This window comes from Bos grunniens, chromosome 6 (assembly GCF_055505025.1).
Source record: "Bos grunniens cultivar Pamir isolate PY7600 chromosome 6, Bosgru_T2T1.0, whole genome shotgun sequence".
Taxonomy (NCBI): domain Eukaryota; kingdom Metazoa; phylum Chordata; class Mammalia; order Artiodactyla; family Bovidae; genus Bos; species Bos grunniens.
Genome location: NC_141170.1, coordinates 76850105 through 76922193, shown reverse-complemented (window position 1 = coordinate 76922193; position 72089 = coordinate 76850105). Strand labels below are relative to the sequence as shown.

At 39.0% G+C, this 72089-nt stretch overlaps 1 pseudogene; it reads left to right on the top strand.

Moving 5' to 3' along the window:
• The first annotated feature begins 56900 nt into the window (after positions 1–56900).
• LOC147370901 (large ribosomal subunit protein uL1 pseudogene) lies at positions 56901–57537 on the top strand (annotated as a pseudogene).
• The last annotated feature ends 14552 nt before the right edge of the window (positions 57538–72089 follow it).

Here is a 72089-nt window from a genome sequence, read left to right as displayed (position 1 = left end):
TTCTTAAATTAGAAATGTTTTGAGAACAGGAATCTGTATTATTCAGATTAAGGTTAAAAAAAAAAATGGCAGTTCTGAGTGTGGATAACTCAAAACTAGGTTTGACAAGCTGTCAGAATTGAACAGTGAAAGAGCTGTGCAATACTTGTCAAAATAGATGAAGGAGTTGATGCTCCAGCTCAGGCATTCGTTAACAACCTGTCAACAAATGGACAAAGGAAAAGACAAGGAAGACTTGGACCTTCAAAGGCTTGATGCCATTAGGTTTTCAGAAGACCAGAAATTTTTAGATGGGTGATATTGATGAATGGTACCGAAGAATGAAAATCTAACTGTGTTAAGATGGTGAATGCTCGTAAAACAAATATTCCCAGATTTGGGGTGTTTGTGGAAATGCAATGAAAGATACATTTCTAATAATGGAGGCAGACTAAGGTATAAGCGAGAATTCCAGGCACAGCAAGAATGGAGGACGGGAGATAAAGAGATAAGACGGTACTGCGACTGGACTACAGAGGAACAAGGTTATCGGACGTGACAAGTCATTTATATAGTCTTTCCTTTACTGATTTTTGGCAAGTGCCTAAGTTTTATTCACAGTGATTTGAATAGCTATCAAAATATTCTCCTCCATTCATTCTCATATTACCAAAGTTTAATAAAACAAAATTCATAAATTATTGGAGCAATCTTTTCCCCTTCTAGGAAAAAGAATACTTGAATTGGCAAATTAGCATAACTGCATAAGCAGCAAAAGATTATACTGGGGAAATGTTGGTGATAGATTAAATTTAATATGATCAACTCCAACATTCTTAGTAAATCAAAGTTTGGTACAATAAAATAGTCTACAGGGGTCAGACTGACAATGCACAAGTGACTAGGCATATTTCATCATCTCTCATAACTTCTTTATCTAAAGCAGGTGCTCAGCTTGTCAACCAAATCTCAAAAATGTTTATTCATTCAACAAGTATCAAGCCAGGCACTGTGTTACATAGGGAGGATCTGACAGAAGAAAAGGTAGAAAAGGTGGAGTTCCTTGCCTTCAAGAAGCTGACAATATCAGAATGGATCCATACGTAAGTATAAGTTGCAGTAAGAAGCATGACCTGTTAAAAGCACCCACAATGCACTTGGTAATTGCACGGGCAAGTGTTATTTTATCTAATCCCCACAACTGCCTAAGAGTGTATATCAGTTCGTTTTGCCATATAAAGAAACCTCCCTAAAATTTGGTGGCTTAACATAACAATCATTTATTTACCTGACAACTCTGTGGTCTGCCCACTTAGGTAGTGCTCAGCTGGGCTTCTCATGCCTCTATGGGTAGCAGTGATGTACCCATCTCACACGTCATGCAGATGGTTGGAGTTGTGGGGATAACTAGACCCTGTCCGCCTCACCAACCAGCACACTGGCCTGGATGTCCTCACTTAGCAATGACTGCAGGGTTCTTGGGCTTAGGTGCCACTGTACAGCACTTTTTAAGTCTCTGCTTGGGACACACTTACCACTGTCCTATTGGCCATATCAAGTCACAAAGCTGGCCCAGATTCAAGGGGTTAAAGAAGAATATACCTCCTTTAATGGAGGAAATGATGAAGTCATATTACAAAAGGCTATGTACAGGAGGGAAAGAATGCGTGACCACCATCTCATTTGGCTTTAGGAAAGTACTATTCATATCTCATGAGCCACAGAGGGGTTAAAAGACTATTCCAAGCTTATCGAGCTAGTGACAGTGCCAGGATTCAAACTGAGCAGTCTGACTCGATAGCCAATAAGTGTACCCAATACACTCTAGTACAGGTGCCTCACAAGCATGACTCATGTGCTGTGGGAAGATTCGGGAAAAGCCCCTAACTCAATCTTGGGTATTAGAGACACTTTCCCAGAAGAACTAGTATCAAATTTAAATCCTAATGGACAAGGATGAATTAGTCATATGAAGAGGAAGGAAGGAAGGAACATTCCTTGTAAAGGTGACCACATATGCAAAGTACTAGAGGTTGGGAAAGTTAAGGTAGAGAGGGCTACAAATAGTTCCCCAGGCTGGAGGACTGAGATCTAAGCTCTATGACAGGAGTGGGTAACTTTGGCAGAATTGTAAATTTCTTAAAACCAAACTGTGGGTTCACTTTAATCAGAGACATTGGCAGCCCACTAAAAGGTTCAATCCAGAGATTAATAGGTTTAGATTTTTGACTTTGTATTCATCACTCTGGTGGCCATGAAGAGAAAGGATTAGACTGGGCCCCACTGAAAGTAGGAAGATTATTTGCAAGATTATCTGCAGTGACCAGACAAAAGAGTACAAAGGCCTGAACTAGAACAGAGGCCAGTGTGGATGAGGAAAGACCCACTGGAAAAACATTTAGAGGACAGGACATGAGGCCAAGAAAATGTGACAAAGGCATCATGACAACACAGTTTTTGGTTTAGATGCTGTTTGGATGATGGTACCATTGTCTGAACTGTGAAGTCACAAACTGAAGATATTTCAGGGACGGGAGGGTAGGATGTCTTTTGATTTGCATGTGTTGAGTTTTACATGTCTACAGGACTACATTTAAATTAATATATCCACTGTGAGGCAGGAATGAGCCTTGAATTTCAGCATATAATAAACTGAACAAGTCCCAAATAATCACAACATGGAGCGGGTGCAGTGGAGGGAAGGAGCATTTTCTAATTCCACCTCACCCCACCCCATCACTCCTCCGTAGACAACTGTTGTTAGTTTGCCCCACTGAAGCACTGAGACTAGCCACAGGATTGGAGTCAATTTTTAAATGTAATTTATCAGAATTTTGTCCAACCCTGTGCCGTGGAAATCAAGAAAAGAATTTCCCAAAGAGGTAGTGACTACAGTAACAAGCAATAACAAGACGTCAAGCTCACTGAAACCTGAAATAACTTATCCATTGTATTTAGGACCAAGGAGATCATTAGTGACCTTTTTACAAGAGTTAACAAACAACTCCTTCTTCATATATTTAAGCCTGCTTTTTGAAAATAAACATCATTTTATTTTTCAGGATAAAGTTATGCATGATTGGTATTTCCAGGTAATAATGAGCTACCATTTTGAACACCTATCATTATGTCAAATTCTGTAATAGGCACTTTTTATTATGTCTAATGACTACCTACAATGTAGCAGATTTTCCTTCCGTTTGATAAATGAGGATACCCATGGTTAGTTAGAATGGTGATCTGAGATCACAAGTCTGATCACCAGCAAAGCCAACATGCAGACTCAGAAATTACAAATTCACAGACCTTGCTTTTTCACTACATTGTAGTCTCTGTGGAGTTTCTATGACACAAGAGGGCAGGAATACATAAATGGTATCTGCTAAGGATCTCCTTTTAATCAGTTGTTCCAACTCTGTCTCCCTTCACAATTTTAATTGGCATTTCTAAACCTCAGCATTCTAAGCATCCTCTGGCTTTACTCGTGGAAATGTTGCAATAAGTAATAAGAAGGTCAGAAACTGAAGACAGGATGAGGATAAAGAAGAGGTACTGGTACAGACTGGATGAAGCTCCAGCTGGATCAAGACTGCTGGGAGAAATATTAATAACCTCAGATATGCAGATGACACCACTCTAATGGCAGAAAGCAAAGAGGAACTAAAGAGTCTCTTGATGAAGGTGAAAGAAGAGAGTGAACAAACTGGCTTAAAACTCAACATTCAGAAAACTAGGATCCTGCCATCTAATCCCATAACTTCAAGGCAAATAGATGGGAAAACAATAGAAAGAGTGACAGATTTTATTTTCTTGGGTTCCAAAATCACTGTGGATGGTGACTGCAGCCATAAAATTAAAAGACGCTTGCTCCTTGGAAGAAAAGCTGTGATGAACCTAGACAGCATATTAAAAAAGCAGAGATATCACTTTGCTGACAAAGGTCTGTATAGTCAAAGCTATGGCTTTTCCAGTAGTCACGTACGGATGTGAGAGTTGGACCAGAAAGAAGGCTGAGCACCAAAGAACTGATGCTTTTGAACTGTGGTGCTGGAGAAGACTCTTGAGAGTCCTTTGGACAGCAAGGAGGTCAAACCAGTCAATCCTAAAGGAAATCAACCCTGAATATTCATTGGAAGGATTGATGTGAAGCTGAAACTCCAATACCCTGACCACCTGGTGTGAAGACCCATCTCATTGGAAAAGACCCTGATGCTGGGAAAAGTTGAAGGCAGGAGGAGAAGTGGGTGATAGATGATGAGATGGTTGGGTGGCATCACCAACTCAATGCACATGAGTTAGAGCATACTCCAGGAGATAGTGAAGGATAGGGAAGCTTGGTATGTATGCTGCAGTCCCTGGGGTCACCAAAAGTTGGACATGACTGAGCAACTGAACAGTAAAACTGGTGTCTTACCCTTTTTTTTTCCTGAAAAAGGGAAGACTAGATGGATGGTAGGCAATGCCTCTTGCTTGTGATTTCCAAGCCACGGCAGTTACTGAAACCAGCATTTGACAATGGGGCCAGTTCAACAGTTCAATACCAGCCTCCATCTAAAACTAGTCAGAGTGGAACAAGTTCATTTACATAGGGACTGAGAAAACCCGCCAAAGGGGACTTCTGAAGTGGACTGGCGAGAGGACTCGAAATTTTTTGGACCTAGAAAGCCCATGACTGAGCTCCTTTTAACGCAGTTCTTGCGCTTGTAGGTTTAGGCATTTTGATGGCATCTAAAGGGTGAAGGGTATGTAGTGAGTAAAAGATAACCCATAACACGGAGTATTCCTTCTTGCATAACAAACCTTAATACAATTTAGGTAATGCAAAGCCATGTTTGGTGGAAAAATGAATTTCTTTTAAAACTAAGAGATAAAGATTTAAAAAATAGCCTTTTCTGGACACATGTGGCAGACACTTAAAAATATATGTATATATATTATATTATATACATCATATATATATATATATTATATATTATCATAAATTATCTCTTTAATACTTATATAAGGAAAGTGTTAGTCACTCAATCATGTCCAACTCTTTGAGACCCCATGTACAGCAGCCCCCTATGCTCCTCTGTCTATGGAATTCTCCAGGCAAGAATGCTGAAGTGGGTATTCCCTTCTCCAGGGGATCTTCCTCACCCACAGACTCACAGACTCACCCATCCTGATAGATAGCAGATAATGGTTATATGAGGAAGGCAGTACCAACTGCCCATTTTACAGAAGAATACTCTGAGGTAAAGAGAGATAAAACTCAAGAGAAAGGGGATATATGTATACTCATGGCTGATTAAGGGCTTTCCAGGTGGCACTGGTGATAAAGAACCCACCTGCCAATGCAGGTTAGACATAAGAGTTTGGAAGATCCCCTGGAAGAGGATGCACAGCAACCCACTCCAGTACTCTTGCCTGGAGAATCCCTTAGACAGAGGAGCCTGGCAGGCTGCAGTTCAGAGTGCTGCACAGAGTTGGCCAGGACTGCAGTGACTTAGCACACATGCACGCACAGCTGATTAAACTTGTTGTACAGCAGAAACCAACAGAACATCATAAAAAATTATCCTACAATTGAAAAAAAATTTTAAAAGAGAGATAAAACATCTTACCAATGCTATTGGCTCCTCTGGGCAGTTGATAATCTGGGACTATCAGCTAAGGAGGATAAATAAAAATGAGCCCCAAAATAAAAGTCTAAAGATCATTAATAAAACATATCAGGGCAAGAATAATCAAAGTATAAAAGGAGAAGGCTGCTGCATCTGAAAAGAAATCCCCAGGGGTAGCAGAGAAAACTGGACCAACATTTGGGTTTCCAAAGGGAAACGGTAACCAGGCCCAGAGTGAGATGAGTTGGTGTTTACATTCACCGGTTATATTTGTATGAGTTTTCACATCTGTAAGATGGGAGTAGCAAGTCTTCTCTGCAGTGAAGTGAGATTTAAATGTGATGGTGTGTGGAAAAGACCCCAGTAATTTGCATGTTTTTACATGTTAGATCTTAGAACAATTTAGAATACTCCATCTGTCCAATGAATTAAAAGCCTCGGAGGCCTAACAGTAAGTATCATCAAAAGAATAAATGTTAATGAGACAGTTTGGGATGCAAGGTGAACATGAGAACATTATTGTTTTTAATTAATAGAAACTGAGCTAATGGTACCTCATCATGGATCAGTAACTAAGCAGATGGTCAATGTAAAACATAATCATTGTTTTTGGTAACTAACCCAAATGCAATGGTTTTATATTGTTAGAAATGAGTATAAACCATACTTTGGACTAAAGGTCATTTTCTGATAATGAACAGCAGTGCACAAAATTATAATAGAGTCAAAAGGCATGATGTGAGCGGTCTGAGAGGAAAAGGTGCAGAGTTCTTCATGGCGCAGAGTAAAGTTAGGCTAAGGCACCCTTTCTTTGCCTCATTTCTTGCTCCCTCTCTCAAAGTACTTTGTTCCTTTCTTACTTAGGATTTATCATAAATTGTAAATAATTTATGTGCATTTGTTTAGTGACCGTCTCCCAACACGCACACAGTTGTAGTCTCCAAGAGGACTGGAATTACTGTAATTACATTTGGTTTTTGGAAAAGTGTATATTTGACGCCAGCCTCAGTGCCTAACTCAAAATGTATACTCAATTTGAAAAAAAAAAAAATCTGCTGAATAAAAGGACAAATGATGCATTGTTGGTTCCCGGTTATCTTTTTCCGCTACTCCTCAGGGCACAGTGCACAGTCAAGAACATTTCACTGCTTTCATGCTTTGGAAGCTTCCCTGAAGCATTTGTGAGAGTGATCTGCCTTCTACCTGTGGGTGCAGCAGGGGAGAGGGGTTGTGCGGTGCTGGCCTCTGAAGCTATTCAGGGAGGAGAAAGCAGCACTCACAGAGATATTAAAACCCCAGTGCCCCAACTGAGGCATGCTCAGGTCAACCTGTAGGTGTAGGTGACTCTCTCTGTGCTTCGTGCTAAATCCCTTCAGTCATGTTCAACTCTTGACTGTGGCCCACCAGGCTCCTCTGTCCATGGGGTTCTCCCAGAAAGAATACTGGAGTGGGTTGTCATACCCTCCTCAAGGGTATCTTCCTGACTCAGGGATCGAACCCACGTCTTTTATGTCTCTTGCATTGGCAAGTGTGTTCTCTATCACTAGCACCACCACTCGCTAAGTTTCAGGTTCTCTTTGGCCTTCCTGTTGTCTGGTGGACGCTGCAGACTGTCCTCTCTAAGTAGTTATCAATGGCCACTCTCTTCTGAGGTGGCTGCCCAGTTGGTTAAGATGCACACAATAACGGTTCTCACTCATAAGCCCAGATAGATGAAAGACAAAGACTCTAGGTGAAGTTCAAAAGGTGACTTTGACCTTGAACTCAGGAGCAATGCCCTCCACACCTGTCTTAGTTTACCTGATACATTCAGACCACTTTTCAGGACTGATAACTCAAATGTACTCTCTGTTAATCCCTTCCTCCAGGATTTGGCCCAGGATGTATATCCTTGCCCTTATTTTCTTCTTTCTAACACTGAAACCTGATGGACAATCATAACAGTTCTGAACACAACTAGGCCAAATGCTCAGCAGCAGGAAAATCAGATCTCTGTTCCTCAAGAGAAACACAAAGGATTGTCTCCCAAAGTAGTGAATACAGTACGATTGCTCACAGTAGTGTGAGATTGCTGTTGCTACTAAGTCGCTTCAGTCGTGTCCAACTCTGTGCGACCCCGTAGACGGCAGCCCACCAGGCTCCCCCGTCCCTGGGATTCTCCAGGCAAGAACACTGGAGTGGGTTGCCATTGCCTTCTCCAGTGTGAGATTAGATGATAGCATAAATGTGTGTGTTACCTACCAGGGAGATCAGTGCACCCCATCTGTACCCCAATAGACCAAGTGACTATGAAAGTGAAAGTGAAGTCACTCAGTCGTGTCCGACTCTTTGCATCCCCATAGACTGTAGCCTACCAGGCTCCTCTGTCCAAGGGATTTTCCAGGCAATAGTACTGGAGTGGATTGTCATTTCCTTCTCCAGGGGATCTTCCCAACCCAGGGCTCGAACCTGGGTCTTCCACATTGCAGACAGATGCTTTACTGTCTGAGCCACCAGGGAAGTAAGTGACTATAATATACCAAAAATACAATAAAGAAGAAAAGGAAAGGAAGGAAGGAAGAAGGAAGCTAGCTGCAAATTCCATTGTGCTTCCCGTATTTTCATTTACCCCTCAGATGAGGGAACAATCACTAGAACCATCATCAGAAGGTATAAAAGATCAGATTATCTTCAGGGCTAAATGCAAATCTGTATTTCTTGGGGAGCAGGCTCATCTCAGGAATATTTTGAAAAAAAGATCAATTAATGTCCACACTGTGATTTCTTTCCATTTGCCTGAGGTTTTGTATCGATCTACTCTAAAAATTCTTACGGGCATGCCACAAGGTAATGCAAGGCCGGCTGCCCATGTCTCATTAGATATGATTAGGTAGATTTTCTGACACTATTTGGGGATGAGAACTGAAGCCCTGTTTTCTAAGACACATGTTTGCTGCATCCAAGCTTTTCTCCCTTCAGTTTTGTACTGAGGTTCTGCTCGTTCTGCACTAAGGTTCTGAACTTATTGTAGATAAGTTCACCTGAGCTTAATAGCTAGTTTTAGAGCCTGGAAGTAAAAGTCAAAGTGTTAGTTACTTAGTCATGCTCAACTCTTCGTGACCCCATGGGCTGTAGCCCACCAGGCTTCTCTGTGTATGGGATTCTCCAGACAAGAATACTGGAGTGGGTTGCCATTTCCTTCTCTAGGGGATCTTCCTAAACCAGGCATCAAACCCAGGTTTCCTGAATTGCAGGCAGATTCTTTACCACCTGATCCACCAGGGAAGCCCCACTTTTAAAGTCCTAGTTTTAAAGCCAAGGAAAATATCATTAAAACACAAATAAGATTAACAGAGTTGTAGATCAAGATGATTAAATTTTGAGAGGTCAAAATATACTTGAAACTTCAAGCTGCATAAAGCCTTTGTAATTTTTTAGTCCTGGTTCTTATTAAAAACAAATCAGTCGTGTTTTATACACACATCTACCACATATTTACATACATAATTATATTTAATTAAAAGAACTGCTTTCACTAACATTTGTTTGCCCTGATATGTCTAATATATTTACTTTTAATTTCACTGATAGTACTGTTTTCCTCCCTAGAAGCATATTTATTTGTAATTATGAAATTATAAGACATTTTATAGTTCAGTAAACAAAATTATAAAGGCAAAGAGAAACAAACAGGAACTAAGAGTTGAGACATTAGCCCAGAAGGCTAATCTTATCTCGCCTTATGTCATTTCATACCCATTTAACAAGAGTTTTTTTTTTGGCTTGGTGATAAGAACACAAGGACTGCTACAGAAATGGTATTCTTAATTTCCCCATATGTGGCAATCATTTCACAAGGAATAGCAAGAACAGAGGTTCCATTTAAAATGTTGCTTCAAACAAAACTTAGCCAACAGAGGCGGACAAAAGGGCTGCCTCCTGCCATACGACAACCAGGACAAAAATAGGCCAACACAAACCAGAATGTCAAAGATTAACTTTAGATTCTCTGGCATTCCTCTTTGAATAATCCTGAGCTAAATTCTCCCTCTTTATGTCAAGGAACACACTCTCTAGGCATTTCAGTTTGCAGTCCCTCCACCCACTACCTAGATTCTCTTTTTCTGAGATATGTTTAGATGTTGGAGAGAATCACATGATTTTCTCCAGAAATCATCCTCAGCCAAATCGAGTTATTTTAAATCATTTACCCACAGCAGATATTGCAGAAACTCTCAGAGCATGTGCAGCCTGCACTGACCAGATCTCTCCACCCTTTACCTTTCCCTTCAGCAGATGTGATCTGGAAAAGGAAGCCCAGCACAGCTCAGTGTGACAGCATCAAGCTAACGGGTACCCAGCCTGTGGACAGAAAGGTTAAGAAGGCTAAGCAGTAGCATCTTCAGGTCTCAGGCTTGGTGTGAGATTTCAGAAGCTGCACAGAGTTTCTTGGTGATCCGTTCAAAGTGGTCTGTGGGTGGTGGTATTTGGGGAGCCTTCCCACCAATCAGCCTACAGAGGCAGGAGACACAGAACCGAAGTAACAGCCATGCCCAAGGAGCAGATGTTGGTGCCTTTCTCTCCTCCAGTTCCCCTGGCACTATGCATAAATTAAGCCCTCAATAAGTATTTGTTAAAAACCAAGGCTCTTTCAATAATCTAAGTATCTTGTCCTTCATTGTTTTACTCTTTAGGTGACAATGGAATTGGTGTCTTATTCTTTGGCAAAGGAGAAGAGAGCGTCCACTTCGATCAGCTCCTTTCACAGAGTACCCAGAGTGCAGAGACTGAGCAGCTTGACTGCGATTACCAGGTTAGTTCCAGGTGCAGCCAAGACTCTAGGGACCTGGGGGCACTTGACCTTCTTGGCCTCCTCAAGGTCTTCACCCCTTGCCCTCGACTTAAGCTAGTTCAGTGGCCTCCTTTCCACCCTCAGGAGCTTTTGTATAATATTCTCTCTTCCAAGAATGTTCTGTTGTTCCCTCCTAAGTTGTCCCCTCCTACCCTTTAAGTTCCATTGCAAATATTACTTCCTCAGAAAGTTCCAGAGGAGGCAATGGCACCCCACTCCAGTACTCTTGCCTGGAAAATCCCATGGATGGAGGAGCCTGGTAGGCTGTAGTCCGTGGGTTCGCTAAGAGTCAGACACGACTGAGCGACTTCACTTTTACTTTTCACTCTCCTGCATTGGAGAAGGAAATGGCAACCCACTCCAGTGTTCTTGCCTGGAGAATCCCAGGGACAGGAGAGCCTTGTGGGCTGCCATCTATGGGGTCGCACAGAGTCGGACATGACTGAAGCGGCTTAGCAGCAGCAGCAGCAGCAAAAAGTTCCCGACTGCCCAGGTAAAGGACACATCCCATCCTCCCATTTTTCTCTCACAAAGTACCTTGTTCCTTTCTTTCCCAGCATTTACCACCAATGTTAAATCCATATGTTTTATGTGTATGTGTTTGTTTATTATCTATTTCCCAACATACACCCACACAGTGGTTTCCTGGAGGACAAGAATTATATTTTTTTAAAACAATAGATATCCAGTGCCAGGCTCAGTGCCTATCACAAAATAGCTATACATTAAAACTATGTTGAGTGAAAGGATTTGTGTCTGGTGTCATCCTTTCTTCTACACCACCATGCACAGTTGTCTCCCTTCATTTAAAAGATAACTGATGTTACATCATCTCAGCAGCTGATTTTTCTGAATCGTTTTGGCCTTATGCAGGGCATAGGTTAATCTGAAGACTCCATTTCTAAAGAAAACAACTGGACAACAGATCATCAAAGAAGGGGATTAAAGAGAAGATCAAAATACCATTGCATCTGCTACCCTAGGAAAATGCTTTCTTCAACAGGGTAAATAAGGGAGCAGGAGTACTGAGATAATGCCAACGAACATCTGAATACACACTCCAGAAAACAGCAAAGGACAAAACTTGGAAGTGGGAAATACAAGTCTATAGTTTAGATCACCCCTCAAAAGAAATAATGGTGTCTTTGGGGTACATCAAATGAGGTGACAAATTTTTGTACTCTCAATAATTTTTTTTCATTGATGGGAGTGTCAACTCATTCATCATGAAAGCCTTTCAAGGATTCTCTAGTGCCTTCAGGATGAAGCCCACCTTCCTCTTAAGGATGTGTGTGGCCTTTCACAATCTATCCCCTGCCCTTCTCTTTGAGGTAACATCCTGATACTCATCCACTGGCCCTCATACTCTAAACATACAGAAATACTGGGGGTCCCATCAGCCACAGTCCCCCACAATTCCAAGGCCCTTGTGTGTATGTGTGATCTCCAAGTTGGGAGGACCAGTCCCCACCTTGATCACTTGTTCACTTTAGCTCTGTATTAGTTTTGTATTGCTGCTGCAACAAATAACTACAAACTAATGGCTTAAACCAACACAAATGTATTATCTTCTATTTCTAGGGGTCAGAAGCCTGAAATGCATTTCACTAAGCTAAAATCAATATGTCAGCAAAACTAGATTCCTTTCTGAAGGCTTCAGGGAAGAATCTATTTACTTGCCTTTTCCATCTTTGAGAGACTACCTATTTTCCTAGACTTGTGGCCTCCTTCCAGTTGAAGCAAAGAATGGCCAGTTGAGTCTTTCTCACATCGCATCACTTTGACTGACTTTTCTGCTTCCTTTTTGCATGTTTAAGGATCCTTATGATTATATTGGGCCCACTCAGATAAAACAGCATAATTTACCTATTTCAATGTCAGCTAATTGACAACCAAATTCCATCTGCAACTTTAATTCTCCTTTGCTACATAAATTAATGTTAGTGGTTCAGTCATGTCTGACTCTTTGCAAATCCGTGGGCTGTAGCCTACCAGGCTCCTCCCACCATGGGATTCTCCAGGCAAGAATACTGGAGTGGGTTGCTATTTCCTTCTCCAGGGAATCTTTTCGAACCAGGGATCAAACCTGGGTATCCTATATCACAGGCAAATTTTTTACCATCTGAGTCACCAGGGAAACCCCTATTATACAAATTAATATAGTTAAAAGTTATAGGAATTAAGATGTGGATATCTTTGGGAGAGCCATTATTCCGCCAACCACAAATTTCAAGTACACCTGACCTCCCATGTCATATTCAATGCCATTTCCCTTGTGAGTGACAGAGTTAGATATTCCTCATCTTGTCTTTTATCCCCAACATATTCTGCTACAGTAGGGCTTATTATTTTGTATTAAAGTCACTAATTTATAAATACACCTTCTTCATGAGACTCTTTCAGGAGTAGATCCTGAAATGGATCTTGTAAGTAAGCCAGGTCTTGTGCTGAGTATTTTCCACCATTTGATTTTTATAATAGTACAATGAGATAAGACATTTTATTCATTAAACAGATGGAAACACTAAATGCTATAGCAGTTCATCACTTAGTCATGCACTTCTTGCAAGTCAGAACTGACATTTGCACTCATGTCTGCCTGGTTCCCATGTGGTCAATTTACTGCTGCACTGTGCTGTCTCAGCTTGAGGTCCCCAGTGGCTCACACCAAGGGCCTAGCACACAACAGAGTTTCATGAAAGATTCACTGAACTTAGGGTTTGTTAAATAGTTTCCTTCCCCATTGCTATCTCACTCTCCACCTTGATGACAAAATCATCTCATTTAATTTCATATCTTTATTCTACACCTCATCTTAGAGAAAGAATTTTTACTAAAGTTGAATTATCTTCTCAACTGACAGAATGGTTATACTTTGTTTTAATTTTTTAAATGACACAGATAATCACTATCCAAAGACAATGAAAACCACTTAATATTTAAACTATATCTTTTGTTGAAATATCAATGCCCCCAGCCTTATTACCCATTCCTCTGAAGAAAAAGTTTTAAGTCAGTAGCTCCAAGATTTCAGCAGGTTTAGAGTGGACTGAGCATCACTGTGGGTGAACAGCTCCCTAACCATGTCTGGTGATCAGATGGGCTTGCAGATCAGAGTTTTAAAGAATACTGCATAATAGTTGCAAGTCTACATTGCCTTACTATATAATCCTCAGAAAACAATTTCTATAAAAACCACGCTTCTAAAAGACACATGCACCCCAATGTTTGTTGCAGCACTATTTACTATAGCCAGGACATGGAAGCAATCTAGGTGTCCATCAACAGACGAATAGATAAAGAAGATAAGGTTCATGGATACAGTGGAATACTACTCAACCACAGAAAGGAATGAATTTGAGTCAGTTGCTGTCAGATGGGTGAACTTAGAGCCTCTTACACAAGTGAGGTAAATCAGAAAAACAAGTATATTAAAATTAATGCATATATAGAATCTAGAAAAATGGTACTGATGAAGCTGCTAGAGAAAGGACTTGTATCACATCAGGGGAAGGTGAGGATGGGACAAATTGAGAAATTAGTATTGACACATATACACTATCATGTGTAAAACAGATAGTGGGAAGTTGCTATACAACACAGGGAACCCAGCCCTCGAGCTCCATGATGACCTAGAGGGATGGGATGGGAGGAGCAGAGAGAAGCTCAAGAAAGAGGGGGTATTTATAATTATGACTGATTTGCATTGTTGTATAGCAGAAACCAACACATTGTAAAGCAATTTTCCACCAATTAAAAAAATCTAAAACAAACAAACAAACAAAAAACTCAGGGCAGCCACAATTTCATATAAGAAATCAATGATTTCTGTAAAAATACAAACTAATGATATGTTTTAAATAAAATCGAATTTACCTGCACTGAAAAAAATTTTTCTCTGCACATTTAAGATATTTAAGAATGCTTGATAATAAATGAGTCAAGCACTATAACTTAATTGCTAACACTAAATTTTGTAGGTAAAAATGTATAAGGACTTAACTGTGGTAAGGACACTCTTGTACTTATGTCATGAGTTTCTGCCTGGTTTATTCCAAGGCATGCCTTTTTATCAATGGAATGCTTTATTTTATGCCAACATTTTTCCTTTCACAACAGTAACACAGGAAAATAATCAAATCAATGTTCCTTTGGTTACTAATGTCCAGTTTCCTTTTTTCTTTTCTTTTGGTTTACATAAAACTGTCATCTTTCCTAAGGACTGTTTGGGGTCCAAAAACAAGTCTACTTACCAACACACAGGCTGACCCACATGTTTCCTCAGCTGAAAAAATATATAAAGCCTATAACTTTCTAATTGCACTCCCTATTTTGCTGGTTGTTTGAGGTAACACCTGTGACCTACAACCAACAGTGTAACAAGCATCTCTGATGCACAGCACACTCAAATACAGAAGCAGCATTGTATACCTTTCCTGTGTGCTGTGGACTCAGGAGCGCAAATGCTTCTACAACCACAGAAGCAGAAAAAAGCAGTCATGGCAAAACATGCATTATCCTTAACATTTCTTTCCAGAATTTACATATGTCCCTTCTGCTCAAATCCCATTGGCCAAAGCAAGTCACACAGCAACACAGAGTAAAGCAGAGGAAACACAACACATGGCAACGTAAGCAAACGAAAGGGCTCCAAGTGGAAAGAAGAACACTGCCATGTCTCAGAAGCAAGACATAAAGTGGTTTGTTCAGGAGAGTGGGGTTGGGTCGATAAGGGTTTGAGCACTGAGTAGCACAGAGGAGGATGATATTGGTTAAGACATGACACTAGTACCTAAGGACACATAAAACTCCTAAACAGTATCTTGAAAGCTAGGAAGAATCAGGTAGAGACTTACACTGGAAAATGGCATGATCCAATCTGTATTATGGAGTGGTAACTCTGGCTACAGCATAGGAATTTTATTTTTGTGCATCTTGGATCACCAGGAGAATACCCAAGCGGAGATATCTAGGAAACAGTTGTCCACACAGAACTGGAAGAAATCATTAGCATATAGACTTTGGAAGTTTCAAATGTGTAATTTGGATCTCCTGTGGCCCTTGACCCAATGTATTTACCTGCTGCTAAGTCACTTCAGTTGTGTCCAACTCTGTGCGATCCCATAGATGGCAGCCCATCAGGCTCCACCATCCCTGGGATTCTCCAGGCAAGAACACTGGAATGGGTTGCCATTGCCTTCTCCAGTATTTACCTGCAAGGGTGCAAAAAAAAAAAAAAAAAATTGAATTTCAAGGTCTTCTGATGGGATGTGTGCTCTTTTCTTGGCCCTAATCCCCACTATTATTTGTTTACACCTTTTGTTAGCTAACTAGCTCCTGAAGGCATTTGAGTTTGATGTCTGACATAGTAGGTAGGATGGCATTAGCAAGGATAGTGTACAGAATAAGAAGTGAAGTGGCTTCTAGACAACAGCTAGCACACAGAGAAGAATTGATATTTACCATTAATGAGTAAGGGCCAAGGGCAAAAGCAGAAAAACATCAACATCTAAGATGCATTTAAGAGAAAAGAGAAAAGAACAGAAGTGCTTAGGAGAGGTCAATGATGTCTCCTGCTATAAGGATATCAACCAAAAGAAAAAAATGAAAAATTTCCACTGGATTTGTGACAAGGACATCATGGGTATCCTTTGAAGAACATTCTAATAGAGCAGCTGGGCAAAATATTTGCCTTTGACTGAGGAGAAGAGAAAGTAGAGACAGAATATATAACTAGTCAAAGAATCTTGGCTATATTGGCAATGAACGAAGAAGTTACAGCTAAAATAGATGTGGATCCAGAAAACTTTGCCTTCTTTTCATGGGTGAGGTTCAATCACTTTAACTGTTGATGAGAAGAAACCAGTAAAGAAGAATAAGTTAAAGATATGGGAAAGACAGACCCTAGGTTAATCCACATCACTGCAAATGATCCAATTTCATTTCTTTTTATGTCTGAGTAATAGCTCATTGTATATATGTACCACATCTTCTTTATTCATCCATGGATGGACATTTAGGTTGCTCCTAGGTTCTGGCTATTGTAAATAGTGCTGTAATGAACTTTAGGGGTACATGTATCTTTTTGAATTATAGTTTTCTCAGGGTATATGCCCAGTAACAGGCTTGTGGACATGGGATGGGGGGCACAAATTGAGAGAGTAGCATTGACATATCTACATTACTGGGTATAGGGTAGATCGTTGGTGGGAAGCTGCTATATAGCACAGAGAGCTCAGCTTGGTGCTCATTGATGACCTAGAGGGGGGATGGGAGAGAGGCTCAAGAGGAAGCACATACATATAGCTAATTCACTTTGTTCCACAGCAGAAACTAATACAACATTGTAAAGCAAATCTAATTCAATTTTTTAAAAAAGGATATGGAAAAGAGAAGGAATCATCAAGAATAAGATACAATCCATAACCCAGTTATGGAGATTTGTCTCAGGGAAGAGGTTATTATTGCAGCAGGAAGAATGAGGAACTGATAGGTGTCCATGTAGTGGGTTTTGGTAGCAATAATTTGAGGAAATTTCTAGCTGAAGGCTTCTATTTTTTTCCTGGGAAGTAAGAGTGAGCTCTTCTGTTGGCCTTGAGTGTGGCAGAAGCTGGGGGAGGAAGTGGCAACTCACTCCAGTATTCTTGCCTGGGAAATCCCATGGACAGAGGATCCTGGTGGGCTATAGTCCATAGGGTCACAAAGAGTCAGACACGCCTTAGTGACTGAGCATGTGCCAGGAACTGGGGAGTAGGTTCCAATAATCTTGAGAAGATTTAAGTCACCATAAGAATTTTAGGAAAGAGAGCTGGATTAGGAAACTAAGAAATACTAAGTAGAACTGAATATTCTATTAGATTGAAAACTACATTCAACTCCAGAGTGTCTACCAGAGTCCTGACAATCTGCAGAGCTCTTGGCCTCCCTCTGCATAAGGACTCAAGCCTTTTTCCTAGGGTCTTGCTTCAACATGAAGGGAATCTGGATTCATATATTCCACGCCCCTATATTAACTCTAGGATATTAAGTACCAAGTGGTGCTGTGAAATGGTGGAAATTAGCAGTCCAAAAAGGGAATAAGGGAATAAAACCAGGGAGATCTGTGCATCTTGAGCCTTTCCTATCTAGACTCAGCTCTTTACATCATTTAGAGATGATGCATTTATGTTGGTCAATTTTTGAAATATTTCTATTTCTGACTGTTCCTATAATATTTAACAAAATATTTAGTCATTGTTAATTTGAAGAGAAATTTGCTGCTTAATAACTCAACCTAAAATTTCACATATTTCATATTTTAAATGATATTTCATTAATTTACTCATTTTAACAATTCACCCCCTCATATGCCAACTCATATAGGTAAGATAAACTAAGTATCTGCTCTCAGAAAATATAAACAAATTTAATTATTTTAAATTAATCTATACTTCAGGAAAAACTAGTACATAAAATGTAACTTAAAAATCATTGCAGAAGCCAAAATATAAAAACTAAGTGAATTAGGTAATGGCTAGTTCTCTTCTAAAGGATTTACCATAGGTACCTTTAAGCGAGCTCTCCTGGAGTGCTTGAAATATAATTTGATTAAAGACCTTTAGTGTACATACAACTCTTTAAGAAGACATCCATTACACAGAGTGAGAAGTACTGGTCTCTGCCAAATCAGTCCTGTGATTCATACATACATTTCTGTGCATTCATTACAATCTACTTCCATCGCCCTTCAAGGGCATTGGTAAATTCTGTGGGTGCTTAACTGGAGAGCATCTCAATGTTAGTGAACTCTCTCTCCTGTTCCATTTTTTCCTTGTTCCTCTCTTACTTATTCTATCAAAAGCTGCCTTGGGGACATGTTTTATTGGGTGCTTATACTATGGCTGGGGAGTGATATCAACCAATGAAGAATTATTGATAAGGTAGTTAACTCTATGAGCATAGAAACTTTGTCTCTTGTTCAACATTTTGTCTTATTTATTTTACGAACAGAGTGCTTATTATGTCCCAGGTACTGGCCTGAAATCTTTATAAATATGAATTCATTCAGCAACTCTACAAAGTAGGTACAATGATAATTTTACAAGTGAAGAAACTGAAGACTGAGGCCACGGAGCTAAGGAACAAAAATATTTTGATTTGAACCCAGACAGCCTGGCTTCAAATCATGTGCCTGTGACCAATGTGCTGGGCTTGCTTCCTTGCATGGAGATGTCACCATAGAACTTTCAACATTGGGCACATTACAAAACTAAATGACAGAGGAAACATAACAGACTCTATTTCCGCTGTCTATATCCCTAAACCACCAGTTCTCAAAAATCAACCTCTCACTTACTTCACTCCCCAGAAAAAGTCAATGTCAAAACCTATTTAGTGTTCCCATTCCTAGAACAAACAATTATTATGTACCTATCATGATATATCTCATGTTCAGTCACTCATTCATGTTCAATTTTTTGCAACCTCATGGACTGTAGACTGCCAGGCTCCTCTGTCCATGGAATTTTTCAGGCAAGAATAATGGAGTGGGTTGCTTTTTCCTACTGCAGAGGATCTTCCCAACCCAGGAATCAAACCTGGGTCTCCTGCATCTCCTTCATTGGCAGACAGATTCTTTACCGCTGAGCCACCTGGGAAGTCCATCTTGATACCTACATTGGTGATATATTTACTGACCTAGTACAAGCTGAAGTCTCTGAGATGAGTTGATGTGGTTCTGTCCAAGGTGTGTCAACTGCAAAAGCCAACCATCATTTTCCCCTGGGAACACAATAGTCTATTTCCAAGTAACTACTAGAATATTCTGAAATTGGATTAAGCTAAAAGCAGCCAACCTAACAATGCCTCAGCTACATATCTGAACCTTTTCAGTGATTATTGTCAACTACTAAAACCTCGGAACACCATCTGAATATTATTCAGTTCAGTTCAGTCACTCAGTTGTGTTCGACTCTGTGACCCCATGGACTGCAGCACACCAGGCTTCACTGTCCATCACCAACTCCTGGAGCTTGCTCAAACAGGAGTTTAAATATTATTACTGTTTCTCATGAATGAAGTGGCATTTTCATCTAGGGATCAAGCACCACAAAAGTGCTACAAAACAATTTGAACTGGAAGGGACTGGGAGATATAAAAAGAAGCACAAAGAAATGAGGATAAAGAAAGGTAGCAAAAAAAAAAAAAAGAAAGGTAGCAGTAGTAATTGCCTTCTCTGCAAAGAGAGACAAATCAAGAAAGCTTCTGTTTTAAGAATTTTTATAGAGGGGAGTATTTCCATGACAACTGAGTACTTAGTTATTCTAATTGCGGGAGAAACAAAGCATCTCAAAAGTCAGGAAATATGTTCCAGGCACACCAAATAAATCCCAGCTGAACTAGGAACATTGATGTTTCATTAAAAGCAGTGGAAATTCACCGCGAGACATTTTATTTTGACTCAATATTTTAAAAGTGACAATATGTCTTAAGATTCTCTAGATTGTTTTTAGACAAGATGTTAGCTCTTAAATTTGGCTTGAGATGAATGTTTCTCCACACATCCACAACCTTTATCTTCACCTTCATTTCTGAAAATTAAACTGATTGAAGTAACCAGGCAATGTTTTCAAATGGAACCTGATAGAAATGTGACAGAACCATGGAGTTTAATTCCAATTAATGCTAATGAATGGCCTGATTTATTGGAAGAGAAACCTCTCTCTTACAAGGACTTCTCTATAGCTCAAACAGTAAAGAATCTGCTTGCAATGCAGGAGATCAGGGTTCAATCCCTGGGTCAGGAAGATCCTCTGCAGAAGGAAATGGCAATCCACTCCAATATTCTTGCCTGGAGAATCCCAAGGACAGAGGAGCCTGATAGGCTACAGTCCACAGGGTCACAAAAAGTCAGATATGACTGAGTGACCAACACTTTCAGTTCAGTTCAGTTCAGTCACTCAGTCATGTCCAACTCTTCACGACCCCATGAATCACAGCACGCCAGGCCTCCCTCCATCACCAACTCCCGGAGTTCACTCAACTCATGTCCATCGAGTCAACCTCTCTCTTAAATGAACAAAAGATATTATAAACAAAATCCTATTTTGGTTTATTCTAGGATTTGCTTTGGAGAAGGAGATGGCAACCCACTCCAGTGTTCTTGCCTGGAGAATTCCGGGGACGGGGGAGCCTGGTGGGCTGCTGTCTATGGGGTCACACAGAGTCGGACACAACTGAAGCGATGCAGCAGCAGCAGCAGGATTTGTTTTAGAGATATCATATACTAGTTAAAATAATCTAAAGTTCACCAAGCTGATGTAAACCACTGAGTCTAGTCTAAGTTTAACTGAAATATGCAAGATAGACAATAATGACTTCTTAATGTAAGGTCGCTGGATCATTGAAAAAGCAAGAGAGTTCCAGAAAAACATCTATTTCTGCTTTATTGACTATGTCAAAGCCTTTGATTGTGTGGATCACAATAAACTGTGGAAAATTCTGAAACAGATGGGAATACCAGACCACCTGACCTGCCTCTTGAGAAACCTATATAGGTCAGGAAGCAACAGTTAGAACTGGACATGGAACAACAGGCTGGTTCCAAATAGGAAAAGGAGTACCTCAAAGTTGTATATTGTCATCCTGCTTATTTAACTTATATGCAGAGTACATTATGAGAAACGCTGGGCTGGAAGAAGCACAAGCTGGAATCAAGATTGCCGGGAGAAATATCAATAACCTCAGATATGCAGATGACACCACCCTTATGGCAGAAAGTGAAGAGGAACTAAAAAGCCTCTCGATGAAAGTGAAAGAGGAGAGTGAAAAAGTTGGCTTAAAGCTCAACATTCAGAAAACGAAGGTCATGGCATCCGGTCCCATCACTTCATGGGAAATAGATGGGGAAACAGTGGAAACAGTGTCAGACTTTATTTTTTGGGGCTCCAAAATCACTGCAGATGGTGACTGCAGCCATGAAATTAAAAGTCCTTACTCCTTGGAAGGAAAGTTATGACCAACCTACATAGCATATTGAAAAGCAGAGAAATTACTTTGCCAACAAAGTCCATCTAGTCAAGGCTATGGTTTTTCCAGTAGTCATGTATGGATGTGAGAGTTGGACTGTGAAGAAAGCTGAGCACCGAAGAATTGATGCTTTTGAACTGTGGTGTTGGAGAAGACTCTTGAGAGTCCCTTGGACTGCAAGGAGATCCAACCAGTCCATTCTAAAGGAGATCAGTCCTGGATGTTCTTTGGAAGGAATGATGCTGAAGCTGAAACTCCAGTACTTTGACCACCTCATGCGAAAAGTTGACTCATTGGAAAAGACTCTGATGCTGGGAAGGATTGGGGGCAGGCAGAGAAGGGGCCGACAGAGGATGAGATGGCTGGATGTCATCAGCAACTCGATTGATGTGAGTTTGAGTAAATTCTGGGAGTTGGTGTTGGACAGGGAGGCCTGGCATCCTGCAATTCATGGGGTTGCAAAGAGTCAGACACAACTGAGTGACTGAACTGACTGAACTGAATATAAGGTCATTCTAATCCAATGGGCTATGTTCCCTTGGAGGAATTATATTGTGTTGCATATAGATCATTGCCTCAAAGTATGGACTTCCTTTCTCAATCTCTTGAAACTTTTTTCTCCTGACCTTTTGAAGAGTTCTCTAAAGTTGAGAGTATTGGTTATTGGCAATCAATACATACAACTGAAGTGGTAGTGAATGAATGGTCTTTAGAGTTACAAGACAGGTTCTAGCCCTGCTTCAGCCACTTCCTAGCTCTGGATATAGGTAAAATGATTTTACTTCTCTAAACCTCAGTTTTCTCATCTGTTTAAAAGAATTACAAACAAACTGATCTAAAATGCTGACTCGACAAATTTCATTGTGTACCAGGCAAGAGTTTAAGCCCTGAAGATAGAAAGAAAAATAAGTGTTTATCACTGCTTTTGAGAAATAGAAGAGTTGACTCATTGGAAAAGACCCTGATACTGGGAAAGATTGAAGGAAAAAAGAGAAGAGGGTGGCAGAGGATGAGATGGTTATGTAGCATCACCTTTTGAAGATGGTGGACAATGGACATGAACTTGAGCGGACTCCACGAGATAGTGGACAACATGGAAACCTGAAGTGCTGCAGTCCATGGGGTCGCAAAGAGTCACACATGACTTAGCGACTGAACAACAACAAGGAATTCAGGATGAAGAATAGGATAAGGCATTCTGTGCTTTGGGTAAACAAGCAAAACAGGTCCTTAGCTAGATATTTTTCAGCAAAAAATATTATGAATCTGATTCTTGCATCTCTCCATACTTAGAAAAGCACTAAAATTATTAACTGAGGTGTCTGTTCCTTGTGACTAGCAGTGACCTTCTACCTATGCTTGGTGGCATGTACTCCTTAGCCAAAATGAATACACACACACACACACAGGCTTCTCCCCTGACCTGTTCAGAGCAGTACCTCAGAGCCACCTGAGAGGCTGTCTCTCAGGCTATAGTCCTCAGTAAGGTCCCAGAATAAAACACACTCACAGTTCTCACAAACTGTGCAGTTTGCTATTGTTATTTTTTAATTTCAGTTGACAAAGGATAGGGCATAACTCTCCTTGAGGAAGATGGAAACAGTTATTCAGAGGCAAAGATATTTGAACTGTCTTACAAAATGATTAAGATGCTTGGATGGCACCACTGACTCAATGGACATGAGTTTGAGCAAACTCCAGGAGATGGTGAAAGCATAGCCTGGCGTGCTGCAGTCCATGGGGTTGCAAAGAGTCAGACATGACTGTGCAACTGAACAATAACAACAAAATGAGTATAGCTAATGGAGGGAAAAGGAAGAGAGTCAGGGAAACGGAGTCTGGCAGAAAAGAATAATGTATGCTCAGGTCCCAAGGCTTGAAGGTAAATAACTCAAAGTTCAGTGAGGCTGGAGCATATCAGGGTCATAAGGACAGAGAAGGCACAGGCCAGATGGTGAGCTGTTTACTAGTATGCTGTGTTGAGAAGCTGGGAATTTTTCCATAGAAGAATGGGGAGATGATATATGTTAGGACAACCAGGAGTAGCACAATTGGAAATTTTTTCCCTGGAAAGTTAACACTTTCTCTACTGTTAATCTGAATCAGGGACTGATTCAACTAATCCTAGAGCATAAATGTATTCCAATCTTCGATGATAAAGTCAGAAGTAGGTGGCAAGTAAGGTGACCAACTCATTCCCTGAGATTTTCTATTTTACAGTTTATGGGAACCTTCTCAGTATTGGTGAAATGGATTTTCTAGAACTCTCCAAATTTAACTCTCCAAATTTCCTAGAACTCTCCAGAACCCCTTCTTCCCAAGGCCTGGGAAAAATGAGACAGTTAATCACCTCAAGTTCTGCTTGCAAGACTTATGGTGAGAGTGAAGGAAATGGATGGATCCTGACTGCAGTTATGAGTACGAGTTAAGCTGCACTTAACTATATGTACAAACAGTTCTCTCCACAGTCCTGGGAAACTGAATATATAGATGGATAGGTAGATAACATATACATATACCTTCAATTTATATATATAATATAATTTTATATACATATAATAATTTATATATAACTGATTTATACATATATATTTATATATATATAAACTATGCTGCTGCTGCTGCTAAGTTGCTTCAGTCGTGTCCAACTCTGTGCGACCCCATAGATGGCAGCCCAACAGGCTCCCCTATCCCTGGGGTTCTCCAGGCAAGAATACTGGAGTGGGTTGCCATTTCCTTCCCCAATGCATGAAAGTGAAAAGTGAAAGTGAAGTCGCTCAGTCATGTCCGACTCTTAGCGACTCCATGGACTGCAGCCTACCAGGCTCCTCCATCCATGGGATTTTCCAGGCAAGAGTACTGGAGTGGGGTGCCATTGCCTTCTCCGTATATAAACTATATTCACCTTCAATTTATATATATAACACATATATACATATAATATGTATATACACATAAAACACATATATATACACACATATAACATATATATATATAGTAAAAACACATCTGTACTAAATGTTAACATTAACATTATTATAAAAATTACTATAACATTACTAAAAATCATTAACATTACTAAAAATTACTATAACATTACTAAAAATTACTATAACATTACTATAAATCATTAACATTACTATACGCTTCCATCCCTGTGTATATAGTACACAGAATAAATTTCTGTATTTATAGTGTATAATAACTATACACTTCAGAATAAATTTCTGATTCCTTACTCCTCTTACTTCCACAAATCTCATCAAAGATAAAAGGTAGTCTTTTAGCCTAATAATGCCTCAGTGAGACAGAATGCTTTCCCTACCAGAAAGGCTGTTAAGGCAGGCTTTGAGTAGATGAGAAGCCACTGAACGAGAGTGTTTCAAATACACATAACGGCATTGCTGGCTTTGAACATGAGGATAAGTGAACCCTCCTAACCTGAGTAGAAACAGTAGAGTAAGCAGAAGCCAAAAACTGGGAGGAAGGAGGAAGAGGTCAAAAGGAAGAGACGAGGAGAATAAGCAGAAGTAGACTCCCTGTATCCATCCTGGCACATTTCAGAAAGAGAGAGATGCATGGGAACAATAAATACATGTTTCAGATCATCCTCTGAAGTGCAAATAAACTGGTTTCTTCTGGCCATCGGCTGTGTCCATGTGCTTTTCTAGCTATTGCAGGACAGAGGACAGAGTAGTCCACAAAACTCAAGTCTCAATCACTGTGTTAACACTCAGAATGTGAAATTATGATAAACCTATCATGGGACCCCTTCAAAAGGAATTTATTCCAAAGCACCAAATGTAAGACTGTACTGCCATAAAGACGGTCTCAGTTGCATAAACCACCAAAACAGCATTATAAAAATAGACCCCGATGTGTTTGCAATGTTCTAGGGAAATAAAAAGTATGAATTAAAAAGCACCCCCATTTGTTTGGGGGCACTTATGTAATACCTATCCTCCAAGGAAATAGCAAGAACACATTTGCAATCAGCTGAGTGTGGTTGCTAAGTTGAGTCTTTTAACTTACTGTCTTGATTAAATAAACACTATAATAATCTAAAAGCTAATATTTAAATTTCTAAAGCACTTATTTTTTATTGTTTCCTGTGGAATTTGCTTTACTCAAAGGCATTCAGCTGTTCTACACTGAGGCTACACTGAGAGGCAGAACATGCCAGAAGGTTTTCTAACTTTGTTGGTATATTTTGCTTTATTAAGAATAGTATGTACCCTTAACATTTCAATGACTTAAGTGTTTGGCTATTTCATAATAAGTGTGTACGCGTGTGTAGTTTTTAATTATTCACATAAAAGTGGTCTATATTAAAGAATGAAATAATCATATTTTAAAATCACAAAGCAAAAGGAACTGTTAAATATTATACTTCAAATATAATAAGCAGTAAAAAGTATAATATAGCACCATAATGGCACTGTAGTTGGTGTAAAATTAGGCTAAGAAATAACCATACCAAGAAAATTCAGAAATTAAAAAAAAATAAATTTATATAACATGTAGTGAAGGATTATACATAAAAAAACTTAATAAAACACATAAATTTAGTTGCGACCCCATGGACTGTAGCCCACCAGGCTCCTCTGTCCATGGGATTCTCCAGGCAAGAATACTGGAGTGGTTTGCCATTTCCTTCTCCAGGGGATCTTCCTGACCCAGGGATTGAACCCAGGTTTCCCGCATTGCAGGCAGACGCTTTAACCTCTGAGCCACCAGGGAAGCCCAAAATACATCCTAGATGGCCACTAAAAATAATCTCAACACCCTGGTCATACATCCAGAGAATCCATATAACATTTGCGAGGGAGGGGGGAAAGACACATATTCAGTTCAGTTCAGTTCAGTCGCTCAGTTGTGTCCGACTCTTTGCGACCCCATGAATCACAGCATGCCAGGCCTCCCTGTCCATTACCAACTCCCAGAGTTTACTCAAACTCATGTCCATCGAGTCAGTGATGCCAACCATTTCATCCTCTGTCGTCCCCTTTTCCTCCTGCCCACAATCCCTCCCAGCATCAGAGTCTTTTCCAATGAGTCAACCCTTCATATGAGGTGGCCAAAGTACTGGAGTTTCAGCTTTAGCATCATTCCTTCCAAAGAAATCCCAGGGCTGATCTCCTTCAGAATGGACTGGTTGGATCTCCTTGCAGTCCAAGGGACTCTCAAGAGTCTTCTCCAACACCACAGTTCAAAAGCATCAATTCTTCGGTGCTCAGCCTTCTTCACAGTCCAACTCTCACATCCATACATGACCACTGGAGAAACCACAGCAATATAGTATAGCAATATAGTACAGCTATGGTTTTTCCAATGGTCATGGAGAGTTGGACTATAAAGAAAACTGAGCACCAAAGAATTGATGCTTTTGAACTGTGGTGTGGAGAAGACTCTTGAGAGTCCCCTGGACTGTAAGATCAAACTAGTCAGTCCTAAAGGAAAATCAGTCCTGAATATTCATTGGAAGGACTGATGCTGAAGCTGAAACTCCAGTACTTTGGCCACCTGATGCGAATTACTGACCCACTGGAAAAGACCCTGATGCCAGGAAAGATTGAAGGTGGGAGGAGAAGGGGACAGCAGAGGATGAGATGGTTGGATGGCATCACCAACTCGATGCACATGAATTTGAGCACGTTCCAAGAGTTGGTGATGGACGTGGAAGCCTGGCATGCTGTAGTTCATGGGTCACAAAGAGTCAGACAAGACTGAGTGACTGAATTGAACTATAGTATAGCGGTTCTATCTAACTCTAGTTTGAAAACATTACCTGTCACACAGCATGATAAAATGAGGTAAGATCAGAAATTCTATAGACCCTGGAGTCTTATGGTACCCTGTTTTTGAAGAATTTCTATTTCTATTTCTATTAATATCTTCAAAGTCACTTGAAGTGGCAACCCACTCCAGTACTCTTGCCTGGAAAATCCCATGGACAGAGGAGCCTGGTAGGCTGCAGTCCATAGGGTCGCTAAGAGTCGGAAACGACTGAGCGACTTCACTTTCACTTTCAAAGTCACTTGCGTAGCATGGAACATAGTTTGGTAAATTCTGGTTAAATTACAAGAATGTTCATAAAGTACACTCTAAAACTACAATTTAGAGTGCAAGACCAATTTTGCAGATGTCTTTGCCCCATTAATTGAATCCTAATAATTGAGTTATTAGAATTATGCCTACTTATCTGCTTGAATGATGCATTGATATTTCAAGTGTTTATAAAAATGACTTATGTGTGAAATTCACATACCTATTTCAGGTTGTCATGAGGACTTGCCCTAGCTCCCATGGAGGGTGTGAGAAAAATCTAAGGATGAGTTCATGTAGTGGAGACGACTCTTGGACCAACTAGAAGACCTTCTGTCTAATGTTCTTGCTTCATATACCGCAAGCCCCATCTGTTCATCTCTTAAGTTCTGAATGGATTCAAACCTTCAATGGGACCCAGGGCAAATTCAGCCTGTTTTTTAGTGAAATAAATGTTGTAAATTCATTTGGGATGTTTAGCTTGAAGGCAGACACATTATTACAACCTTCAAGTTGTTCAAGCAATGTCAGATAAAATAAGATTCTATTTTTCCAGAATCAGATAAATTATCAGAACACCAACTGAAGGATGACCATTTTCATTCAGCCCAAGAAAGACTTCTGGCAATGAAACAGATGAGAAGGTGTCCCTGATGTGGGAACCACTTCCCATCCCTGAAAGTTCATGCAAACAGTGTGAACAAACAACGTCTAAAATCTCCATGATCCTACCTCTCTCCCAAGCTTTAAAAAATGTGACTTATGCCTATCCCTTCAAGGAGTATTAAAGTTACACACCTCACAGGTCCATGTGCTTAGTGGTCACATGTGCCTTATAGGAATTATAAGAGGAATAAAAACCACAGCCTGCAAAGCCCAATCCTGAGTGCTGTGAACCCTCGGGCTCCAGCACCATTTTGCCAATATTCAGGTCACCTTTGCTAACAACTTGATTACAAATCTAAATCAATTGCCTTTGGATCAATCTAATTTACTTACCTGGATCCAGTCACTCTTGTTGGATTTCATGCTAGCTCTCTATCTGAAAATTATTATCCCTGTGTGTCGTTTCTCAGCAACAACCATATCGTGCTCCAGATGGGGTGCTGTTACATTTCTGGATGAAGAGCAGCGGTTCCTATTTTCTATTCAAATGTAATTTTGCTTCTGATAACTACCTGGGCCAAATAAGGTCACAATATGAGAAAAAGTACCTGTAGGCTGTTGAACAGCTATTTGCCTGCCTGAGAAGTCTTTAATCATAATTTTGAATAAATTCTGTGACATATGATCCCTGAATTTTCAAATAAATTAAAACAGGAGTCAGATCAAATTTCTCCCTGGGGCCAAGAAAAGCATGTTCCTCATGTTTGGAGTGAACAAGGATGGTGACAATTAAAGAAAACGTCCCTTTTCCCCCACATATGAATACTGATATCTGTCACTGAAGGGACAGATAATGAGAAGAAAAAGAAAAAATTCACCAGTATTTACTGTGCAGTTAGTATGTGACAAATACAGTGTAAAATAATTTTATTCATTTTAGATATTCATTGAACAAGTATTTCTTGCCGGCCTTTTCAGTTCTTAACAATGTTCTTGACGCTGGAGAGTCCATGGTGAACAGAACAAGAATAATTCCTGCCTTCATGGAGCAAATGCACTGTGGGGAAACAGGCAATAAGCTAGAAATTAAAGAAATAATGTGAGGTTGAAAAAAATGATACAAGTAAGGTAAAAAGGGTTCAGTTCAGGTCATTTGCTCAGTCGTGTCTGATTGTTTGTGACCCTATGAATCGCAGCACGCCAGGCCTCCCTGTCCATCACCATCTCCCAGAGTTCACTCAAACTCACGTCCATCGAGTCAGTGATGCCATCCAGCCATCTCATCCTCTGTCATCCCCTTCTCCTCCTGCCCCCAGTCCCTCCCAGCATCAGAGTCTTTTCCAATGAGTTAACTTTTTGCATGAGGTGGCCAAAGTACTGGAGTTGCAGCTTTAGCATCATTCCTTCCAAAGAAATCCCAGGGCTGATCTGCTTCAGGATGGACTGGTTGGATCTCCTTGCAGTCCAAGGGACTCTCAAGAGTCTTCTCCAACACCACAGTTCAAAAGCATCAATTCTTCGGTGCTCAGCTTTCTTCACAGTCCAACTCTCACATCCATACATGACCACAGGAAAAACCATAGCCTTGATTAGACGGACCTTTGTTGGCAAAGTAATGTCTCTGCTTTTGAATATGCTACCTAGGTTGGTCATAACTTTCCTTCCAAGGAGTAAGGGTCTTTTACTTTCATGGCTGCAGTCACCATCTGCAGTGATTTTGGAGCCCAGAAAAATAAAGTCTGACACTGTTTCCACTGTTTCCCCATCTATTTCCCATGAAGTGATGGGACCCGAAAAAGGGTACTTTGTGACTGGAAAAAAAAAAAGAGGAAGAAAATTGTCAGGAGAGGCCATCTGAGGTGAGGACATGCAGGATGGAGTCAGCCATTCCAAGAATTTTCCAGACACATGTGACAGCATATTGGAAGCCCTGGAGCATCAGAGAAAGCCTTAGAGCTCTACATGCATCACTTTGCCATTTATTCTCCCAAGCAATCTTGCAATGTGAGCATCATTAGTCCCACTGAGTAGGTGATAAAACTGATGTAATTTGCCCACATTCACACTGATAAGAAGTGGTCAAGCTGGTATTGCAATTTCCATCTAATTACAGAGATGCCTCTTTTATTCCCTTTTAATCCAATATAATCACACTATCCACATTATTGTGATGTTGTTCCTTTATTTCCCCTTGAAAACATATCCTAAGGATATCTACAAATAAAGTGGTTAAAGTCTGTCTTTCATGTTCATGTTAGTTGCTCACTCCTGTCTGACTCTTTGCAACCCCCTCGACTGTAGCCTGCCAGGCTCCTCTGTCCAGGGGATACTCCAGGCAAAAATATTGGAGTGGGTTGCCATTTCCCTCTCCAGGGGATCTTCCCAACCCAGGGATCAAACCCACATAAACTGCATTGTAGGCAGATTCTTTACCATCTGAGCCATTATCTCCTCTAATTTCTTTATGAGCATAGGATCACAATAAACTGTGGAAAATTCTGAAAGAGATGGGAATACCAGACCACCTGACCTGCCTCTTGAGAAACCTGTATGCAGGTCAAGAAGCAACTGTTAGAACTGGATATGGAACAAACACTGGTTCCAAATAGGAAAAGGAGTACGTCAAGGCTGTATATTGTCACCCTGCTTATTTAACTTATATTCCGAGTACATCATGAGAAATGCTGGCCTGGAAGAAGCACGAGATAGAATCAAGATTGCCAGGAGAAATATCAATAACGTCAGATATGCAGATGACACCACCCTTATGGCAGAAAGTGAAGAGGAACTCAACAACCTCTTGATGAAAGTGAAAGAGGAGAGTGAAAAAGTTGGCTTAGAGCTCAACATTCAGAAAACGAAGATCATGGCATCTGGTCCCATCACTTCATGGGAAATAGATGGGGAAACAGTGGAAACAGTGTCAGACTTTGTTTTGGGGGGCTCCAAAATCACTGCAGATGGTGACTGCAGCCATGAAAGTAAAAGCTGGCTTATAGATTCCATCCTCTCCCTATGTCTCCCACATGATCTTCTGTGCCCCAATTTCCCTCTGCTCTTAAGAACATGGTTATGTCAGATCAGGGCCCACCCTAATGACCTCACTTTAACTTGATTACCTGTGATGACTCCATCTCTGAACAAAGTCACACTGTGACCCACAGGAAGTTAGGGCTTCAACATATTTCAAAGGACACAATTCAGCCCATAACAATCATACATACACATGCTGGGGTGATTTGCTGTTTCTCATTTGTTTCTTTGTATCTAATGTTCTATTAGTTTTGTTTTATTCCTTCTTCCAACTACATTCTCCATCATGACAGCCACAATCATTACTCTAAGCTAACCCAAGTTAGCACCTGGTTTATGATTTTCTTCCTTATCTACACACACACACACACACACACACACGTACAGGGAGATTTTCTTATGCTTCAAAAAATATGAATAACATTATAAACATTACTCCTATCTTTCTCACTTAACAATACCAGCCAAAGAGGCTTATTAAAATCATCCAGTATACCTTGATCATTTCTTTTCAGAGCACTATGACATTCCATAATGTATGTGGACATAATTCATCCCACCCTTCTTCACTTGTTAGGCTTTCTCATGCACTCCACAGTACTGCTCTTCTCACTCAGAGGTCTGTATGGTTTATAGATCTAAATGAGACAGTTTGGAGTGGTACAGTGTAAAAACCTACATAATCCATCATCAGGAATTAGCCATCCCTGACCACTCCAGTACTTTGGCCACCTCATGCGAAGAGTTGACTCATTGGAAAAGACTCTGATGCTGGGAGGGATTGGGGGCAGGAGGAGAAGGGGACGACAGAGGATGAGATGGCTGGATGGCATCACTGACTCGATGGACGTGAGTCTGAGTGAACTCTGGGAGTTGGTGATGGACAGGGAGGCCTGGCGTGCTGCAATTCATGGGGTTGCAAAGAGTCGGACACGACTGAGTGACTGAACTGAACTGAACTGAACTGACCTGGATCAAAGTCAACACAGCCCTACATGTTTAAATGCAGTTGTTCAGTGAGGGCTTTAGGAATCAGGCCTGCCCCTGAACTGGTTCACAAAATTATTCAGAATAAAGATTTTGTCTCAGTCTCCTCATCTATATCCCAGGACTGTTAGAAGAACTGAATTCAGGAGCTTTTTTTCAGTCAGTATAATGAGTCAAAAGTGCATATTCAACAAATACGATTCCTCTTTTTGCCATAATGCTTACTTTATCTTTCATATTCTGACCAGTTTTATAATCCCATCAACTGATTTTTTATTATCATTTAGTGATATTTAAGGTACAACTTATGCTTTCCTCATTGCCAGTGGTGCCAACATACTGACTCCTGTTGAATTTCATTGCTAAGAAGTTTCCTGTGAGAAATGGGAGAAAAGCTGGGAAAGGGGATAGAGTAGACAGCAATCAAAAATTCTCCAAACCAACTAACCTGTGGATAAAAATTATGGTTTAAAACACTGGAAAAGGAATTGAAACCTTTAATTATGATCAAAATAAGACATTTTTAGATAATTACATTGCTTTTGTGCTACATCATTATAAAAAATAACTTGACTTAGCAGTATCAAGGAATAGAACAAAGACCTCTAGATCTAAAAATGAAAAACAAACAAAAAATTGTTTGCCAGGCAAGAGAAAATTAGTAAATAAAATCACTGTAGTTTGCAGAGAGGGAAAAAATAGAGTTTCAAGAATTAGGAAGGGGTTTTCATGGTGGTTATGTTCATTAAGCACTAAGAACATTCACTGGGATGGCAAATAATGAGTCTAGAAGTCGACAGTGTTTGGCAAAATAATTTCCATTGTTCATTGATCAAGAAAGGCTCTTCAGTATAGTCCAGTAAGAGTCTGGTGTATTGGGCCACTTAAAATTCATGACAGTTTATTAGTTCAGCTAGTTAGACTCAATTGTGATAAATACATTTTAAATTTTGATATCACATTAGCAAATGTTCCTATTCATTGAAGATATTCATTTTTCAGAAGAAACAGAGAATCTAATTTCTAAATATTCACTGCATCTTTTATTATGCCATCTCTACTTTTAGATCAATGATCAAAATCCTAAAATATTTAGAATAAAATTTTAAAAGTATTCATACCTTCAAACCTACACTTAGGATTTTAGTATCTCCAAATTATTGTGAGTAAAACTGATAACTCTAGATTTATATATTCTCATGCCTTAATCCATGACAGGTATTGGGAAGTGCAATGAAAAACATTACTTTAAGTGTTTTTGATGCTCATGAAAAGATATTCCACATAGTAACTCTAAAGGAAGTCAAAGTTATAATGCAATGCAATTCAGTATCCCTGACAGGCAGTAGATTAGGGTAACTTCCTATGACATGCTTAGTCAAAAGGAAATAGGTATAAAATATGGATGTCCGGGAGTTGGAAAATGAATTCAAGAAAAATAGCTCAAGTTGTACAAGCTAAAAGGTTTCCAAAAACCTACACGGTAATACATGTGTGAGGAGTCATCTCTAACAGATAAAACAGTGAAACTCATCAAAAAGCAACTTCCGTATATTCAAAAATATTATTGGCAACAATAATACTCCCTCAAACCTACATTACTGTATTTTTCATTCAGTTATGTTATTTCACATCTTTGTGACTCACTGATCAAGTGCAGGCTTTTCATGGGGCATAATAGCCTTTTCTCAGCTGACTTGGAATGCCCAAATGCCAAACGAGAACTTAACTGAAGGAGTCATTTCATGCAGGCCTTAGGAGAGTAATGCTATTTCAGTCTCCAAAAAAAAAAATCAGCTAAAGATAGGCTCAAATTTCAGAAACAAGATCATGGGCTTATGTTTCTCCAGTTTTCACTTCAAAATAGAACATTCAAATATTTCATTCTCTTTTGCATTATGCCAAGATCATACCTAGGACTATAAAACGAGAAGTATATGCAAAAATAACAATGACGAAATACCCTCTGCTTGTCTTTAAGATTTTAATATTTCCTAGAGCATACAGGCAGCAGAATCATTGCCATTCCTTGTTAAGGTTCTTCTCAGTGAACGAGAGTGTTGTGTATCAATACAGCTCAAGGGATTCCTGAAGAAACAGTTGATGGGGGAGCCACAGCACAAGAGGAATTCCACTAGACAAGCCCTTAATATTTTACTCACCAAGAGAAATGACCTGTTTTTAAAGAAATTCACAAAGGAGTTAGTGCATGAAAGAAGTGGAAATGCTATACACAGTGTCTTAAATTAAGGTATCAATAGCTAGCACTGGCAGGCAAGTCCTCTGATCAGCTGGAGAAAGACTGTAGAAAATGGGCAAAGGAAGCATGAACACTACACTGAAAGAGAAACCCAAGTGCTCCGGAGAATTTGAAAGGATGTTCAAAATTATTGGTCATGAGGAAAAGGCAAGCTAATGATAACTTACTGTGAACAATGTCAGATTCACGATCTCCGAAGAAGATGTAGCTTCGGGACCGGGGACCAGCCTTGATCACTCAAGAGCTTTGGTATAGCAGAGTTTTATTAAAGTATAAAAAGGGTCAGAGAAAGTTTCTGACATAGACACCAGAAGGGGGATGGAGAGTGCCCCTCTTGCTAGTCTTAGCAAGGGAGCTATATACTTTTCAACTGGTTATTAACAATAAATCAAAAGAAAGTCTCAAGGCTGTAAAGGTCTTACCAGACCCACTCCCACAATATACATTTTAAGATAATAGGATTAGAACTAATAACAGAAAGATCTTACCAGACCCACTCCCATAAATATACATTGAAAGATGACAGGATTTGTCAGAGATTCTCAAGGAGAAACATGTTCTCAAGCAGGATACATTGTTGTTATATAATCATTGCTACAGAGTTTAATGGAAAACATATACTTGAGCAAGATGAGTTGTCGTGTTGTGCAATCATCAGCCCTGGACTTAAAGGAAAAAAAAAAAAAATGTCCTTTTCTCCTCCTTGAGAACTCCAGACACCTATCTCCTTCATGAGAGCCCCAGACCCCTTTCTCCTCCTCCGGGATCCCGGACTTCTTAATGACCTACCTAGGAATTGACTCTTTCACTAAGACATCAATGAGATATCACATCAAACTTTTTAAATTGGCAACAGAAAGTCAGGTATCACTTAGTATTCATGGGATGGGGAAATTGTCATGAATAGTCGACTAAGAAGAGTAATAGCTGGTGTGGACATTCTGGAAGGCATTCTGGAAAGCAATCCAGCACTACCTTGCAAGACAGATATAACTATACAAGTCCAGGATGGGTATCCCAGTAAAATCCTGATAGCTCCACAAAGATTGGTTCAAAGCATTGTGTTTGTTGATAAAGAGTTAGAGGGCTTCCCTGGTGGCGCAGTGTTAGCACCTGACAATGCAGGAGACGCAGGTTTGATCCCTGGGTTGGGAAGATCCCTCTGGAGAAGGAAATGCAACGCACTCCAGTATTCTTGTCTGGGAAATCCCACTGACAGAGGAGCCTGGGGGTTATAGTCCATGGAGTCACAAGAGTCGAAAGAGTTAGAAGTAACCTGAGTGTCCACCATAGGGAGAGAGGAAATGTTGATGCCCATCACAATAAATTATCCAGAAGGTACAAACTAGTATATGTCAACTGTAGTTCAAATTTTTTAAAAAGATACAAATTAGGTATAAACTTGGCAACATAGATTGATCTTTAAAATGTGGTGTTAGTGGGAAAGAGTAAGAAACAATTAGAGACCTACAATATGTATTTAAATTTATATACGTGATGGTTATATTGTCTAAATAAATTTAAATAGATCTGCACACAACACTTGGCAAGAATACATTCATATTAAAGGATATACTTTAAACACATTAATATACCTGCCTATGAAGGTAGGAGATTTTTAAAAATGCAAACTTTATAATGAAATAAGATGCATGTACAAAAGACAATATTAGGCCCAGAAAACAAAAACACTTTGAAATCTCATCCTCCTCTAAAATCTACCTCTTAAACCTATTTCTCCAACCTCACAGCAGTTTTGGAGGAAAATTTTTATACGGGAGAGATAGAGAGAAGATGAGGAGGCAGACAGAGTGTGCATGCAAAGTACATGTGGATGGAAATAGGACCATCCATAGGACAGAAATCAAGTACTAGCATCAAACATCATCATAAAAAGGTCTCTTTCTAGAACAATCCTAATGGTTATAATAAAACTCAGATTAGTGGGTCATTTTTCCTTAAATAATGATATTTGTCATTGTCATCATTATTCATATTAGCCAGTGTATAAGCTTTAGTTGAGACTTGAGCAGTCAACAGTTAGATTAAAAAAGAGGACTTCCTGCAAACTTCTTAGTTTCTCATTCATTTACATGCATTTTTATTTGTTTATTTAGGACTTTCCCCCCCTTTTAGTCTAATTCATGTTTCAAAAAAAGCTCACTACCTCTGCTAAGACCAGTTCTCTTGGATCAGTCATTACCGTGTGTGTATGTTAACTGTAAACATGTGTGATGAGATTTCTCTCTTTCACACACACACTCACTAAACACTCCTGTCCACTGAACAATACTAGACTAAATCTTCATCCTACATATTGTCAAAATGGAAGTAACAAGATAGCACCAGGAAATACAGTCTGGTAGCAAAAATCGATGGACATGAGTCTGAGTGAACTCCAGGAGTTGGTGATGGACAGGGAGGCCTGGCGTGCTGTGATTCATGGGGTCGCAAATAGTCGGACACGACTGAGTGACTGAACTGAACTGAACTGAACTGAGCAAACTATTTTATTCCTCCAATCCCAACATGTTTACACATGAGTGAGAAAGAATATGCATGGTATGCATGTGTGGATGTGTGCGTGTGCATGTTCGTGCATGCACAAAATGTACGTGGATGGAGAGGGGGTGGAAAACAAGTAATACTGGGTTGTTGTTTTTTTAACATACTTGGATACTTTCAGGGAAGCATGCACTCTCCACTTACAACTGCCCCTGCCCTTCCTTCCAGCTTCTATCTAAAGTGTCCCCCTTCTTCTCACCTGCCTGGCCCCAAAAGACATCAGACTTCATACTGCTGCTCAACTGCTCTGCTCTGCAATGGTTTCCCAGATACCCTGGGCACATTTAAAAACAGGAGGAGGCCCACTGAGTAGGCATAAGCCTGAGTATAGAGGGAAAAACAATAGCTATCAATCCCTGTTTGATCAAACCACAGAGAAAGATAGGGCTTCTCCCTGAGGGAGCTTGAAATCAGCACATCATAACTTGCAGAAACGGACACCTGTGAAACGGTCTTTCCCCATATTTTCCTTGCTTGAAGAGCATGACAAAAGAAAGAGAAGAACAAAAGGACAAAACCTAAGGTTTCTCTTTTTTTTTGCTTTTGCTTCACTTTGAGACATTTATAAAATGATACATCACAGGAAGACAGGAGCCAATTTTCAAATTTGGATGCCTCAGACAGCTATCCCTACACAAAACATGGAAAGCCAGCAATCCTTTCTTGCCAGCTTTAGGGATTTGGTCTCCTGTTGAAAGCTTTCCAAATGGACAGATGTAAGAATACTGCTTCATGGGCCAGATACTGAAATCACAACTCTTGACTGCAAATTCAAGAGCAATGAAATTGTGCAGCAAATGCTGTCTGGGCTGGGAGGGAGCCCATGTAGCCATTGAAGATTAGTGCAAACTGGCACCACTTACCAGGCCAGAGTAATAAAGGCAAATTTTCTAAAGAAAAATTATATTCAGTATTATCAAATTCCTACTAGTGTCCAGTTCTCAAATTTACCATTCAAAGGAAAGAAGGAACTTAGAAAGGATTCATGATAAAACAACCAAATTTTCAGAATTATAGTTAAAAAAGAGAGCTGTCAAAGTCATGTATTTCAGTAAATGCTAACCTTCAATCACATTCAGTTAAGTTGCTCAGTCATGTCCAACTCTTTGTGACCCAGGGACTGCAGCACACCAGGCTTCCCTGTCCATCACCAACTCCCGGAGCTTGCTCAAACTCATGTCCATTGAGTCAGTGATACCATCCAACCATCTCATCCTCTGTTGCCCCCGTCTCCTCCTGCCTTCAATCTTGCCCAGCATCAGGAGGGTCTTTTCCAATGAGTCAGTTCTTCACATCAAGTGGCCAAAGACTGGAGTTTCAGCTTCAGCATCAGTCCTTCCAATGAATATTCAGGACTGATTTCATTTATGACTGACTAGTTTGATCTCCTTGCAGTCTAAGGGACTCTCAAGAGTCTTCTCCAACATCACAGTTCAAAAGCATCAATTCTTTGGTGCTCAGCTTTCTTTATAGTCCAACTCTCACATCCATACATGACTACTTGAAAAACCATAGCTTTGACTAGACGGACCTTTGTCAGCAAAGTAATATCTTTGCTTTTTAATATGCTGTCTAGGTTGGTCATAGCTTTTCTTCCAAGGAGCAAGCATCTTTTATGGCTTGCATAAAGTTCATGGCTGCAGTCTCCATCTGCACACATTATTATCTCCAAAAATCATCTTTATTTGTTATGCTCAATATATCTGTCCATTTAATACCCTTTACTAAATGTCTACTGTGTGGCAGTCATTGTGGTAAGTGGTGTGTGTGTGTGTGTGTGATTACATTTGATGTTACAACCTATAAGCAATTTTTTAATACATTTTCTAGAAAAGCACCTGGAATATGTTCTACCAATTTATTATTTTTCAATTAGTCACACCTAAGTATATTCTTAAAGAAAATAATATGTTCACATACAATGTACAAAAGTGTTCATAGCAGCATTGCTCAGAATAGCCCAATTAATAGCATTAGAATAGATATATGATGGTTTATTCAAACATCAAAATACTATGCAACAATAAAAATGAGCAGATCTCAAGGACATGCAGTCATCTGGATCATCCTCACTGAGTAACACTGAGTAAGAGAAGCCAAACATGAGAGAGGGTGTGCTATGTAGTTCCACTTACATTATACAAAGTTCACATACAGGCAAAGCTAATCAAAGAAGGTGGCAATCAGAATAGCAGTTTCCTCTGGGGACTTCCCTGGTGATTCAGATGGTAAAGCATCTGCCTACAATGTGGGAGACCTGGGTTCGATCCCTGGGTCAGGAAGATCCCCTGGAGAAGGAAATGGCAACCCCCTCCAGTACTCTTGCTTGGAAAATCCCATGGATGGAGGATCCTGATAGGCTACAGTTCATGGGGTCGCAAAGAATCGGACACGACCAAGTGACTTCACTTTCACTTTTTCTGGGGCATGCATGGTGCCTAGAAGGTACACAGAGGGATCTACAGTACTGATAACATTCTGATTCGTGATCTGGGAATAGGCTACAAGGGTTTTCACTGTGTGAAAATTTGCTCTGTACCTTCTCTGTGCATTTGACACTTCTATAAAAAGTTTGTGAACATAAAAAGAAGTAACATGACACTAATGCTGAGAAGTATTTACTATATGATAATCGATTAAACAACTTTAAAATCTTACTGTATGACTGCAACTTGGTAAATTTGACACTGGGTACTGGCACAGAACACAGAAAGTAACAAGAATATGTTATGGTATTAAAAACTAACAGTGGTAATATTTCTTCTCTTCATGTTGGTATGCTGCTGCTGCTAAGTCACTTCAGTCATGTCCGACTCTATGTGACCCCATAGACGGCAGCCCACCAGGCTCCCCTGTCCCTGGGATTCTCCAGGCAAGAACACTGGAGTGGGTTGCCATTTCCTTCTCCAATGCGTGAAAGTGAAGTCGTTCAGTCGTGTTCGACTCTTAGCGACCCCGTGTACTGCAGCCTACCAGGCTCCTCTGCCCGTGAGACTTTCCAGGCAAGAGTACTGAAGTGGGTTGCCATTGCCTTCTATAACATCATATAATTACCTTTCTTAAAAATATATTTACTTATTTATTTATTTGGCTGTATTGGGTCTTATTTGTGGCATGCAGACTCTTCACTGCAGGGCACAAGCTGTTTAGTGGTGGCACGTGGGCTGGGCAGTTGCCCACATGGGCTTTGTTGCCCTACAGCATGTGAGATCTTAATTCCCCAGCAGGGATTGAACCTATGTCCCCTGAATTGCAAGGCAGATTCTTAGCCACTGGACAACCAAGGAAGTCCCCACAATTACTCTTTAAAAGGTAGAAGCAGTATGCTATTAATATGTATAAGATTCCTCCAACCTGCTTGTCCACTATAAAATTTCCCCCAAATTCAAGTTATCTTGCAGCTTGGACAAGTATGCTCTGAAAGATGTAAGTGCCCCATAAATCAGATCTACCTTTTTACATTTATCTCTCTTACATACATTTGAATATATAATATACATCTATCATCAATGTTTCTAGATCATATAAACTGTCAGTTATGCTCCCTGCTTGGGTAATTCACATGACAAAGGTGTCTCAGGCTCAAGAGTTGGAGTCAATGACTCCTTCTCTGACACCAAGTATAAAAAAGGAATGGCCAAATATAAGTACAGTACACAAAACAGGATGGTTTATGTCTCTCATGGAATAACATGGGACTTTCATAGGAGAAGTGAAAACTATTATAGAAGGCTTTGCCCAAAACCTTTTAGACAAAGACAGAAATCATGTCATATCAACTTTTCCAAAGAGAGATAAATGCTGTCATTTCAAACTCTAAACTGAAAATGTAACATGGATTCCAGTTATGAGTACCAAGCAATTATGTGAACACCAACTGGCAATTTGGTATCCTAACAACACGTAGGAAAAGAAGGTAAATTCTCCAGGTATGTGGGAAATACAAAGGCATGCCACGAAGAAGATCGAGATGATCTTGTTTTCATCCCCATTTGTTTTCTATCTCTTTTTTCTAATTTATGTTCAGAAAAAGGACAGTTCAAGCAGATGGTGAAACTAAGCAGGACCTCATCCTAAATATGAAGGCCTGCTGATGCCATATGACTTTCTTTCCTTTTTCTTCCCCTAATTCTAAGTATACTAAGGTCTGAATTTTATGCATAAAAATGTCCCCAATAAATTTGTCCCCATCATATTGCAGAATCAAGCTTTCCCTTGACTCCTTTTGCATTAGGATAGTAAGTAGAAGAAACCTATTAAACTACCTTAGTGCTTCTCAGATGGTTCAGTGGTAAAGAATCCACCTGCCAAATAGGAAATGTAGGTTCAATCCCTGGGTCAGGAAAATCCCCTGGAGAAAGAAGTGGCAACTCACTCCAGGATTCTTGCTTGTGACATCTCATAGACAGAGGAGTATGGCAGGCACAGTCCATGGGGTTTCAAAGGAGTCAGACACAGCTTAGCAACTAAACAACAATAACAACAAACTACCTTAAGTAAATCAAATCTATGGAATTTATTAGTAAGCTACAGACATACCTCATAAAAACCAAAAGCAGAAAGTCTATCTCAATTTTAAGGAAAAATGGAGCCAGTTACTTGAGAGTCTGGGTCAAAGCCCAGTCTTTCCTTCATTATCTGCTTTGTACTATCTACACTTCATTCTTCTTCTTCTCTCTCTCTCCTTTTCTCTTCTCTCATTCTCTTAAATTATATATAAATTAGCCACATAGAGCCACCACCAACTCAGATACATATTTAGAGCTAGTGGGCTGCATGCACTGAATACCAATTCTAAATTAATGTTAAAGATAAATCTGTTGCATTTCTATACACTAACAACAAAAGATCAGAAAAGGAAATTAAAGAAATGATCTCATTTATAACCATTGCATCAAAAAGAATAAAATACCTAGGAATATACCCACCTAAGGAAACAAAAGACCTGTCCTCTGAAAACTATAAGACACTGATGAAAGAAATTGAAGATACTACAAACAGATGAAAAGATATACATGTTCTTATATTGAAAGAATCATTATTGACAAAAAAGACTATACAACCCAAGACTATCCACAATTCAATGCCATCCCTATCAAATGACCAATGGCATTTTTCACAGAACTAGAACAAAAAAGTCGTAAAATTTATATGAAGACAAAGACTCTGAATAGCCAAAGCAATCTTGAGAAAGAAAAGCAGAGCTGGAGGAATCAAGCACCCTGACTTCAGACCATACTACAAACTTACAGTCATCAAAACAGGATGGTACCAGCACAAAAATAGACATATAGATCAATGGGACAGGATATAAAGCTGAGAAATTAACCCACACACCTACTGGCAATTAATCTATGACAGAGAAGGCAAGACTTTAAAATGGAGGAAAAACAGTTTCTTCAATAAGTAGTTCTGGGAAAACTGGACAGATCCATGTATGTCAGGAGACATTCAACTTTAAGGGATCCAATATGTTTTCTTCCTTTGTGTGCCATTTCTCAAGGACTCTCTGTTCCTTATCAGTTCCTGAAAAACAGGAACGAGCAGAGCTGCACACAGTTCTCAGGACTGAGATCACGGAAAAGAACACCTGCTTGGATTCCCTTCAGTGACTCCCTTCAGTGACCTTGTACTTAAAGGACTATCCATTTTGTTGCAACTGGTGGAATTCCATTCTTTTTAATGGCTGAGTAATCATTTTATTGAAGATATATAAACATGCATTTCTACAAATAAAGTACCCTTGTTTCACTTGAGACTTGGGTCCCCTGCATCCTTCTTCTCATTGACTCCATTCTCCAGGTCCGGGTCTAGGAAGACCATGACACATGTAAAACATGAAATTAGTACATTCTTTAACACAATACAAAAAATAAACTCAAAATGGATTAAAGATCTAAATTTAAGACCAGATACTATAAAATTCTTAGGGGAAAACATAGGCAGAACACTCTCTGACAAAAATCACAGCAGTATCTTTTTTGATCTGTCTTCCAAAGTAGTGGAAATAAAAATAAACAAATGAGACCTAAGTAAACTCAAAAGCTTTTGTTCATCAAAGGAAACCATATACAAAATGAAAATACAACACACAGAATGGGAGAAAATTATCTACACAATATGACAGACAATGGATTAGTCTACAACATTTACAAACAGTTCATGCAGCTCCACATTAAAAAAAATTAAAAGTGGACAGAGACCTAAAGACACATTTCTCCAAAGACGACAGTAGGTGGCCAAGAGGCACATGAAAAGATCCTCACTATCCCTAATTATTAGAGAAATGCAAATAAAAACTACAGTAAGGGCTTCCCTGGTAGTCCAGTGGTTAAAATTCTCCCTTGAAATTCAAGGAATACTGGTTAGATCCTTGGTGTGAGAAGATCCCACATGCCCATGCACCAAAACCCATCGAGTCCACATGCCACAACTACTGAAGCTCGCACACCTAGAGCCTGTGTTCCACAACAAGGGAAGCCATCACAGTGAGAGATCCATGCACCGCAACAAAGAGTAGCCCCCACTTTCTGCAACTAGAGAAAGTCCATGTACAGCCACTAAGACCCACCAGAACCAATAAACAAATAAACCTTAAAAAAAAAAAAAAAGAACTACAATGAGGTGTCAATTCACACCAGTCAGAATGGCCACTGTCAAAGAATGTACAAACAATAAATGCTGGAGAGGATGTGGAGAAAAGGGAATCCTCATACACGGTTGGTAGGAATGTAAATTGGTACAGCCATTATGGAGAACAATGTGGAGGTTCTTTAAAAATCTAAAAATAGAGCTACCACGTGATCCAGCAATCCCACTCTTAGGCACATATTCAGAAAGAAACATGGCTTAAAAGTATACCTGTACCCCACCAATGTTCATCGCAGCACTGTTTACGATAGCCAAGACATGGAAGCATGCCCATCAACAGACGAATGAATAAAGAAAATGTGGCACATTTATACAATGAAATATTACTCAGACATTAAAAAGAATGGAATAATGCCATTTGCAGCAACATGGAAGGAACAGGAGATTGTCACACCAAATGAGGTCAGATAGAGAAAGACCACTATCATATGATGTCATGTATATGCAAAATCTAAAAAAAAAAAAATTATACAACTTATTTACAAAACAGAAACAGACTCACAGACTTAGAGAAGGAACTTACAATTACTGGGGAGAAAGGTGAGGGAGGGAGGGATAGATTGGGTGTTTAGATTGACATAGACACACTTTTGTATTTTAAATTAAATGCCTTTCCATGGGGAAAAAAAAAGACAATCTAATTGGTCCTATTTGATTCTAGCATCTTAGAGTCAGTCCTAATTGATTCTAGCATCTTAGAGTCAGTCCTAATTGATTCTAGCATCTTAGATTCATGGAAAATGTCTTGAGGGGAAAGAATACAGTGAACTTTAGGGCTATGAACTTTCAATGCTTTTAAGCATTACTCCAGAAACAATACCCTAAAACACCTTTCGGTTCTCAAGGAAAAGAAGAGAAAAAAGCCAGATTAAGCCCTATGATATTGTCTTGTGAATGTTCCAGCCTGTGTGACCATCATGGGCATGGCCGGCACTCTGAATACACATGCAGAGGAACCAGTGCTGAGGACTCATATCATATTGGAATTTTATCAGGTCATCGTCCTCTGCAAACGTTCTACCTGATCTGAGAGTGAATTCCAAACTGCTGCCAAGTCTGAAGTCTTGATGCTACATGGAGTCTTGTGTGTCCCTCTAGCTCTTCTTGTGCCTCTTGACTTATTCACTGTGATTCTCTCCACTTTGCTTTGTGTGTCTCAAACACGTTAAGTTTCTCACCTGGAAGACTCTGCTTGGCTGCTCTTTGTGCCTCAGAGTATCCTCCCATCACCTTTTCTTCACATGCGTGACTCTCTCTCATACTTCAACTCTCATTCAACAGTCACTTTGGATAGGTGTTTACTGGCAACCATATTGATAATAATTTCTTACTAAGTTTCTTTCTATTGCACCATTCATTTTAGTATAAATCCAACCTAAAATTGGAGCTTCCTTGGTGGCTCAGTGGTAAAGAATCTGCCTGCCAATGCAGGAGATGGATCCCTGGATGTAGAAGATCCCCTGGAGAAAGAAATGGCAACCCAGTCTAGATTCTTGCTGGGCAATTTCATGGATAGAGGATAGAGGCGCCTGGCGGGCTACAGTCCATGGGGTCAAAAAACAGTGGGACATGACTTAGCAACTAAACAATAACCTAAAATGGTCTTTGTTTATTTTCTGACTCATGGTGCAGTATAAACTCCGTAACTGCAAGAATTTTTTCAGTTTGTTCATTGCTTTTTCCTCATCACCATAGAGGTCTTTTAGAGCAGGCAGAAAATAAATATACCAAATAAATATAAACTGTAATTAAAAGGTATATTCTTAAATGCAAAATTAAAGCAAACTCAGTGTGAAATAGCAGCATCAAAATGTTAACTGGATCAAAAATAGCAAGTTTCAAAATAGGCCGTTGTTCCCCAACTTTCTTGTGAGCTAATTCTGAGACATACAGAACAGGTATCAAGAGGGAGCCTTTGAAAAGTTCGAGGCTATAGAATGATCCTTCAGGGTCCACACTGACAAGAGTCAGCAGAGTAGAGGAAAGGGTATTATAAAAGTTTCACACGAGTAAACAAGAAATTCAGTACAATAGTGCAGTCTCTGTGGAAAACAGGGTGGTAGTTATTCAAAAAGCTAGACACAGAATTATCATGACTCAGCAATTCCACCCCTATGTATATTAGGCGTATATTAAAAGAATTAAAAAGAGGGACTCAGACATTTCCACATTCATTGCAGTATTATTCCCTGTAACATTATTTTCAAGCCAAAAGTTAGGGTAGAAACAATCCAAATGTCCATCTACAGATGAACGGATAACAAAATTTTATATGTATACATTTATATATGCATAAAAGAATATGATATATATAGATATAAAGGATATGATACATGCTTCCACATGAATAAATCTTGAGAATGTTTTGATAAGTTAAATAAACCAGATATAAGCGAACACTTATTATATGATTCCATTTACATGAAACACCTAGAACAAGAAAATTAATAGAAACAAAATACAGATTGGAGGTTCCCAGGAGATGGAAAGTTTTTGAATAATGATTAGAGTCTCTATTTGTGGATGAAGAAGATGCTATATGTTCCAAGTCATACACTAGGAGAAATATTTGTAAAATACATATGTGATTAAGGGATAGTATCTAAATGTACAAATTTTAAAACACCACAATAATAATAATAAATAATTCCATTTAAAAATGAACAAAAGATCTGAGATAGACATTGAAATGAAGAAGATATACAGATGGTAAATAAGCACAAGAAAAGATGAACAACATCATATATCATCAAACAACTGCAAGTTAAAACAACTATACACCTATCAGAACGGCTAAAATTCAAAACACTAACAACATCAAATGCTGGTAAGGATGAAGAGCAATAGGAATTCCCATTCATTGTGGGAATGCAAAACGGTAGTACAGCCATTCTGGAAGGCAGTTTACCACTTTCTTGCAAAACTAAACATACCCTTACCATAAGATCTAGCAAATGTATTCATTGATATTTATCCAAATGAGTTGAAAACTTATGACCACAGCAAAAGCTGGACACAGATGTTTACAGCAGCTCTATTTGTAATCGCCAATACCTGGAAGCAATCAAGAAGTCCTTCACTAGATGAATGAATAAATGAATTGTCATACATTCATACAATGGAATATTAGACAGTGCTTAAAAGAAAATGAGCTAAAAGACACAAAAGACATGGAGGAAACTTACATGCCTATTACAAGTTAAAAGAGCCAATCTGGAGAGGTTACATACCACATACTATATGATTCAAACTATATGACATTCTAAAAAAGGCAAAGCTATGAAAACAGTGGCCTTCCCAAGTGGTGCAGTGGTAAAGAATCTGCCTGCCAGTGCTGGAGACAGAAGATGTGGGTTTGATCGGTGGGTCAGGAAGATCTGCGGACATAGGAAATGGCAACCCACTCCAGTATTCTTGCCTAGAAAATTCCATGAACAGACTTTGTGACCCCTTGGTGGGCTACAGTCCAGGGCCTCACAAACAGTCAGACATGACTGAGCACACACACATGGAAACAGTGGGGGGAAAAAAAAGTAGCTAGCAGAGGTCATTGGGAGAAGGAAGAATAAACAGATGGAGCACAGAGGATTTTTAGGGCAGTAAAACTACTCTGTAAGATACTATAATGGTGGATATGTATCATTATACACTTGTCAAAACTTGTAGACCAAGAGTGGAACTTAATGTAAACTATGGATAATAATGTGTCAGTGTTGGTTTACAGACTGTAACCACTCTGGTGTGGGATGGTGATGGTAAGAGACGCCATGCATATGTGGGGAGAGGAAATATATGTACTTTTTATGCTTCCCATTCAGTTTTGTTATAAACTTAAAACCACTCTAAAAATAAAGTCCGTTAAAATTAATAAATTCAATTCAAAAAACAAAGTTTGGGAAATAGCAGTGATGGTTTCATAACACTGTGAATGGAATAATGCACTGAAATGTACATGTGATGTTTAAAAAGGCAAATCAGTACCATTGGGTGGGTTTTCATTCAACATTCAGAGCTCTGGAATTCAGCATCTTGGATCCAGAATGTGTTTCTTTGGAAGGCCAGCAGAACAGGGCATTAATGAACATGAGAGGACCTAAGACTTAGGGAAGGCTAATGCTGCAATTCTGGTTGTGTCTATTTATATGACAAATTTATTCCCATATCCAGAGCAGGTCTGTAGAAATGCAAGCTACAAAAACATACCATAAGGAATAAATCATGGGAATTTATGGCATAAACCATTAGAAATTTCTTTATAATTCACTTCACTACTTTGACTCCCTTCGATTGCATGTGTGCGTGTGTGTGTGTATACACACACACACACACACTGACTCCCTTACATTTGTTAATGGCCATACCATGTTCCATCAAGTTTAAAATCTTGGATAAAACCTGGATTCCACCTTTTCTTACTTCTCAACTCTAATATCCAATCAATTACTGAGTTTTACAGATCCTTCTTTGTCAATATCTTTCAAATTCACCTCTATTTTTATTTTAACATCTTCTTCCAGGTCTTCATTGCATCCTCTTTGTTTAGAGCAAAAATTTTCACCTGTGTTTCTACTCCAGTTTCCTCTGCTTTAATCTCTTCCACATACACTCCTGCTGAATGAGTTTTCCTAAAATGTATTTCCAATCATGTCACTTGACTTCAGGACAGACTTGAGTCACTCCTGATGGTCTACAGAACTCAGTATGAATACATACCTCACTCTGTAATTCAACAGGCATCAGTTCACAAGACGTGCATTAAGGATTAATACCTACTACATTAAACCTAGACACTTATTAAAGAGCAAAGACATCACTTTGCCCACAAAGGTCCATATACTCAAAGCTATGGTCTTTCCAGTAGTCATGTACGGATGTGAGAGTTAGACCATAAAGAAGGCAGAGAGCCAAAGAATTTATGCTTTTGAACTGTAGGGCTGGAGAAGATTCCTGAGAGTCCCTTGGACAGCAAGAAGATCAAACTAGTCAATTCTAAAGGAAATCAACCCTGAATATTCATTGGAAAGACTGATGCTGAAACTCCAATTCTTTGGCTACCTGATACAAAGAGCTGACTCATTGGAAAAGACCCTGATGCTGGGAAAGATTGAAGGCAGGAGGAGAAGAGGGCAAAAGAGGTTGAGATAGTTGGATGGCATCACCAACTCAATGGACATGAACTTTGGCAAACTTCAAGAGATGGTGAGGGATAGGGAGGTCTGGTATGCTGCAGTGCATGGGGTCACAAAGAGTCAGACATGACTTGGTGACTGAACAACAACAAAAGGAAGGAGGTTAGAGCTGAGGAAGAAGTCAAAGGGTAGAGCAGAAAGCCAACTCAGCAGAGAGCTCTCAAGAGAATAATGTCCATCAGAGCATCCCTCATAACACTTAAATAATCTCACTTTCATATAAAGCCACACACTTATCTAGGGCCTCAGTGTCATCCTGGACAAGGTGATTCTCTGAAGCTGAGTCAGGCTTTGAAGGTGCAGACAGGTGGAGGCTTTTTACCGAATTCCTTACAGCAGAGCATGCAGATGGACAGGGGATGGAGCATTACCTTATCTATCACCACATTTTCCCTATTCTTTATTACTTTGCCTTAATGTCTACACAGTTCAGTTCAGTTCAGTTGCTCAGTCGTGTCCGACTCTTTGCAACCCATGAACCGCAGCACGCCAGGCCTTCCTGTCCATCACCAATGCCTGGAGTTTATGCAAATTCATGTTCATTGAGTCAATGATTCCATCCAACCACCTCATCCTCTGTCATCCCCTTCTCCTCCTGCCCTCAATATTTCCCAGCATCAGGGTCTTTTCCAATGAGTCAGCTCTTCACATCAGGTGGCGAAAGTATTGGAGTTTCATTTTCAACATCAGTCCTTCCAATGAACACCCAGGACTGATCTCCTTTTGGATGGACTGGTTGGATGTCCTTGCAGTCCAAGGGACTCTCAAGAGTTCTCCAACACCACAGTTCAAAAGCATCAATTCTTCAGCATTCAGCTTTCTTTACGGTCCAACTCTCACATCCATACATGACTATTGGAAAAACCATAGCCTTGACTAGATGGACCTTTGTTGACAAAGTAATGTCTCTGGTTTTTAATATGCTGTCTAGGTTGGTCATAACTTTACTTCCAAGGAGTAAGCGTCTTTTCATTTCATGGCTGCAATCACCATCTGCAGTGATTCTGGAGCCCCAAAAATAAAGTCAGCCACTGTTTCCACTGTTGCCCCATCTATTTGCCATGAGGTGATGGGACCGGATGCCACAATCTTAGTTTTCTAAATGTTGAGCTTTAAGGCAACTTTTTCACTCTCCTCTTTCACTTTCATCAAGAGGCTCTCAAGTTCTTCTTCACTTTCTGTCATAAGGGTAGTGTCATCTGCATATCTGAGATTATTGATATTTCTCCCAGCAATCTTGATTCCAGCTTGTGCTTCATCCAACCCAGCGTTTCTCATGATGTACTCTGTATATAAGTTAAATAAGCAGAGTGACAATATATACAGGCTTGACATATTCCTTTTCCTATTTGGAACCAATCTGTTGTTCCATGTCCAGTTCTAACTGTTGCTTCCTGACCTGCATACAGGTTTCTCAGGATGTAGATCAGGTGGTCTGGTATTCCCATCTCTTGAAGAATTTTCCACGGTTTATTGTGATCCACACAGTCAAAGGCTTTGGCATAGTCAACAAAGCAGAAATAGATGTTTTTCTGAAACTCTCTTGCTTTTTTAATGATCCAGCAGATGTTGGCAATTTGATCTCTGGTTCCTCTGCCTTTTCTAAAACCAGCTTGAACATCAGGAAGTTCACAGTTCACATATTGCTGAAGCCTGGCTTGGAGAATTTTGAGCATTACTTTATTAGCGTGTGACATGAGTGCAATTGTGCGGTAGTTTGAGCATTCTTTGGCATTGCCTTTCTTTGGGATTGGAATGAAAACTGACCTTTTTCAGTCCTGTGGCCACTGCTGAGTTTTCCAAATTTGCTGGCATATTGAGTGTAGCACTTTCATAGCATCATCTTCCAGGATTTGAAATAGCTTCACTGGAATTCCATCACCTCCACTGCTGCTGCTGCTGTTAAGTCGCTTCAGTCATGTCCGGCTCTGTGTGACCCCATGGACTGCAGCCTACCAGGCTTCTCCATCCCTGGGATTCTCCAGGCAAGAACACTGGAGTGGATTGCCATTTCCTTCTCCACTAGATTTGTTCATAGTGATGCTTCCTAAGGCCCTCTTGACTTCACATTCCAGGATGTCTGGCTCTAGGTGAGTGATCACACCATCATGATTATCTGGGTTGTGAAGATCTTTTTTGTACAGTTCTTCTCTGTATTCTTGACACCTTTTCTTAATATCTTCTGCTTCTGTTAGGTCCATACCACTTTTGTCCTTTATTGAGCTCATCTTTGCATGAAATGTTCCCTACACAGAGGCTTGTGTAAATTTCTCTCTTAAAATCACTTCCTGACATCCAACACATGCACTTTACCTTTGTTTATACAATTGCCTCTGAACATTCGGCATCCCACTCGACCCCTTCCTTTCAAAGACCTACCAGCAGTCAGTGTCCACCTCAAATACTGCCTCTTACGGAGATCTTCTCTTTTACTTATCAGTTGATAAATTGATCTCACTTTTCTCCTCAGATTTCTTTGCTCACACTGCCAGCAGGATAAGTTTTTAGCATTACTTTTGCTAGTATTCTCTTCCCTAATCTAGCATAAGCATTTTATACACACAGTATGTTAAATTCACCTTTGTAACTCTTAAAGAATCTCATATAGTACCTTACAATAATAGGACTTCAATAAATAATTTGTTAATTGAACACAGGCACCTCAAAGTATTGTTCACTCAAAGTACAGAGGTAGCATGATATAGGACACTGGGAAGGGAACTTAAAAATAAAACTGAAGGTTGATTCCTCCGTTTTCCATTAAAATGCCATTTAAACCATGCAAAGTGCCAGGTTCCAGGTTCAAGGTGGGGTTTCATGTCTAAATTCAATCTCTCATCCTGGTTCCACTCCGGGGTTCTACAACTAGATGAAAAGCAATTAGCTTTACCAATGACAAAAGTGAACATCAGAATGCTGCCTGAGCCCAAATGTGATTTAGTACTCTTTCCTGCTTCAAATAAAGAGGTGCCTGGTTAGTTTCAAGCTCAGATGCTCAAACTGAGAGCAAACCAAGCACCTGAGCTGGCCTAGCAGGAGGGTGCGGGAAGGACTGAGTAGAAAGATCAGGAATGCATATTTCAATAACATTGAAACATTTCTATGTTTCAAAATATGCGGAGGAGGAGGAGGGCAGAGCAGGAGACTGGGCATGACTATTAAAGGAAACAGCGTTAATGTCTGGTTCATGAACTAACCCTTAAGGCAATTCCAAGTGGGAAATTTTTCAGAGATTACTGAGCATAGCACCATTACTGGAAGAAGTATATGATTTTAAAGACATTCATTTGGATGCATAACATATGATATGTTTAGATGAAAGCATCATTACTTTAGACAGTGTTCTTCAAAGTATGGTCCCTGGACCGACAACATCAGCATCACTGAACATGTAAATCAAACATGTAAATCAAACCTACTAAACTACAGACTGAATATTTTAACAGAAATTCTAGGTGATTCTGATGCATGCTCAGGATGAAGACTACTGCTTTAGAGCCACATATTTTTCTGCTGGATATTCCTGGATTGTGCAATTATCTCATCTATATCTAATGTGTTTCAGTAAAGCTGGTTTAAAATTAGGAAGTATCATGAATCCTTGTGCTAATCTCTTTTTTAAACATGCAAAGCATTCTTTTTAATGGGAAAAAAACATTAATTGCCATCCAATAGAAACAGCTGTGTATTGCCCAGGGACCCTTCTGTTTACAAAAGTAAAATTCCTTAATAGAACAAGCACATTGTCTATGCAAGGACGAGCACAGGAACCATTTACTGGTGCACTGCTACATAAATTGTGTTTGTTTGTAATATTAATCAATTGGCAGCACTAAATAGTTCACTTTCTTGGGAACACTAGAGAAAACCACTTTATCAAAGAAAAAGTTAAGGACAGAAAGGTTGGAAAATTACATAAAGTACTCAACTGATGAAATTTCTAAATATTTTAACAAGGAAAGATGCATGAGTCAATATGATGCTAGACAATCACAGGCATATTTTATTGAGCTAGTTAATATTCAGAGCTTCTACCTAAATCTGGAATAATATTAAATTTCATAAATTAAATGGATTTGGACTGGTAAAATACTCAAATATTTCTCTCTTTATATGGTGACCTAGTTCATCTTTATTTTTTTCTCTTTCATTTTTAAGACATAACCTATCCCCGGAGCTATCACATATACACATACCTAGGGAATATGTATTAATAGTTTAAAAATGATGTCTTTTAGACTTCCATTAGAGTTTGTTACAGTATTGCTTACAGAAATAAATCATATTATTATTGCATTTGTATATTTATTCAAAACTAATTTTATAATGTATATCTGTGCTTAGTCACTCAGTTGTGTCCAACTCTCTGTGACCCCATGAACTGTAGACCACCAGGTTCCTCTGTCCATAGGGATTCTCCCTACTGGAGTGGGTTGCCATTCCCTTCTCCAAATGTCTATCTACTCAATCCTATTATGATGAAACATGACAATTAGAGATAGACACATATTTGTAAGAGACAGTATGTAAGGTAATGAGAAGAATCAGGGTTTAATATTGACTCTGACATTACTAGTCTTATGAACTTTGTTTACTTAACCATTCTAAGTCTAAGGTTCTTGTCTCTAAAATGAAAATTTTAAACATATAATATATATAGGACTATTATGAACACATCATTTGGTTAATTGCTCTTTATGGGACCAATCATAATGTCACTCCTCTTCCCATATAAAACACAACCTCAACGAATTCTTGGTGTGGGTTTCTTTTGGATCTCAGTGAAAGGAATGGACTTTACATATGTATACCTCTGGGTCAAGGACAGAACCACCAGCGTAAGAACTGAGAGAAGCATGAGTATGTCAACTGCATGAAACCCTAGAAAGTATAGGGGAATTATATTTGCTGCCACAGGTCACAGCAGATACAATTTCATATATTTATCATGAAAACAAGTTTAACCAAATTTCTGAGATGGCTGGGAAGTGTCAACTGCCTTCTAGGTTACATACAAGGAATACATTTCAGGCTCTGTCCTCTTGAGTATTAATACCAAATACTAGTTCCCTTACCCAAGTTTCCAACTGAGGTTTAGAACAACTGATTCAGAGCTGCAGCACTCTCTCTAATGTAAGCTCCAAATATATACTGAAGCCTGGGCCAGGGCTCTTATCAGGAGCACGCCAAGTACTCCAGCTGTACCGGCTGGTGATGAGGGAAGGCTGGACATTCCCATGTCATGCAGACACTGTAAAATGTTGAACCTGATGACTCTAGTCAGTTCCAACACATCTCTCCTTTCAATAACCAAATGGTTCCTGGCCCACCCAGCACAAGTTCAGAAACCCACCCAGCACAGCCATATCTGGCACCTGTCATGTCAAAAGTAAATGAGCCCTGATGAATGAAGGACATAGGAACATCCACAAGCTCAGAAAGGCAAAAAAGGAAAAGCAAAGATATTTTAATCCTTTTTGAGTAGTCATCATTTTCAGTTTAGAGAATATTGCCAGCAGTCCAGTTTAAGTACATATTTTCCAAGAGAAAATTATTGATCTTTTTCAGGCTGGGAACATCTGATATCCATATAAGAGCACATTTGTCAGATTATGATTTCTGTACTTTTAAATATAAATAAAAATACATAAACATCTCTACATTTAACTGTATAGATGTGAAAGTGAAAGTCGCTCAGTCATGTAGGACTCTTTGTAAGCCCATGGACTATACGATCCATGGAATTCTCCAGGCCAGAATACTGGAGTGGGTAGCTGTTCCCTTCTGCAGGGGATTTTCCCATCCCAGGGATCGAACCCAGGTCTCCTGCATTGCAGGCAGATTCTTTACCAGCTGAGCCACCCATACTCATTATTCCATTTTACTCCAAGGTGCAGGTTTGAGACTGGAGCCAAGTACAACAGTAAATAAATTGAGCCAAAGTGGATGTGGCTGTAATGGAGAAATTGTTCAACAGATAAAAGCTGTTAAATTTTTGCTCATTTTTCTACTACCATGACTATTCAGACCTAAAGCAAATACACATTTAGGTTCATCTTATACATTTTAACTCAATGATGGGCTTTAAACATTTATTGATTTAAAAGAAAGGGATGATATGACTATGGGTAAATTGATAAAACCATTTCATATCTTTCACTGAGAAACATGTTGCTCATTAGCCGTTATAAGAATCAATAAACCATCATGAGTATAGGCCTACAAAGATTTAAAACACAAATGAAATACAGAGGAAAACATTGACAACTAGATGACAGGGGGTTAATTATATCATTATTTAAAGAGCTCTTTAATATGAAAAAGGCTGATGACTCAGTAGCAAAATGGGCAAAGAACAATGGAAAAAAGCTCACAAAAATTGCAATAGTTTGTTAACAGACATAATCGTAGAAATGTAAATGAAAGCCATAATAAAGTTCCATTTTTCTCTTATTGGCAAAGACCAAGAAGTGTCAACCAGCACATGAGAAAATAAACCTTCTACTACATGGCTCAGGAGGGAACGCAAACTGTCAGGAAATTAGTCAATGTCATCTAAATTAATATGCACACCAACTTTGACCCAGCAACTCCATTTCCATTAATATAAATCTGTTATATGTATATACACAAGCATGCACAAATACATTTAAAATAATATCCTTTCTATTAATAGTTACTTAAAATTAAAATGACCAACCAGAAATAACCTGAACATTCAACAGTAGACTGATTAGACCAATCGTGACCTACAGTGCAACTGAATACTATGTAGAGATCAAGAAAAATGGTATGCTGAAGTGGAATGCTCTTAAATAGATATCAAAGTGATGTGTGTAATATACTAGGGCATGCATGCTTAGTCATGTCTTGCTCTTTGCGACCCCATGAACCGTAGTTCTGCCAGGCTCCACCGTCCATGGAATTTTTCATGGGATTTTCCCAACAGGAATACTAATACTAAAATCTGTACTAAATTTTTATAACATTAGTTCAGAGCATCAATATGAAGACAAGTCCACATCATGTACCTCTGATATGGCACAGACAGATATGATATACTTGAAAAATATATAAGTGCAATCTAATCATTATAAACACCAGATAAATTCAAACTGAAATACATTCTCTAAGACAACTGATTTGTACTCATCAAAAGAAATAACAGAAGAACTAAAAAACTGCCCCCAGATTGAAGAAGATTAAGGAGATATAGCAACTAAAAGCAATATGAGATCTTGAATTGTATCCTGATCCCTGAAAAAAAAGACATTGAGGGCAGCAAATAGCTAAAATTTAAACGTCATTTTATTAGTATTATTACTAACCAAATATTAATTTTTAGTTATAATTACATTTTTCTGAAAGTTGTTAACATAAGATAAAATTAGTAAAAGATATGCACGAATGTTCTGAACTATATCTGAAACCTTTCAGTAAATCTAAAATTATTTCAAAATAAAAACTTTAAAAAATACTCACATGCATTATATCCAATTTTTTAAAGCATAACTATTTCTGGTGACACAATAAACCATTGACAGTGTGCCCTCTGAAAGTAAATATGAGATCTGAACGATCTGGGGAAAAACAAATACCTCCTTTTCCATTGCTTATCTTTTCTTCCTTTTTTTAAAACCTTGTCAATAAAGTGTTGACTATATCTTTTCAATAATATGTAATTAATCAAAACTAAGGAAACAATGGTTAAGTGTATCAATATTACTTTTTAAATTTTCTTAAATTATTAAAAATCAGTTTTAATAACATTTTAAGTTTGGTCATCAAAGATTATTGCAATATGCTTATAAAAAATATGCCTGCAATGCAGAAGACCCGGGTTTGATCCCTGGGTCTGGAAGATCCCCTGGAGAATGAAATGGCAACCCACTTCAGTATTCTTGCCTGGAAAATCCCCATGGACAGAGGAGCCTGGTGGGTTACAGTCCATGGGGTCACAAAGAGTTGGACACGACTGAGCAACTAACACACTTTCACAAAAAATATCCCACAAAAACATATAAACTATTGTTTATGGGTATATGTGGGTATGGATAGGGATGTGTGTGAAAAAAGAATCTTACTCTGATAAAAGAATCTTAAAATGCTCTTTTCCGGTTATTGCAGTGTGAGGAACCATGAGCAGCAAAGTCTCCCGCAACACCCTCTATGAGGCATGGCAGGAAGTCCTGCACAGGAATCAGCATAAATGGTGGAAGATTTTGGAGATAATGGATCAGCCAGAAGAACTATGACCCTCAGAAGGACAAATGCTTCTCGGGCACCATCAGGCTTAAGTCCACTCCCCACCCCAAGTTCTCAGTATGTGTCTTGGGGTACCAGCAGCACTGTGATGAGGCCAAGGCTGTGGATATCCCCCACACGGACACTGAGGTGCTGAAGAAACTCAATAAGAACAAGAAACTGGTCAAGAAGTTTGCCAAGAAATATGCCTTTTTGGCTTCTGAGTCTCTGATCAAGCAGATCCCATGAATCCTAGGCCCAGGCCTGAATAAGACTGACAAGTTGCCTTCCTTGCTGACCCACAGTGAGAACATGGTGGCCAAAATTGATGAAGTCCATGATCAAGTTCCAGATGAAGAAGGTGCTGTGTCTGACAATGGCTGTTGGCCATGTGACGATGACAGATGATGAGTTTGTGTACAACATGCACTTAGCTGTAAACTTCCTGATGTCGTTGCTCACAAAAACTGTCAGAACATTAGGGCCTTGTACATTAAGAGCACCATGGGCAAGCCCCAGCATCTGTACTAAACACAGCTTAATAAACCATACTCAACTATACTCAAAAAAACAAAACAAACAAACAAAAAAATCCCTTAAAATGATATTGTTTAAAAGTTTTAAATGTGAAGAAAAACATGAACTTTTGATATTACAATATTTTAAATAAAACTAAAAAGCAATTCTGTAAGATACAAGTTGGCAATGTGGTGAGCTGTACCTATTCAAGCTGCAGCTACTGTTATTTTGAGCAACTTTTGATTCTAGTTCTCCAACTATGGGCATGAAATCAGGCCACGAGAACTCACCTCCTAGTAAGGATTTGACCCTATGGTACTTAAGGTCTCCACTTTTGAATTGTCTTCCTAATGTAGAATTTAATACAATCCCCTGTTATAAGTGTTTCTTGAACAAATATATTAATATAATGATACTCTGCATTTTTAAATATTTTCCTACTTTTTATCATCCAGTCCAATTTCAATAGAGCCAATCTGTGCATTGAGATATGTAAGTTTACACAATAGAGAAAACCTTACAAAGACAATTTCTGTAATTGAAAAGTTTAGTAGTAGGCATAAAACAAAACAGAGAACTTCATTTCACTACACTCTTCCTGTACTCATTATAATGTTTGGGCTGACTGAGACAGCTGAATACAATGGGAAATGCTAAGTGTTTTTGTCTTTATTAGCATATATAATGCTTTAGTTTGCTGAAGATATAGTTAGTCTTCATTGCACAGTCTTTTCAAAAATATGTTATTATTACCTTTTCCAATACCATTGGAATGACAAAGATGTTTCATCTACTTATTTATAGATTTTCCCAGTATTGTTCTCCAGCAATTTCTTTTCTAAAGCGTAAGTTTTGAAGAGGTGCTTTGTTTTTTTACATAAGACAAAATCTGAGAGTGTTTTCATACTTGAATCATTTGTTGACTGGGGCTAAAATATTATTTAATAATAGAGAAACAAATGAAGACAAGGAGGAAAGAGCAAGACCAAGTATAGATGCTCTAGTCAATTTTCCACAGCAGTCACTTGGAGAACATGCTTTGTTATCCAAAGAAATAAAATCTTTCTAGCTCTCTCCATTGCATAAGGACATCTGAAGGCCTATTATAAGATTTTGCAATATGGGTGCTAGGAAACCAGAGTGAACAACATGGCTGGTTTAAATTAACAAATTTAAATTTCTTCCCAGTCACAAGTCATCTGCAAAAATCAATTTCACCTGAAGTTTTGCCCATGATTTCCTTTCTCTAGGCTTACCTTTTATTGTACTGTGTTTGGGCATGAAACATCTAATACTTTATTTTTGTGCATGCCATTTATAAACTGATCAGAAACGGATACTAAAGTGCTTCAAAGCAGAAAAGCTCATTTGACATTCAGAAAATGTGTGTTTGCTAACATGCCCCTTGAAAGTGAAAGTAGTAAATGTGTTAGTTTCTCAGTTGTGTCCAACTCTTTGTGACCCCGTGAACTGTAGCCTGCCAGGCTTCTCTGTCCATGGAATTCTCCAGACAAGAATACTGGAGTGGGAAGCCACTCCCTTCTCCAAGAGATCTTCCCTACCCAGGAATCGAACCCCAGTCTCCTTCATTGCAGTTGGATTCTTTACCATCTGAGCCACTAGAAAGTCCCAACATGCCCATTATGAATGTTAAAAAACAGAGTTTATATTCACTCCCAAGATCCCTGGGGCCAAGGAAGTATTTGTACTTGCAACATATTCTAATCTAGTGATGCTATAATTTATTAGAAAAATAAGATATAACTTCATATTAGCTTTTGGTGGTGAGTTTTCTTGGTACATGTGTTTCTCCTGTTGGCTTTAAATACTTTAATGAAGCATCATTTTTGGGTTTCTGTTACGTATCTGCTTGGGAATAAATTGTTATTTGGATGACTTCAGATCATGTATTTCAGCCACAGACTGTCAATTATAGGTGAGAAGGAGGTATGGAACAATCCGCTTCTTCTCTTCTAGGGTCTTTTGTTTTCCCTTGAGCTTGAAGAGACCTTTTGTTTCTTGAGTCAAGAGCTCTGCCTAAAAATCCTTTCGATATGAATTCATTATATTCATGAATTCAAAACGCCATCTAGATGATGATGACACTAGTATTTATATGAGCGCTGAAGAATTGATGCTTTTGAACTGTGGTGTTGGAGAAAACTCCTGAGAGCCCCTTGGACTGCAAGGAGATCTAACCAGTCCATCCTACAGGAAATCAGTCCTGAATATTCATTGGAAGGACTGATGCTGACGCTGAAACTCCAATACTTTGGCCACCTGATGCGAACTGACTCATTGGAAAAAACCCTGATGCTGGGCAAGATTGAAGGCAGGAGGAAAAGGGGACAACGGAGGATGAGATGGTTGGGTAGTATCACCAGCTTGATGAGTTTGACCAAGCTTCAGTAGTTGGTGATGAACAGGTAAGCCTGGCAGTCCATGGGGTCACAAAGAGTCAGACATTACTGAGTGACTGAACTGAGTTTGCTATAACAAAGTACCACAGACTAGTTTGGTTAAATATAACAAAAATTTGTTTCTCACAGTCTGGTGGCTGGAAGTTGAGATCAGGGTGCCAGTACAGTTGAGTTTTGGTGAGGGCCTTCTTCTGGACTGCAGACTGCTATGTTGTGGTATCCTCCCACGGCAGAATGGATTGAGAGCGTTCTCTGAGTTCCATTCATGATGGCTCTATCCTCATGACCTAATTACCTCCTAAAGGCCCCACCTCCTCATATCATCATATTTTGGATTAGGATTTCAACATATGAATTTTGGAGGGATACAAACATTCAGTCCCTCACATATATCTGACATCACTTGATCTGGGTTCTATGCTCCATGAGGGCACAGGCTGCTTCATTGCTTTATCTCCAGTGCAACATACCATGACTGCCCTATAGTTTGTGCAAACATTTGTGGATTATATGAGTTAATCTTCACAAGTCTGCTAGTGCCTGGAGTTATGCCATTTATGAGGTTAAGGATACAGCTTTCTGACTGCCAGGTCTGCCCAAAACTTCTGACCTCAACTATGAGGAGTTAGGATCCAAACACAAAGTTAGAAGAAGGATTTCATATAAAAACTACCCTCATTTCTGATGCCAGCTGCAAGTTCAGGAGTTTCCCAAAATCAACCTCAGGTTTAATGGTCACCTAGGAAGCCTCACAGAATTCACTGAGAGCTATTATAGTCACAGATATGAACTATCACAGAAAAAAAAAAAAAAAGGATGTCAACTAGAATCAGTCAAAGGAAGAGGGCCATAGAGTGGGGTCTCAGAGGGTTTCTATACCCCCCAGCATCCTCAAGATGCTTTACCCTGCTAACAATCATGTTTGACAAGATGCATGAAATATTGTCAATCTGAGAAGATCACCTGAGCTTCACTTTTGAGAATTTTTATTGGGGTCTCATTACCTTGGAATGGTTGATTGACTGATATACCAAGTGGTCCAAGGGGGTCTATCATGAGTCACCTTTGTAATTTTTTAATTGGATGATAATTACAATATTCTGATGGTTTTTGCCATACATCAGTATGAATCAGCCATAGGTATACATGTGTCCCCTCCATCCTGAACATCCTGAACCACCCCCCGCACCTCCCTCCCCACCTCTTCCCTCTGGGTTGTCACAGAGCACCAGCTTTGGGTGCCCTGCTTCATGCATCAAACTTGCACTGGTCATCTATTTTACATATGGTAATGTATATGTTTTAGTGCTATTCTCTCAAATCATCCCACCCTCTCCTCCTCCTACTGAGTCCAAAAGTCTGTTCTTTACATCTGTGTCTCCTTTGCTGCTCTGTATGTAGGAGAGTCGGTACCATCTTTCTAGATTCCATATATATTCATTACTATACAGTATTTGTCTTTCCCTTTCTAACTTACTTCCCTCTGTATGATAGGCTCCAGGTTTATCCACCTCATTTAGAACTGACCATGAGTCACCTTAAGATGCACTATTAGATGTGGTTCAAGGGGGCCACCATGAACAACACCCCTATTGAGAGCTGAAGGTTTAGCAGTTACCTTCCAGAGATAGAAACAAAAGCCAGACTTCTCTTTGGGTAAGGACAAAATGAGCATTTCCATTTTATAGATTAAATAAAAATATCATACATCAAAGTCTGACCCGCTAGGGTTGGGACACAGGACTATTTGTTTCTAAGGTTCAGCTTCTATCTCAAATGGACATTTTCTCCCCATCTTGCTAACCAATTCCACTTCTTATATTTTTGATCTTCATTAATAGCACCTCCATTTTTCTAATTTCCCAATGTACAAATATTTGTGTTATCCTTCACTTTTACCTCTATCTCACAATCCAAATAATTTCCAAGTCACATCAATTCTATATGTGTCATAAATGTCTCTCAAATCTGCCTCTTTCTCTTCATTCTTTGCTGGTAATATGTCAGTTCCAGTTTTCACTGTATCTGACTTAAAACTGTGCCATGTTGCTTTAAGGAGCCTTCTGTCTGCATTATCGACCCACATTCACTATTTCCACTTGGTCATCAGATTGATCTACCAAAAAGAGCAGAGATATTCACATCAATATTATTCTTAAAAGTTTGCATGATGCTCTTACATAAAATTCAAACTCCTTAGTATGACTAACTTGGCCTTGAACAATCTAAAACCAAATTATATTCCTACTTCATTTCTTCCACATATTCCCTGGTGCTGGCCATATGGACTTTACTCATCCCATGAATATAATAATATCTGTCAAGATTCCATTTTTCTATCATTAGTTTCTGCAAGAATTATCCTTGTCTCCCTCTTCACCTGTCATTGAAATGTAGTTCAAATGTTACCTCAATGGTGATGCTTTCATTTACCTCTCCAGATAGAATTATATGCTCCCTTTCAGAATTGTCATTGTCTATTATTCCTGTTTCAGTAATAGTGTCTAACACATTGTATTTTGATTCATTGATTTACGTGTCCCTTGAATTACAGTATATATACTTTATAACAGCAGGAACTCCCTTCAGCAAATAACTAGAGAAATACTTACACTTGGTAAGGGATTATAGTACAGTTTCTGAATGAATGCAAGTCCTTTGGATGAGGCTCTGTGTTTTATTCCCCATTGCATTTTTCATGTCTACCACATAGTAAGTGCTAAATAAATCTCTGTTTAAAAACTAAACTTAAGCAAGAGGGGATATATAGGTACACATGTAGTTAATTCATGTTGTTGTACAGCAGAAAATAGCAACATTGTAAGGCAACTATACTCCAATTAAGAAAAGTACTTTAAAAATATACACTATTCCCAACAGGAAAAGACATAAACTTAGTGAAGGAATAATGAAGGAGTAAGTGAAGGAATGAATATTCAGTCTCTGCCAAAACCATCAAGCTTGGATTAAATCTTTTTTAATCATCCTAATTCTATTTTGTAGGGTAAATGATAAAAGTAACTATCTTAAAGCAAATACAGGTGTGCAAAATTAATCTAATCCCCTGGAGATAATTTCATGAGTTTTAGTGAAATCATACTTCATTCATTTTAATTCATTTCAACATACAAATATTTATGTGGGGCATACAACATGTCCAGAACTATTTCTCAGGCACCAAGTAATTTTCAAAGATAAATAGCACACAGCATCCTCTCTTTAAAACGTTCTGAGTACAAAAGTGATGGCACAACTACAGCCTATGAGACATGAAATTATAACACATGTTCAAAACAGTGTCAAGACTCAGATTGGGAGTGACCACATCTATTTTGAGGGTCAGCCAATGCATCATGCCCTGGGGAGGATATAACTACATTCAAGAAGGCAGAAGTGAGAGAAAGATGTTTTTTTTTATCAGTTGATATTTATTTTTGCATTATTTTGAGATTTTTTAAAATCAGTTGATATTTATTTTTGCATAATTTTGAGAATCTATACCTGGGAACACTTAAAAAATTTTTTTATTGAGGCATAGTTGATTTACAATGTTGTGTTAGTTTCAGTACAGCAAACTGAGTTATACATATATATCCACTCTTTTTTTTTTAGATTATTTCCCCATATAGGCCATTATAATGTATTAAGTAGAGTTCCCTATTTAGTAGGTCATTATTAGTTATCTATTTTATATATTGGGTTGGCCAGAAGGTTCATCTGGTTTTCTCCATAGCATCTAATGGAAACCCCCAAATGAACATTTTGGCCAAGCCAATATATACTACTGTGTATATCTCAATCCCAATCTCCCAATTTATCCCTCCCCCCACCTTACCTCCTGGTAATCATAAGTCTGTTTTCTACACCTGTAACTCTATTTTTGTTTTGTAGATAAGTTTATTTGAAAAAAAGGAGCATTTTTAGTGGAGATATTCCCAGATGCAGAGACAAGTAGCCAGTCAGTTCAGTGGTTACATTGGATATATATGTGCAAAGCACTGGGTCTCAAAATGCGGTCTATGAGACTTCTAGGAGCCCCTAAGACTCTCAAGGAATTCATGAGGTGAAAATCATTTACCTCTTACACCGCATCAGCATTTTTACAAATGGTGCAAACACAACGGTGAGTAAAACTGTTTATTACTTAGCAGAAATTAAGGACAAGTCACCAAACTATTGGCCAGTAACTCTATTCTTCACTGATATATACTCACAGGAAGAAAAAAGAAAAGAAGGGTGGAGCAAGTTTCTTTAAGAATGTTCCTGCAGAAGTAGTTGACATTTTTAATATTATGAAATCCTGATCATTAAGCAAATATCTTTCTAATCTTTCATTTGACAAAGGGAGAAATAGGCATTAATACTTCTGTCTACAGAAGTAGAACAATTATCTTCATGAAAAGTATCTGTGTGGTTATTTGAGTAGCAAGCTGATGTATCTGCTTTTTTATTTTTATAAAATAACATTCTTTTATTTTTATAAAATAATACAGAACACATTCTTCTTTGCAAATAATAACTGACAGATTACAAACTATGATTATTCAGACTTTTTAGTATCTGGCAGGTATTGTTTTAAAATGAATGAAGTGATTCTATTACTTGAAAGAAAACAATTGTCAACCATTGTTGCAAAGATAAAACTTGAGCTTTCAAAAGAAAATCAGAATATTTGAAACTTTTACCTAACATCATAAATTTGTTCTGGAGGAAGAAATGGCAACTCACTGCAGTATTCTTCCTCAGAGAATCCCATGGACAGAGGAGCCTGGCAGACTACGGTCCATATGGTCACAAAGAATCAAACACGACTGAGCAACTAAGCATGCATAAGTTTGATCATGTTGCAATATTTCCTGATGAAATTGGTTATATTAACGAATGTATTTTTTTTTGTATTGTACAATGAATGTATCAACATTTGAAAGATCTTCCACAATTCAATGAATCAATGTTTCCGAGAGACCAATTCATGGATAACAGATCCATTCAAAGTCCAAGTCCCCTATAATTTCAGTCCGCTATAATGAAAAGGACATCTTTTTTGGGTGTTAGTTCTAAAAGGTCTTATAGGTCTTCATAGAACCATTCAACTTCAGCTTCTTCAGCGTTACTGGTTGGGGCATAGACTTGGATTACTGTGATATTGAATGGTTTGCCTTGGAAACAAACAGAGATCATTCTGTCGTTTTTGAGATTGCATCCAAGTACTGCATTTCGGACTCTTTTGTTGACCATGATGGCCACTCCATTTCTTCTGAGGGATTCCTGCCCGTAGTAGTAGATATAATGGTCATCTGAGTTAAATTCACCCATTCCAGTCCATTTCATTTCGCTGATTCCTAGAATGTTGACATTCACTCTTGCCATCTGTTGTTTGACCACTTCCAATTTGCCTTGATTCATGGACCTGACATTCCAGGTTCCTATGCAATATTGCTCTTTACAGCATCAGACCTTGCTTCTATCACCAGTCACATCCACAGCTGGGTATTCTTTTTGCTTTGGCTCCATCCCTTCATTCTTTCTGGAGTTATTTCTCCACTGATCTCCAGTAGCATATTGGGCACCTACTGACCTGGAGAGTTTCTCTTTCAGTATCCTATCATTTTGCCTTTTCATACTGTTCATGGGGTTCTCAAGGCAAGAATACTGAAGTGGTTTGCCATTCCCTTCTCCAGTGGATGACATTCTGTCAGAAATGTGTGGAAAATTCTGAAAATTCTGTGGAAAATTCTGAAAGAGATGGGAATACCAGACCACCTGATCTGCCTCTTGAGAAATTTGTATGCAGGTCAGAAAGCAACAGTTAGAACTGGACATGGAACAACAGACTGGTTACAAATAGGAAAAGGAGTTCATCAAGGCTGTATATTGTCACCCTGTTCATTTAACTTACATGCAGAGTACATCATGAGAAACGCTGGACTGGAAGAAACACAAGCTGGAATCAAGATCGCCGGGAGAAATATCAATCACCTCAGATATGCAGATGACACCACCCTTATAGCAGAAAGTGAAGAGGAACTAAAGAGCCTCTTGATGAAAGTGAAAGAAGAGAGTGAAAAAGTTGGCTTAAAGCTCAACATTCAGAAAACGAAGATCATGGCATCCGGTCCCATCACTTCATGGGAAATAGGTGGGCAAACAGTGGAAACAGTGTCAGACTTTATTTTTCTGGGCTCCAAAATCACTACAGATGGTGACTGCAGCCATGAAATTAAAAGACGCTTACTCCTTGGAAGGAAAGTTATGACCAACCTAGATAGCATGTTGAAAAGCAGAGACATTACTTTGCCAACAAAAGTTCGTCTAGTCAAGGCTATGGTTTTTCCAGTGGTCATGTATGGATGTGAGAGTTGGACTGTGAAGAAGGCTGAGCACCGAAGAATTGATGCTTTTGAACTGTGGTGTTGGAGAAGACTCTTGAGAGTCCCTTGGACTGCAAGGAGATCCAACCAGTACATTCTGAAGGAAATTAGCCCTGGGATTTCTTTGGAAGGACTGATGCTAAAGCTGAAACTCCAGTACTTTGGCCACCTCATGCGAAGAGTTGACTCATTGGAAAAGACTCTGATGCTGGGAGGGATTGGGGCCAGGAGGAGAAGGGGACAACAGAGTATGAGATGGCTGGATGGCATCACTGACTTGATGGACGTGAGTCTGAGTGAACTCCGGGAGTTGGTGATGGACAGGGAGGCCTGGCATGCTGCGATTCATGGGGTCAAAAAAAGTCGGACACGACTGAGCAACTGATCTGATCTGATCTGATCAAAGTCCAAAATATATACATAGATTTTAAAGTAACAGAGTATGAAGAAGCTTGTTGTTGTCAAGAAGTTGACATGCATTCCAACTGCATAATACAGTTAACCTTTAAGAAACTACTACTTGTCAAGTTTTGGTATAATATCAAACAATAACATCCACCAATTTCTGAAAAGGCTATTAAAGTACTGTTCACTTTTCCAATTACATGTTTTTGTAAGACAGAATTTTCTGTATATATGTCAACCAAAATAATGTATTGAAACAGATTCAAAACCTAAGTAGTTATAAGAACCCAGCTGAATTCCACTAAATCACACATTCAAGAGATTTGTAGAAAGGTAAGAAATATTATTATTCTCATAATATTTTTTGAAAATAGTTACTTTTATATGTAATACTTGTTAACACCTAATAGGTTTACTATTTTTAAATTAATCAGTAAAGGTATTTTTTAATTTCTCAATTTTATTATCGAATATGAAAATTATCATAGATATAACCACACAAGCTCTTTGGAACCTCAATGATTTTTAATAGTGTAAAAGAATCTGAGACCCAAAAGTCAGAGAACTATTGGGATAAGGAAATAGTACAAGTATTTTCAATCATCCTATATAGAGAAAACTTGCAATGCACCAAGCACTATGTTAGATACTATGTTTAGAGCAGAAAAATAAAAAAGCAAACTTATCTCTGCCCTCATGGAGTTCATGATCTATTGAGATTTGAGGACAATAATCTATCACAAAATTGAGTCTACAATTACTACTGGCTGGCATGGCCCCAAAAGGCTTTGAATAACATGTTTGGATAAGGAGAAAGAGAATAATTACTATGTACAAATGCTTCCAAAAAGCAATACAAAACAGCTGAAATCAGTTTTTCTTTTAGTTCATTTATTTTGCAAGAAATATATTCAAATTTAAGTCTTTATGTTTTATGTGTTCATTTCGTGGTCCACTAGCAACTCAGGTGGTCAAGAACCACCAGCAATGCAGGAGATCTGGGTTCAATCCCTGGGTCGGGAAGAATCCCCAGAGAAGGAAATGGCAACCCACCAGTATTCTTGCCTGGAGAATCCCATGGACAGAGGAGCCTGGCAGGCTACAGTCCATAGGTCACAAAGAGTCGAACACAACTGAGTGACTAACACTTTCACTTTAATGTAACTGGCACATGTTTGCTTATTTTACCCACTAATATAACCATTTTAAGTTGGAGAATCTGTCCATCTATATTTAACACAAATATTGATAGAACTGATTTTAAATTTACCATTATCTGGTTTACTTTCTATTTATCCCACCTACTCTTTTATTTCTTTTTTCTCTCTCTCTTTTTTTTTTTTTTTTTGCCTTCATACGAATTTACTATTTATATCATTTTCTCCCTCTCTATTGGCTTAAGAATCAAGTTCTAATTAATCCTTCAGTGATAACCCTAGATCAGAGTTTCTCAGTCTCGGAACTATTGACAATTTGGCCAGATAACCTTTTGTTACAAGACAGGCTTTGCTGTGCATCATAAGATTTTCACAGCACTTCTGGCTTCTACCAATGGAAAGTTAATTACATCCTTTCGGTTGTGAGACAATGAAAAACGTCTCTAGAGATTGCCAAATGTTTCTGAAAGGACAAAAGCACCCTTGGTTGAGAACTACTGCCCCTGACTCATCAAATTTTAATATAAATAAGAATAATTTTTCCCTTTCCTGGACACGCAAAGGCCTTTCAACATTTGTCTCTGTTTACCCTTCTACTCATGCCTGTTGCTATTTTAATTCTTTGTGTATTTCAAACTCAATAATAAATTCTATTGTTTTATACCATTAATATTTATTCAGACTTAAGCACATCTTTACTTCTACTTGGCTTTTCATTTCTTCCTGCATCTAAGCTTCTAACCATGAAGATTTTCCTCTTGCCTGCAGAATATTCTCATTTTCTCTGGGGTTACATACTGGTGACGAATTATCCTAGTTTTTGTTTGTCTGAAAATAGACTATTTCCACTGAGTATGGAACTGTACGATTTTAGCTTTTTGTTTTTTAACAATTTGAAATTTCATTTCATTCACTTCCTTCAGTTGCTTCTGTTGAGACACCTGCTATTGGTCTTTGAGGATAACCTTATTTTTTTCTAGATGCTTTAAAGCCTTTCTTAATTTGGGGAGTTTAAGCCATTCGACTGTGCTGTGCCTCAGTGTAATTTTGTTTGACATTTTTCTAGCTTAAGATTCATACTGCCTCTTAAATCTGTGGCTGGAAAGCTTTTATCAATTTGGATAATTCACTGCCATTTTATCTTCACATATAATTCAGCTTCATGATCTCTCCTCCCTCCTTCTGAGACTAATTACATACATGTCAATACTGTCACTCTATCTCACGTTTTCATGCTTTGTGTGGTGTGTTCTCTGTCATGTTGCCTCTCCTTGCTGCAGTGTGCTTGCTTTTATCTGAGCCTGTTTCTATTTCACTAATTTTCTTTCTGAACTGAGTCTAATCTTCTCATAAATCTATCCTTTGAATTCTTATTATAGTTGTCGTATCTTTCAGTTATATGCTTTTCACAGGGTACTTTTATGAAATATGTTTCAGTTCTGACAAAATTCCAAATTTTATCTTATTTCTTGAACATATTAAGCATTGCTATTTTAAATTCCAAAACAAAGGAATCAATTATCTGGATTATCATTAAGTATATTAAGTAACATTTATTTTGATCTTTAACCACACTCTCTTGTTCCTCACATTCCTGTGTAACATTTTGGTGATTCCAGACACTGCATGTATATTAGGTATGGACCTAACAGATGCAGAAGATATAAAGAAGAGGTGGCAAGAATACACAGAAGAACTGTACAAAAAAGATCTTCACGACCCAGATAATCACGATAGTGTGATCACTCACCTAGAGCCAGACATCCTGGAATGTGAAGTCAAGTGGGCCTTAGAAAGCATCACTATGAACAAAGCTAGTGGAGGTGATGGAATTCCAGTGGAGTTATTTCAAATCCTGGAAGATGATGCTGTGAAAGTGCTGCACTCAATATGCCAGCAAATCTGGAAAACTCAGCAGTGGCCACAGGACTGAAAAAGGTCAGTTTTCATTCCAATCCCAAAGAAAGGCAATGCCAAAGAACGCTCAAACTACCGCACAGTTGCACTCATCTCACACGCTAGCAAAGTCATGCTCAAAATTCTCCAAGCCAGGCTTCAGCAATATGTGAACCATGAACTTCCACATGTTCAAGCTGGTTTTAGAAAAGGCAGAAGAACCAGAGATCAAATTGCCAATGTCTGCTGGATCACTGAAAAAGCAAGAGAGTTCCAGAAAAACATTTATTTCTGCTTTATTGACTATGCCAAAGCCTTTGACTGTGTGGATCACAATAAACTGGAAAATTCTGAAAGAGATGGGAATACCAAACCACTTGACCCGCCTCTTGAGAAATTTGTATGCAGGTCAGTAAGCAACAGTTAGAACTGGACATGGAACAACAGACTGATTCCAAATAGGAAAAGGAGTATGCCAAGGCTGTATATTGTCACCCTGCTTATTTAACTTATATGCAGAGTACATCATGAGAGACGCTGGGCTGGAAGAAGCACAAGCTGGAATCAAGATTGCCAGGAGAAATATCAATAACCTCAGATACGCAGATGACACCACCCTTATGGCAGAAAGTGAAGAGGAACTAAAAAGCTTCTTGATGAAGATGAAAGAAGAGAGTGAAAAAGTTGGCTTAAAACTCAACATTCAGAAAACAAAGATCATGGCATCCGGTCCCATCACTTCATGGGAAATAGATGGGGAAACAGTGGAAACAGTGTCAGACTTTATTTTTTTGGGCTCCAAAGTCACTGCAGATGGTGACTGCAGCCATGAAATTAAAAGATGCTTACTCCTTGGAAGGAAAGTTATGACCAACCTAGATAGCATATTCAAAAGCAGAGATATTACATTGCCAACAAAGGTCCATCTAGTCAAGGCTATGGTTTTTCCAGTGGTCATGTATGGATGTGAAAGTTGGACTGTGAAGAAAGCTGAGTGCTGAAGAATTGATGCTTTTGAACTATGGTGTTGGAGAAGACTCTTGAGAGTCCCTTAGACTGCAAGGAGATCCAACCAGTCCATCCTAAAGATCAGTCCTGGGTGTTCTTTGGAAGGACTGATGCTGAAGCTGAAACTCCAATACTTTGGCCATGTCATGCGAAAAGTTGACTCATTGGAAAAGACTCTGATGCTGGGAGAGATTGGGGGCAGGAGGAGAAAGGGACGACAGAGGATGAGATGGCTGGATGGCATCACCGACTCGATGGACATGAGTTTGGGTGAACCCTGGGAGTTGGTGATGGACAGGGGGGCCTGGCGTGCTGCACTTCATGGGGTCGCAGAGAGTCAGGTATGACTGAACTGACTGACTGACTGTCTGAACACTGCATGTAAAAAGTTGCTGGAATCATTTGTGGCCTTGCATAATGCTATCTGCTTCCACATATGAGCTAAGTAGTTCTTCACTGCCTTGGTAGCTTTTTGAGTCAAACAATTTTTTCTAGTACAATTCTTTCCAAATGATCTGAGGTGAAAGATAAAGTTTTCCTTTTTTTTTAATCCTTTACAAATGATGCATGATCCAACATTGTGGTGACACGATGTGGTCCACTGTGCATTATCAGAATGCAGTTCTTAGCCACTGTGATTTGTTACACGAGTCCAAGAACCACCTGATCTGATCTATACCACTTTCAATAAGATTATTCACTTGGATACACTTGGATGTTGCAAAAGTATTTAATTGGTATAAAAGTTTCTAAATAATCTCAATTTCTCTCCTTGGTTTTTTGCACATTTGTGGTTGTAGAGGGACCACACTTTAATGGCACTTAGAGATACAGTAAGTGACAGTAAGGAAATGCTGTGGTTAAAGGAAGAGATCTAAAAAAATAAGACCTACTTTGTCTGGAGTCAAAAAAAAAAATGGCTATGCTTCAAACTAAATTTATATGATTTAAATAAATAAGTGGGTTAATCTTTAACGCTTTTGCTCTAAAAAGATTCAACAAACATTTGCTCAACTTTCCCAGCGTTAGAGGGAACACTATGCCTTGAGGATTATCTAAAGCAAACCAGATAACTCCATCTGCATATGCACTAACACCTCATTAATTCAGAATCTGTGATAATTTGGCTAAGTAAATTAATAGTATAAGAAAAGCAGTAAAGCGCTTAAAACCACTCAAAGAACTACATTTTCAATCATTCTCAAATACTTTAGAAACATCCTTTCTCTTATAGAAATAAAGGACACAATAATTACAGACACTTTCCATGTATTCTTTATAGCAATTAGCCTCAAAGAAGTGGAAGT